Raw genomic sequence first — 72089 nt, forward strand, 5'->3', positions numbered from 1 at the left:
TACTTTATGACTGATTAGGCGTCAAGGGTGTGTGGGGGGAGACGGCTGGTGACCTCATATTTTGTACTGTGGCTACCAGGTGCCCCCATCTGGCCAATGAGCAGTACTAGAAAGATGAATGAATCAATTGTGTTTATTTCAGCTTCCAATGTATTCATAAAATATTTTCTTAAGAAAATAGCACGTTGATAAATGTAATTCAGTCCCTCAGTAGATACTTGAAAAAGTGTTATATGCCGGCACACACCCTGTACAGAAAAACATACAAAATAAACGTGCGAACGGCTAATAATCCTGGAAAGAAGCACCTGAAGAAGCAACTTGAATATTACTTAAGGTGAAAAAAATAAGATTAATGGGGGTAGAACAGTATTTCTTACTACACAAAAACTGGCAAAATACTACCTGCTTTTTTGGGTCTCGCCTGACCCAGCGCATGCGCTGGTCTGGCGAGACTTATTGAGAGGGCTCCAAAAAGTGCTACCAGGCCAGCCTAGAGCTACAGTGCATGTAGCCTAGAGGTACAGTGCATGTGCGCGGGCGCGCGCGCCATGCTTTGCCGCGATTACTTTCACTTTTATGGATCACTTTCGCGGCCGCACGGCCGCTTGGCATAGCCAATAGGTCTCGCTTTTGGGACCTTATAAGTATTTAGTTATGCAACTGCTGCATGGCTAAACACTTATAAGGTCCCAAAGGCGAGACCTATTGGCTATGCCAATGCTTGTTATTTACAGTCTCATGTTATTGATGACTTGGGACTGTATCATGTGGGTGCAATAATCCAGTTGAAATCAATTTACCCAAATAAACAAATATAATATTTTAGAACACAGGTCTGGCTACACATAGGGGGAAGGTAGCGCAATACACGGGAAGGAATTTTCTGAGGATAAGTAAGGCAAACTCCCTTTTTTAGATCGTTGGTTTACTTTCATACTTATTTATACTTATTCAAGCTAGTCTTAGACGCAATAGTTCTCTCAGGAGCGCTCACTGTGGTTTGCTAAATTCTGTGGGCCTCGTTTATAAGGCCCTAGCAGCACCTTTGTGCTGCCGGAGTTCACTTTTTTTATGCTCCTGTTGCACAATCTGCCACAGCATATTTGCCACGCAAAGTCACTTTACTTGGATTTTCATGGCCTTGTAAATATGTGCCCCTTTCACGCAGAACACTGCATGAAAGGGGCGTTCCATGGGTGTTGCTTTGTGTGTTCCCACGCAACACCCATGGAAACTGAAGCATTCCCAGATTTATGAGGAATTGTAAACCTGGGAATGCGTCAGATTCTAATGTCACCCCAGGGGTGGCGTTAGGGGATGCAACAAGGAAAAATATACTTATTTCTCCTCGTTGTTGCCTCTTAGTATGTGTGCTGCACTCTGCAGCACTCATAGAAAGAAAAAATTGCCTCCATTAATTGATTTTGTGCAGAAATTGTGTCCCTTCCTGCACAAAATCAATCATCCCCGCAATGGAGGCACCCTTGCAACATGGCGCAAGGGTGCCTGCGTTCGCCCTAGGCTGCTTTATTAGTGCCGGCACAGGGGTCAGTACAGGAATGCACCTTCATTCAATACTGTTCATTCCTGCACTTTGAAACATGGGCCGGGGGAGGCGAAGCCGGACACGATGGGGGCCCGTGTCAAACGGTGCCCGGAGGCGAGAACCCTCCCCCGAGCAAAGCCAGCGAAAAAAAGGGACGCTCAGGATTGGTCACCCCCTATGTAGCCACTGGCCCCCCTCAATCAGGGGAGGAGACGATAAGCGTCCGGGTCGGTTAAAAAGGGGTACAATACCCCAATTGGCACACGAACCCCTGAGGAACAAATGGGTTTCTCTTAAACAAGGGCAGGCGAGGAAGAAAAGGGGGAGCTCCCTCCGATCGTTGAACTGTAGGTAGCATGGGGGAAGAAACTCAGGAAAAGTAACCAAAAATAGGAAATTATTAGAGGTGGATGAGCCCCTCACACAGTGTCCTTGGGATGCCTCATGGCAGGGGCACTGAGTGAGCGAAGGACAGCACACAGCCACATGCAGAGTAGATAAGATGCTCTCGCAGGGCGCTTGGGATGCCACATGGCAGGGGCACTGAGGAGCAGGCAAGTGGCCTACAAGGGTCCAGTGCAAGCAGAACGACACATGCAGCCCAGGCCGGTCCTAACAAACGCCCCACAAAATCGGTAGCAAGGGAAGCCTATAACCGCAAACTGAGGCCTGGCAAAGGGGCATCTCGAACAAAGACAGTGCTGTCAAAAAGTGAACAACAACAAGAACGTTATGAGGACAATGCACGATGTACAACAACATGGAAGTTCATGAACGACCAAATAAAATTGCGAAATGTACAACCAGATTTGAATAAACTGCGGCCTTTTCTATGCACCATATCATGTTGTCACTGGAATGATTAATGGGGAGAGGGACGCAGATTTTGGGCACTGAGAGGGGGAGGAGAACTCGCCCATGGTAGGGGTTTAGAATGACGCAGCGAAAATTGCTTGCGGCACTGCGCTGCGCCATTCTGTTGTAAATTAGGCCCTGTGTATATACTCTAAGAAAATAAGACTGCCAGTGTTTTCTTGGTTAGAAATAGCTTGCCCTTGAGCTCTATTTTAAGGTGAGCAATATTTTGCTAAATTTACTTTTGCATGGAAATTGAACTCATGGACATTGTTCAAGTTGAAAAGTCACACAAGAGACCAATAGGAGAGGAGAAATGCATCTCACCACGGTTTTACTGTTCCCGCTAGACATTTTCTCTTCAAATCTTCCCCAAGTCTAGTTCTGTTCTAGCTTAAATCATACCTCACACCACCCGTCATCAGATTAGCACAAGCTTCTTAATCCTTCTAAAGTTTCCCACTGTGTCTCATTCACAAGATTAGATTTTGTCAGTGCTGGACGTGTCAAGAAGAGCACTTTTGTTTAACTTTTTGTCTGTATTGTCCTCCCCTAATAACCCTCCATCCATCCATGCTGCTTTCTGCCCTGCAATCCCTTTGCACTAGCATTAAACCAATAGAGATTATGACATGGCCTGTGCTGGCCATACACTCGCTCTCGCTTTGTGTTGTCGCCTGCCCCACCAGCAATAAAAGCGAAGCGCTATGATGTGGCCAGCACTGTCTACGTCATATTGTTTTTTTGTTGTTGTTGAACTTTTCGTCCGTATTTTCCTCTACAAGCCCCCCCCTCTGTCTTGCTTCATGCCCCATCAATGTATTCACCAGCAATTAAAAAAACAAGTGCTATGATGCCGACAGCGTTGTGTGCATCATATTTTGTTTGGCTAAAAAAAAATTGAAAAAAGGAAGAGCTCTTGTAGGTGAGACCGACAATGCTTGTTTTTATATAGAGTTCAACCCACAGAGCACCATTCTCTTTAATGCGGGCAGATTTTACAGACTTTCTGTAGGAAAAAAAGGTTTCTCTTTTTTCCTGATAATCCAGAGCTCTTCAGTTTCTCAGTTCCATGCATACATTGCCCATCCAGTTTTTGTTTTTGTCTTAGCTTAGTTTTTTTCTTAGCACCTGACCACCAAAGTCTGCCTATTTTTCCAGATTGGTCCTCTCCAAATAAGGCAGAGTGGTCTTTTCCCAGCACCCCAAGCTCTGGACTGCTTGTAGAACTCTGTCTATCCAATATCTTGGCCAACTTCAAATAAGTCATGAATAAGTTGTGAAGGCGTTTTTGTATTTTGGCAATAAACTGTGTTTTCTAAGACCCACACCAAGAGATCTCTTCTCCAGGGTGCACAATGAAGAACGCCAATGTAATTGAATCATATCAACATGTTACAATTCTGTGGATATCCACCATTGTGTCTCTATAATTTCTTTCTGATAAGGTTGCTCTCAGGATACTATCAATCAGGACCTGATGCCTTCCTGATTATTTATGGACTCTCAGTCATGTGATGAGCAACAAGCTCAACAAATATAAAGAGTGCTCTTTTATGCAGGCAACTGAGTGGGTACTGAAAAAATAGTTTATTCACTTATTACTAAATATACAATGTAATGGTACTAATAATGCATTTGTTGATATCCCTGTGCCAGAAAAATATAGTAAACAAAAAAGCAATAATGAATGACAGGATTATGAGCTGGAAGGGGTGAAAGCTGCAATAAAGAAACTGAAGAGAACATAGCTACACCAGCGTACGTCTAGGAGTTGTAGTAGAACCTAAAGAATTTCAGGTATTGATGTAAAGAAAAACAATAGAAACAAAAAGTCTTTATTTTAAAGAGAATTAGTAATGGCAAAAACTCTAGTGGAGTATTGCTTAAAATCAAACCTTAGACAATGGCCAACCTATTTCTGACTCCTATCTATTAAAATGAAACTCAAGAAAGGCGCTAAGAGGTCCAAGACCACCTCAAGAGAAAAATCAAGTAAATCAAGACAAACGTTTACTGCTGTTAGATCAAATCTAACAGCATGTGATGGAAATGTAGAACGTAAGACCAAGCTATGGTAGGAGCCTATCATTTGAAGAAATAATTGGCTTAATCTAGAAATGTAATCGTACAATGTACACAAATTATCTATGCCTAACGAGATTAATAAAAGTTTATGTCCTCAAGCTAGCACCTTTTTTTAACAGAGTTAGGGCTAGAATATAATTGCAATATCATCTTGAAAGGATGGAAATGCTGGGGACTGTTCAATCAGGCTGTACACCATATTGTATCCCAGAAATAGGTTTGTTGGATGATAGCTTCAAATTTTGAAATACTGGATGAATGTCAGTAACTGCTGCTGAGAACGGCTGTTGAGAGCCCATTCAGATTGCCTGAAGAAAGAGTGACTACTCCCACTAGCGCCACACTGCACAGAATAATATATGCTAGAGATGACAAGTATCTGATTTAGAGTGTCTCAGTTTGGAGGATAAACCTACAAAGGGTAAAAGCTCCTATGGCAATCTTAGCAAATCGTGAGTGAAGATGAAGCTAGCAGTGGAGAAAACAGCAAAACACCAAACTACTCCTGAGATCAGGAAGGAGAAATAAGCCACGCAGAACGAGTAAAGCCAAGTAATGATCCATGAAGAAAATGAGCCAAACTGCTAGAATAAAAGATGAGGGACAATTAATAAAAGCATTTAGGTGTTGAGCGCAACAAAAAATCAGGGAAAGGAATGTGTTGTGATGCATCATGCCCTCCAAGTCAGCCCTTTAAATGCTTTGAATAGGAGTTGACATCACATGGAGACACTCAGCAACATTTTAGATGGAGATACTCCGAAATCTTCCAAAAGATCCCATCTTGGGAAGGGCATTTCATAAGGCTTAGTGCCACCCTTTTTAATAATTCATGACATTTATTCCATCTCAAAGAAGAAATCCAAGTTTTATATCCAGCATGTGGTGCAGCATTCTGGAGCCCTGCTGCCTCTATTTAACAAGTGCTGTTACCACTTGACTCCTATTTATATCTGATACTGTTCAACATATCCCTGCCCTCTACATGACAGCTACCCAAGTGCAATTCTGTCTAGCTAAAAATATCAGTGTGGTTCAAGACTGAGTACAAAGGTCTTGATACTACTACTGGTAGTATCCAAACTGGCTGCGGTGTAAGAAGAAAAAATAGAATTCTTGCTTCTGGGTGTCTATGCTGTGTTTTGCCAGTTTAGAAGAAAAGATTCCCAATTTACTGTTGAATGCTCAATGATTATTCCCAAGGATAAAGTCTAATCATTAAGAATTTATTTTGACCTAAACCTATCTCACAATAGTCATGTCAGAGTTCCTGTTTCAGTAGCAAATTATCATCTAAAACCCATGTAAAGAGTCAGGTCTCTTCTAAAAACAACAGATGGAGCCACTGTAGTGCAATTAATAATTGGGATTAGACACAGAGCATTGTAAGTTACACACACCCTAAAATGCTGCTGTTATAGCAGTAATGAATGACCCAATAATAGAATATATAACTCCAACCTTGAGAGAAATGTACTGCTTCTCAGTTGAGACTGGGGGCACGATGCAAATAATAGCCTTCAGGCATAAAGCAGCACAAGGCAAAAAGCCCCTACATACCTAAAGTGCACACTAAAGGTCTACTAATGAAGCACAGACTTTAAGTCAGGCAGTTGTGATTGCACCTTCTAGGATAAGGAGGGCCAGAGAACGAGGACGATCTTTTCCTCCCAGGTAAGTGGATTGTGAAAGTTCTTTCCGCATGTGCTCTGAACCAATTGGAAGTTACTTCCTGTCAGGAAGGAAAGTATATTATTTAGTTCCAGAATATTGTCAACTATGGTGGTGCCAGCCATTGGTGGTTAGACTCTCATGGGGCCATCTCCTGTAATATATATAATTAACTAAAAAAATTAAAACAAATACACTTTTCTTTGGTTAAGGTTATTGAAGCAATTGGTAATGCTTTAACAGGTGTGAATGTGATCTTAGGCAGGTATTTATGGGAGCTATGCTGTTTTCACATAAGTCAAGTTGTCTAGGAATGCTGTGGGCTACACTTCTACACAAGCCACAACATGGTGAGGATCCATGAACAAGCTTCATTGGAGGCACCATCAATCATTTCTTCTGTATACACGACCTGATAACGATTCCGGCCTGCTGAAAGGGGCTCATGGAGCAGTCATGTTAATACAGGTCCCACCTGAATATAGGTCACAATAAATGGTTAAGCCATAATTTGTTAGGGCCTAATATAAAATGAACATAGGAATAGCAAATATAACATAGATTCTAGCCTCATCGGAGTGAGCACACACACTTATCAGCTTATAAGGTTATTTCTGAGCATTTTCTGGATTACACCCTGTTAAAACTGTATAAACGAAAATATATTGAGATGACTTTGAAGTTTTGGGGAAACATATTTATTTTTAAAATGATTTTTAATAGGAAAATGGAAAGCTACACCGTGAGAAACAAACATATATAGTGCCCTCTTGTTCAAAACAACATTTGAATAAAAGTGTTCAGTTGATTTGGTCACAAGATACGAAGATATGAGAAAGAAAGGAAGAGAAAGGGTGTGCCTGTGTGTAACTTATAGATCATCAATTTGAATCAGATGTGCATGAGGAAGTATGAATCATCCTTTGATCCTTCTAAGGCTCATTATACAGGTATAATTGAGTTGATTACTTGCAACACCTATTATTACAGATAATGGATTCTCACAGAGTTAATTGTTGTACATAGAAGTAAGTTATTTTCCATATAGGGAAAGTGCCTCAGAGGGGCAGGAATAATAAGGTAGAGCAAGCAAATATTTTCCAAATCAAATCACACTCCCTCAAATTCTACGATTCCAAGTTCTAGGAAAAGAGGGTTATGATAACCAGGGCAGTACCTTGTATGCTGAGACTCCATTTATTGGTTTGATTTACTTTGTACCACTTGATAGGGCTTACCTAACCGTGCTGAAGCTGGGAACAATTTAGCCGGGAAGTTCCTTCTCCTGTATGAAATGTGAAGCTGCAAAGGCCAACTTCTTTCATGTGTTGTGGTCCTGTCAGGTAGTAGCAAAGTATTGGATAGCTAGACGTGCCAAGCAAAATAATGGAGAAAGCGGGTGCCAAGCAATCCTTAAACTATTTTTTTACCAACAATTTCCTAAGCTCTTGTGAAACCAACTTCCATTCCAGATACTGCACAGAAATTAGAGCCCTTTGAATACAATATTCATCCAATAACATTTGGAGTTCAACAAGGCTTTACCCTGCCACTCTACACAGTCAATGAGTACGTGAAACCTCTTACCACAGTTCCCCAAGACAGATCAATGAATCTGCCAAAATGCTGCTGATACTCAGCTTAACCTTTGAGTGTCAGATCCCACTAATCTTACATTCCCAACCATCTTTTTAGCTAAACTGACCAAATGGGTCACCTCACTCTCTCAGAAATTGAATCCAATCGGAATGTATTTTATTCTCATTTCTCAAATAACTCTCCACATCCAGTGAAGAAATAGATGGACAAGGAGCATCTGCTTGGTATTTTTGTCTCTCTGGGCCACAAAAGTGAAATCTTCCAGTTTCACCAATGACCAGACTCTCACTCTGAACTATCACATTGTCAAACTAAATATACCACTTGCCTATCAACTGCATCTACTCAAGAAACTAAAACTTGAAATCCCACATTCAGAATTTCAGAAACACAGATTTAGCTCTTGTTCTTACCCCTATTCATGGAGGAAGCACAGATCTAGCAGGACTCCTCAAATCCTCTACTACTCTTCTATTAGCTGTACGCTTACTCATGCTACTCCCAGGTTTGTTACAAGAGCCAAACAGTTGGACCACATTACTCTAATCCTAAAACAACATCATTGCCCCTTAGTATATCTCAAAATCCTGGAGGATCCGCACCCAGGTGAATTAGAGTAGTCCTGGCTTTTCTTGAATATAATAGTAGGATCCTCACCCACAAATACCACCTGTGGCATGCTTCATCATTGGATCCTCACCCACAACACCTAATGTGAGTGGGTGGGCTCACCACAGTTTGTAAGAGGAGCTCTTTCACTAAGGGATTACAAGCTAAGATTGCCTTCCAGATCCTAACTCCTTTTGTACTATCAAGGTCCTTTGACAAAGATAAAAACAGTGAGCTGTTTTGTGGGTATAATGAATGACCCCTTACATTAATGGGTCACTAATGATAGGGGTCACGAAAGGCAATTTTAACTTGCACTTGCAATCCCTTATCAAAAGAGCTCTGCTTAAAACTGCTTTTAACCCACTCACTCACATTAGGTGTAGTGGGTGAGAATCTGATGATAAGGCATCCCACAGGTGGTACCTGTGGGTGAGGTTCCTGCTATTATATACAAGAGATGCCACGATCGCACTAATTAGCCTGGGAGCAGAGGCTCCACGATCTTGAGATATACTAGGGCCCAGCAACTCACCTCTTAGACTGTAAGAGATCATGATATGAAAGGTAAACCCTCTCTTGTGTAGTTATTTGCCTTGTAGCATGAGCTTTTACTTCTAGGATATGGTAATATCTGCATCTTGAGTCATCCGTTTCCTTTAGAATGGGTTTTTAACAATCAGTAGTAGCTGATTGGGTTTGCGCACTGCATGTGGTGAGTCCTGCAGCTAACTAGTGAGCATTTGTTGTCAGTGACGGCCCGTGTAGGGCGTTTTACCGGGGCGGTGACGTGGCGCAGAGGAGGGGCAGGGTGGGGGGTTGAAAAATGCAGCATACGGCCGAGTTCAGGTAAGTTACGAAAAAAATTAATAAAACGAATTTCGTTGCGCGCGCTGCCTCGCCAAATGCGATACAGCGCGCGCAACGAAATTCGTTTTATTAATTTTTTTCGTAACTTACCTGAAATCAGCCGTTTGCCGCATTTTGCAACCCCCCACCCTGCCCCTCCTCTGCGCCACATCACCGCCCCGGTAAAACGCCCTACACGGGCCGTCACTGTGTGTTGTAATGTTTTATGGCTTCTGCATACATGAGAAGCCAGAATATTCATTGCTGGATTATATGTTGAGTTGATTTGGACTTTGATAAACCTCAATATTATGTCTATGGCCGGTTGTAACATTGTTTGTTTGAATTGCCAGGGCCCATGATTGCTTTTACTCAGTCTTTTTTGTTTTGAAGATATAGCCACTCAGGAGGATTGCTAGGATCAGTTTCACTCAATACTTTCACTAAAAAGTATTGAAATGTCTATGTGAGAACCTGTTCTATGAACTGTAATAAGGATTGGTGGTTTTCTAGATGCCAAACCAGAGCAAGTTCACAAATCTGTTTAATGAGGAGTGTTTTTTTCCTTTGTACTTGTCAGTTTTGGTTCTGGCTCTTCTTGTACCTGGTGTTTGTTATAATTTCAAGGTTTTACTGTCCGAAAAATGGAAATTATTCCACCCATTAGGTCATAGAATTTATTTTCTCGTAAAATGTGTTGACATGTTGGTAAATTTGTTCCCAAGACTACTGGGTGATGCCCAACATGCATTTAGTAGAACTTCCCGTGCATTTATAACAGTACATTATTTATAGGGTAGGTCTTGGGGTGCCCATGTATGCATGTAATGAGGATGGATTTCCCTTCTTTCTGGAAACAGTACGAAGGACTGCTAAAGGTCTGGAAAGAGCCACTATATGCCAACCCTCTAGTTTTCCCTGACTCTTGAATTCTCACCTGTTAGTTGTTTATATTCTCCTACGCCAGCGACACCCAGCTCATCCTCTCCCTCACCAAAGAACCCAAAATCATCAGACACAATTTCCAAGAAGGGATGAAAGCCGTCGCCACCTAGATGAAGAAGATCTGCCAGAAACTCAACTGAGAAAACAGAAGTCCTCATCCTTGGCTCCACCCCTCCGCATGGTACGACACCTGGTGGCCCCCTGCCCTCGGAACCTTCCCTACTCTGACAGACCACGCACGAAACCTCAGCATCATACTAGACTCATCGCTCATGATGAACTGCCAAATCAACGCCCTATCCTCGCCCTGTTTTAACACCCTCCACATACTCTGAAAAACGTATAATTGGATCCTAACTGAGATCAGAAAATAGTCACACACGCCCTCATCAGTAGCAAACGGGACTACAGTAACACTCTCTATGCTGGAATCAACAAGAAATTACTTCACAAACTCCAGACCATTCAGAATGCTACAGCCAAACTGATCCTAGACATCCCCCAACCACATCACCCAACACCTCTGTGATCTCCTCTGGCTCCCCATCGAAAGAAGAATAACCTTCAAGCTCCTCACTCACGCATAAAGTCCCTCCACAACATCGAACCAGCATACCTGATCAACCACCTCTCCTTTCACGCACGCAAGAGACACCTCCGATCAGCTGACCTCTCTCTGGGCATCATTCCACACATCTACAAGACCAGAACGGGAGGAAAGTCCTTCTCCTACCTCAAAGCCAAGGCCTGGAACGACCTCCCCCTCCACCTCTGGCAAGTCCTTACACTGCTCCAGTTCAGGAAGGACCTCAAGTCCTGGCTCTTCGGATGACCCTCGCACTCAAAGGACCCGACCCCTCACTCCTAGCGCCTTGAGTCACTTGCAAGTGAGTAGCTGCGCTTTACCAACCCTGATTGATTGATTGATTGATTGATTGATACTAGTCCACCTGTAACCCATTGTTTGAAATCTTGGGTTATGCCATTGTTTTTAGATTTATTTTTTTATCTTGTTAGGCGCATATTGTACAACTGGGTGCTGCACTTCATTGTTTCATATACACCCTGATGACAGAGGCGAGCAAAGTGGATTATAATGGGACTGTGAACACCAGTCGATATGTGACTGCCCCTGACTCCTGCGGTTAATTTTATAATGTACCACTCTCTACGAAGGCATGATGAAGATGACATGATGTTCTATAAATATGACATGTGAATGTTCAACACTACGAAAAGTGCAGTAAAATACTTAAAAAAAATACAATGTACTTTTGACAAAGGGCCTATATTTATATTTGTGTTGTGCCTTTAAGATAGCCTATGTGCAAGAATCTCTTTGACTCTGTTAGCAAAAAAGCTCTAAATCCCAAAACATGACGCACTTCAAAGTAAAGCCTAATGAACACACGGGGCCAATTAGTGAACAGCAGTGTGTAGATATCCAAACTGCTAGCACTTACTAAGCAAAAATACCATAAATCAGCAATTAAAATGTCATGTCAGCCGAGTAAATATATCAGACAATACACACTTGGTCTCAATTACAAATTTCACATCATGTTGCATCTGCAGTCTAACAAAATGAAATGACTAATGGAATCCCAATCACAAAAAGCCAAGGCAGACAATAATGGGACGAGTAAACATCAACGAAATGGCATGGGCTTGATTGACAGCAACGCCAACCAATAACAACCACGAAAAACACATGAAAGCCAATGACCAAAGGAGGCAGACCCAAAGCCAGCTCTCTCTCTCCCTGTATTTGTTATTGTGAATTTTTGAAGAATTAATAAATTGTGGCCTTCCAGACAACTAAAATCTGGTAAAAAAAAAAAAAACCGTTATGAACGACAGTAATGGAGAAAAATGAATTTGCCATTACCTTTCCAAAGCAACACAAATGGTGCAACATGCATTTGCTCGGTGTGTGGTGAAATGTTGCACAAATTATCAAATAAGTGCTTAGGGTGAAGTTGTAACATTAATATTTATCTGCACATACTTGATGCTCTATTCGTATACGCCACATATTTTTAACATTCTCGATTTTGCAATATAACACAAATCCCTATCTAGAGGATCTGTTTTTTTGGCTCAGGGACCAAGATCAGGAATTTCAAAAAATGCAACTCATGGTCGGCTTTGAGGAGTCCATACACTTCTGTCACCAAGCAAGGGAAGTGCTATTTATGGACTTCCATCTGAAATGAAGGAAATGGCCCTGATGCAGGGAATCTCGCGTTTCTTTCCATTGCTGCGGGCCAGACTTCACACGCTGCCTCCTCCCATGCAGGCGGGGCGCGTCTCTAAGAGGATGCAGCCTTCGAAAATTGTTTCCCTTGGAAGAGCAGCAGATGGAATCCAGCTGGCTGATGCTGCGCACATTTTCTGCTCTGTTAGATGGCACAAATCTGATTATAACAGCAAATAACCACCCTTAGCAAAGACTCATGACTTGCATGCAATGAAAATGACCAAGCTGCGAACGGTTCATAGAGTAACATTAGGGCGGATCCGAGTCGAGATCTCTCGGCAATGCTTTATATGGGATGATGCCACCATTTATGTCACCCTCTTCCGAGGAGGAGAAGGTTATAGCTGCTCTTTCCGTTTTCGTTCACCAGAGTCAGGCTGTCCATGTCAGGAGTACATACTATACTGTGTCTGGTTTGTGACCGCTGGTTTGCCCAATGCATGTTGCAATAATGGTTCTTAGTGCTGGCTCAGTGTGAAAAATAGACAGTTCTATCCTGCAAGGAAACATTGTACTGTCCTACGTATGTGAATTAGTTATGCCAAATGGTTTCATCCACTGTGGTGAACATCACAGTTGTCCATAACATGGCCCTAGGAGGCAGCCCGCTCAGCCTGGCATCATTATATCGCTTCAGTGCCATGTTGTGCACACGAAGGTGTGGTAGATTCGAGCTAATTTGGGGGCATATCAACAAGGGCTTTATCTCTGCTTTTTTGGCTTTAAAAGCCAAAAAAGCAGAGATAAAACTAGCGCCCTATCAACAACAGGGTGCTAACACGCAAATTTGCATGTTAGCACCCTTTTACTCTACGCTTCCCCTTGCATCTCTAATGAGATGCAAAGGGGGCGTTCCAGAGTAAAATAATAGGAGAAATGTCGCTAAGCGACATTTCTCCTATTATCAAGAATGTCGCTAACCCTGTTAGAGACAAAAAAAGCAGCGCTAACCGCGGTTAACGCTGCTTTTTTACGTTTGCTAATTTTCAGACTTAGCCATGATATCCTATGGAAAGAGGATATCATGGCTAAGTTTGCCTGTCCCTATCAACAAGGTAACGTGAGATTATCGCTGGGTTTCCAGCGATAATCTCACGTTAGCCTGTTAGCGTGAGGATTTTTATCGCTATTGAGATAAGCGTTGCTAATAGCACGCTATCTCAGCGATAAAAATTCACGCTAGCCGGCGATAATTATTCTCACGCTAAGAGCGCTGAGCGATAATTATCGCCGGTTGTTGTTGATATGCCCCTTGGTCTGAACGGTTCTAAGATGCGTGTCTGTGGAGATTGGGAGGGATGTGATGTTTATGTGGCAGCGCTTTGGTTCCATGCTGTGCGCCCAAGGGTGTAGGGATGTATGTTTAAGTTGTTCTGTGTGTGTGTGAATGGGAAGGGGTTAGAATGTCCTGTACTTATATCAATACAGGACTGATTAATATCTATCGCTGGATGGCGGGCGGTAAGGGATAGCCAACTATATGGCCTATTGATGATATGCTGTCTGTATTAACATGGTCTGTTTCATGTGTAATGTAGGGTGAATGTGTGGCATTTTTGGGGCATTGAGCATTGCTACTAGCATCATCATAGCTTACAGTAGGGTACATCTGTTGCTTTGATTGTGCGTGTGATATGTTGTCTAACATGTCCTGCTGGAAGTCGGGTTGTCCAGTGCGAAAAATCAAACAGTGCAAAAACTGCAACCCACAGTCACAGATAGATCTATGACATGTAAGATAGAAAATGAATATGTTTGGTATTCTATTGCGCCTGTTTGTGAAATACGTGTCTGTGATATGCTTGAGAGTGCCATTTCTTGAAATCATTTGCTATTCACAACACTCTAATATGGACAGCGATGGGTGTATGTTAGGATGTCTTCACACGTTTTGATGTTGATCCCTCATGTAAAAGGATTTGTTTCCCCTCTTCAAAATGACTAGTGTATATGTGTTCTCACATGTATTACATAAAATGTAAAATTCAGCAAAGAAGCTACAGAGATTCAGTGGGGTTTGAGGAAATATCCTCAAATATAAGCAAACATGATGGGCCCGATTCACGGGACTAACTTAAGACAAAATCCTAAATTTACTACCATTTTGGTATTCACAGAAGGCACTTACTCATTTTGGTATTCACAGAAGGCACTTACTCATTTCGGTATTCACAGAAGTTAGGAGTCCTAACTTTAGGACTCCTAAATGCCTTCTGTGAATACCGAAAGTCTTAAAATTAGGATTTTTCTCAATTTAGTAGTAGTAAAGTTAGGACTCCTAACTTTAGGACTCCTAAATGCCTTCTGTGAATACCGAAAGTCTTAAAATTAGGATTTTTCTCAATTTAGTAGTAGTAAAGTTAGGACTCCTAACTTTAGGACTCCTAAATGCCTTCTGTGAATACCGAAAGTCTTAAAATTAGGATTTTTCTCAATTTAGTAGTAGTAAAGTTAGGACTCCTAACTTTAGGACTCCTAAATGCCTTCTGTGAATACCGAAAGCCTTAAAATTAGGATTTTTCTCAGTTTAGTAGTAGTAAAATAAGGAGTCCTAACTTTAGGACTCCTAAACTGAGAAAAATCCTAATTTTAAGACTTTCGGTATTCACAGAAGGCATTTAGGAGTCCTAAAGTTAGGACTCCTAACTTCTGTGAATACCGAAGTGAGTAAGTCTCTTCTGTGAATACCAAAATGAGTAAGTGCCTTCTGTGAATACCAAAATGAGTAGGTGCCTTCTGTGAATACGAAAATGGTAGTAAGTTTAGGATTTTGTCTTAAGTTAGTTCTGTGAATCGGGCCTGATATGTTGTGGTGTTTTTCACTTTAACACCACAATAAATGTGTACACTGTAAAGCAAAGTGAGCAAACTGAACATTTCATGCGGGCCTCAGCTGGGAGAGGAACATTTTAAATTAGCCCAAAACAATGGCCTGTGTTATATTTTTCTCATAATAAAAGTTAAATAAATATCAATAGGAAGACGCAAGGAACTTTAGAGTGTCCAAGAAATGTTGAGAAAAATAGATGGCCATTGTTGCCTTCTTTTCAGATTATTGTACCCAGCTGGCAGTCTGATTGGTTCATCAGGACAAGGTATTTCACGCGTCACAGGTCTGATTTGATTTGTATGTTATGAAAACTAAAGACAAAGGCAGTAAGTCTGATTTATGTATTAAAAATAAACATATGTGAAAGCCTTTAGTGCTGTCAAGGTTGGCTTGTTATTGGACAATGTTAAAGCCTGCCGTCGTATTTTGTCTCTTCAGATCACACAGATTAACTGTGTAGGCACGGATGTTACTCCCATTTACAATACAAGCCATCGGGATAGAAAAGTGCACTGTAATAATTCTTGCTGAAATCCCTTTGAATGACTTGACAGGCTTAGTTGTTTGCTAGGATCTTGCAATCAAAAGAATAAACTGGCAAAAATTGGGCAGCTTTCTTGTGGCTCATTTCACCTGCAGTGTGCCGCACACCAAGAGGCCACAGCACCTAAACCAGGCGACCAAAATGCAATGGTGTTGTCCGAGGGGTATTATTCTTATACAATTCCAAGATAACCAACACATTGGTTCCAAACGTGGAAACCATGCTGGTACTTCATACACTATGTACAATGCCCAGACCTAGCAACTCACACGGTGGCAAGGAAGACGAGCGGAAACCCACCGTAAACAGAGGATTTTCAGATCGTTTTTGCAGGCTTGGAACTGCCGACATCTATCAAGGGGTTTGAAAACACCACATGCCATCGGCACCAGCAATCTATTTTACTTTTTCTTTGGAGGAGGGGGTTTGGGGTGGGGCTAAGGCTAAAGTGCTTTGTAGGTACTTATCGGCATGGGGACCCACCCCATCCAAGGCCCTGCCACCTCCTTATACATCGATTTTTTGTTTTAGTTGGCAGGTCTGAATGCCACTGCAATTTGGCCACCCATTGCTATGTTTAATTTTAATTGTTATAGCAAGATTATGCAAGCATAAGTATATTTGATGCTTTTGTTTTGTCTTGCATATGCTTTTGAGTTTGTGTGTATTTTACTGTGGTTGTGTAAGTGCATGAGTCAGAGGGTGAGTGAGTGGATGCATGAGTGCAAGAATGAGAGACAGAATGCATGCTTTATAACTTATTGAGTGCCAGGACACCTCAATAACTGAAGGACACTTTTATTTATAAACTAGACCCATTTACATCCCAATGCTTGTTCTTTCACTCTAACACGTCATTGTTGTTCAGTATGTTGTTTGTCTGAATTCTTCAGGGGCAGGCTAAGTGCTCTTCCTTGCCAGTATCTGGCACTCTCTGTGGAATTAATCTATTCCGCTCGGGGTTCTGACCCCGAGTGTGAAGACTACTATTCCCATCTACTTCCTTGGATATTTGTGTGTGGCCTACCTACAGATAGTATCCTTGAGGGTACCATAGGTGTCTGAGTTAAAGGTTGCATTGGATTCTGGGAGAATACAAGTTATGAATGTGCACAACCTGTTGTTCTTGATGTAGGAGCTGTATATCTCTATGTTTCAAAAAGGCTGTATGTAATGAGCTTACATTTTTATGTAAGGCCAAGTTCACTCCTATTGTGCATATGTAGGCCGCTGGAGCATTATTACTGAAATCTGGGACTCAATATTCTATTAATAGCGTCTGCTCTTATCTCATAAACACTTGTTTATTAAATACTTGAGGCCTGATTCCCATAGGTAATTTTGTGTAAGATTTAAACATACACTTTTGAGTAAGATTATGATTGTCTGCTATTCACAAAGAGATTTAAGAGTACTATTTTTATGAGTGCATAGTTTGAGCACATAAAAACATAGGTATTTTTATGTGCAGAGACTCCGCAATCGTAAAGATACTACTCTTCAATCTCTTTGTGAGTAGCAAACAAATGTAAACGTACCCAAAAGTTGACCTTTGTGAATCCGGCCCTTCATTTCTTGGGCGGCCCTGCTCTGGTCTCTGATCACAGGCTAAGCATGCTTCAGGGTGCTCCATGTCCATGTTCTGAACTCCATGAGCTAGGTGGTGCCGTCCACGCACGCAAGTCAGCAGCAGCGGCACAACAGGCCATCACAGCTTCATCTGAGTTTAAAAAAGCAGATTTAGTTTGAACTTGACTATAAAATGGAAGACCCTAGCTCTGTATTTAGGAAGCGCTACAGCAGGAGCCACAGAGGTTTGAGTCAGTGTAGATCTTCTCTGAGCTGAAGTTGACAGCTTGTATTTCCAGTCCCTGACAGTTCAGCAACAGTCCTATGTCCATCAGTATTTGTGCAGTCAAAGACTTCAAAGTCCCAACCAAACAGGTTGGAAAACAGATGCCTGCTCAGAGAAGTTTCTCTAAAGGACATACCTTAAACTGCTCACAGAATGTACTGTTAGTACACGTATGTTCATGACATCAGCCAGGTAGGATCTCTAGTAGGCTGCTGTGGCAGGAAATCGTGTACATTTCCCTCAGACAGGACCTCATTCTCTGCGGAAACCATCCATCCTTTAACTCACACTCAACATTGGAAAAAGAAAAGATTTTGTCAAAAAAGGATTATCATGATCTTTAATTATTGCAGAAACTGTGTGTATCAGTGGTTCTTAACCTGTGGTCCGTGGACGACAGTGGGCATGCGAGGCCTAGTCATGGGGTCCACAACTGCTTTACAACATTTAATAATATTAAGAAAGTCTATACAATTACAGAAGCAAAATCGAACATGTTAAAACTGTTTTCTATATTTGATTGTGAATTGAACAAAATATATCAGTATTTGAGTGTTTGTTTTCAAGTCATGATTCAGTGATGGTTCATAAAAGTCAAAAGGTTAAGAACTGCTGGTGTATGTAGTGCAAATAAAAAATATGGAAGGAGTAGACAGTCACACACATGGTTGAGGACGTTCCTTCTTGCACATACACTTGTAAATGGCTTAGAATTCCTATCAGATCATTTCAGATCATAAAAATACTTATATATCCTGCTATTGATCACTCCACATTTAGCGGTTGTGCTGCCCAAAACATTGAGGACTTACACTCCACTCAGACAAGTAAATGTACTGCACAGAATTGTATTTTGTGTAATGGTTCTGAGACAATAACCTGTACACTCAGCCCCCTTCACAAAAGTGCCAGTCTCCTTTACATCAGGATTTTCCTTGAGAAGCTCTTCATTTGTGGAGTTAGTAGCACCACTTGCCATTTGATGTGTAATTAATGATTCTATGAGGTCCACAAAAACACGCCTAGTGGATAGTCATATAAACATATCAACGTAGCCCAAAACATTTTCACTCTAACTTTGCAATTATGCTAAGAACCGTGTGTCTCCTAAAGCAATGCTTACATCAAAATGCCCTTCCTGCATTATCTGACGCATATAATGCACATCCCTCAGAACTCCCCATTTAAAACCACAGCCTCCTCCAGAAGATTCTTATTCCATATTTTTTTCCTGGTCCATTGTGCAGTATCTTTGATTTTAGAGAAGTGAAGTCACTGAACATGAGGGCTATCTAGAACAATTTGAAGCCACATATAGCACTCAAATGAATAGAGACTGGTAATAACTGGAAGTCTGTCTGGAAAGGAGGCATCTCTATGGTGTTGTCATGTGATTACAACATTTCCACTTGAGTCAAATATGTGGTGGCAAAGTCTACCAGAACCAAAGTAGTCATCTTGTTCCCAGATTAGAATAAATAACAAGATGATGGGTGGAATGTGTTAATCAATCTTATCCATTGGCTCAGGCAGCATTCACTTAATCGTTTGTTGCCCTCTATGGAACACTAAACAGAGACCAGCCATATGCAAATCTATCTTAGTCCTGTTCCAGTACAAACAGGCCAAGCTGAATGGCCCATTCAGGTCGACTCCAGACAGAAACACAGGTAGTACCAGATTGGTTTCAACCTTACCTAGGCCTTGTTAATGAGGTATAGCTCAAATCTTGTAACAGATGGTTTCCACGTTTGGAACCAATGTGTTGGTTATCTTGAGAACAGGATCCACATCTTGGCATACCTGTTGAACTGAGGACGTCAACAAAAAACAAGGTAAAGGAAGGAAGTCTAGCATTAAGCTCAGCCATTGGTAATCACTCAGACCATATTTTATTTCATTGGTTTTTGCCCACTATTCCATTTTAAACAGAGGTCTGCCATATGTAAATCAGCCTTGCTCCTGCTCAAATAGGAACAGTCCAGTCCCAACCTCAAGGCCCTGGCCCCTCCACACAGCAACACAAGCAGCACCAGACCAGTTTCACCCTACTTAGGTCTCGTCAGTGAGGTAAAGCTTTAAGAAATGTGGAACAGTGAACACGGGACCGACTTCTAGGCGTAAATTGTTGGCAGTAGTGACTTAATATTTATGATCACTTTGGCGCAGTTTAACAAATCTGCCCAAAACTTTCAAAGCAAAAGGTATATCTAGATTTGTTTCAGGATGCCAAGTTTTCTGTACATCTGTTGAGTGGGGTAAAAATAAAGTGGCTTGAAGGGAAGTAGAATTTTCAGTTTTAACTTCCATGGAAACTCTCCAATACAGTAAAAACTACTTAAGGGAACTACATCAATTGTGGCATTAAAGTAGAACTTTAGACAGAGCCTTTGCTGGCTTTATTGTAAATCCGTTCAGTAGTTTTTGAGATATTAGCATTTGAAAAAAGTGTTGTGTGGGCTTTGGAGTGTTAGATTTTAGAGATATTTTCACAGTTAAAGAGGGTTTTATTGAATTGCTTAATGTACTAATAACCTTGGTGCTTCTGGGGGCAGAACTTGCCTGGCTTAAAGATGACCGCTACGTGATCAAGCTCCGCCAGCCACCAGTTCTATCTGGCAGGGATTTGCTGCTTCTACTATCTCGGTATTGTGCGGAGATACTGGGCGGATGAAGCCCTCTAATTGCTGAACTCATCGCTGCGCCTGAGAGCCGTCTTGCTCCGATACAGCTGAAGATCTAGCCCGCACTGTAAGCACTGGCACCGGGTGCCGGCGGTAGCCCCATTTCTACGCAGTCCACTACTGTTGATACTTGCCCCGGTACGCAGTGGCCCAGGCCTGACGTACTTGGCGGGCGTCGACCACAATTACTAGGCCTGAAAATCCCAGTTGACTGAGTTTGGTGCAGGCATGCCTTGGGGGCTGCGATGGGCAAGCCAGACAACACCCAGCCAAAGATCAATTTTGAGCAGCGGAAATCCAGGCGCTGCGAAGACGCTGCAGAATCCACAATGTCTTTGCCTGATAACCCTACGGAGGATCCTATTGGCGATATCAAACAGATTATAGCGTCCATGCAGCAAGGTCTGTCGGCTATTGATGCCAAAATCGACACTTTGGCCTAAAGAATGGACAGAATGTCGGAGAGGGTCGACAAACATTCAGAGCGCTTGGACATGGCGGAACGTCATATCGCGGAAACGGAGGAGGCCCAGTCTGACTCCAACAATGCCCAGAAGCGACTGGAGAAGGCCCTGGTTGCCCTGCAGGACAGAGCTGAAGACTTGGAAGCAAGATTGCGGCGTAGTAATCTCCGCATTACGAGCCTGCCTGAATCTACTGCTCACAAAGCTGCTGAGTGCTGATACTTTCTCGCCTATGTTTGTTGTGGAGAGAGAGCACCGCTCTTTGGGCCCCAGACCCCAACCTGGTACCCCTCCGCTGCCCATCATTGCCAAACTGCTCAATTACTGACAGTGACGCTGCACTACGGAGAGCTAGAGAACTGGGTAACTTGCAATATGAGGGGTCTTCTCTTTCCTTATTCCCTGACTTTACTCTTAAGGACCAGGAAGCCAGGAGGCAATTCACTCCTCTGAAATGTAAGCTGCGCGATTAGAAAATTGAATATGCTATGCTGTACCCTGCACGACTCAAGGTATTGTTTGATGGGAAGCCCCAGATATTCTCAGACTCGCAGTCCCTTCAGAAAGCTCTCAAAGACTGGGACAAGGCTGGCAAGCGAAGGAAGGGACAGGATGGCAGTCCTAGAGCCGATGATGCACATAGCAGTCTTGATGATAATGACTGGGGGGCGAGTGTTGGGGATGGGTCCGTCCACCACTTTCCTAATTCTTGATTCTGAGTGTTGCTTTTTGGTGTTCGGACATTTTGTTCTGCAATTGTGGTTATTTTGCGCCTACAGTTCCTTTGATTGGAGATGGATGGCCTTGGCTGCGTTGGGTTGCACTATGCGGAGCAACCTGTTTGGTGCTCTGAGTCTGGGGGGGTACACCAAGATATACTCAGTCCTGTAATCCCTGTGAATGAGCCTCGGGGTGTGGGTTAGTTTTAGCTCACGTGGGAAGGGTCAGACTGCAATTCCCTGTGCTGAGGGCTCGACTGATAGCTAGGATGATAAGGCCTGTGCAGTAGCTGGGGGGGCCGGTCACACCCGGGTCCCTTATAGTTCTCTATCCCTATTGCCATTGTAGTGTGGTTAGTGCTCAGATATGTCGCTGAAAGGGTTGTAGTTATTACGGGTTGGTTAATAAGTGCATTTCAGCCTCACGTTATTTGCTCATGAATGTTCTTTCATTTTTGCTTTTTGGGGCTACTATGAGCAGGGCGTCCTGATGGGCTCTCTGATACGAGAGGGTTACATGATTTGGGAACTAGAAGTATCTCCGAAATATAACTGGATGTAACAACTGAAGCTTTTTGTTTGATGTTTGGTGGCGTGGTGGGGGGTGGACTAGTGTGATATCGCTGGGTAACATCTGCGCCAATGCGTTGCACACTGTTTTTCTCTGCATTTCTGGGGGTTTGTTGTTGCATATGTATGTTATATTTGCAATTCTTAAATGTCTTTTTTGAGACAGGGTGGGTTGATATTTGCCTTTGCTTAGTTGGGACAGGCAAGGTGTGGGTGTGGGGTGGTATTGGGACTTTTGTTGTATTTTTCTTTTTGCAGATCACATGTCTTTATTTACCCTTGTCGAGCAGGGTAGATTTCGTGGTATTACAGGATAGCAGCAATACTTGCACTCACTCATTGCATGACAAGCTCGCACAACAAACTGGGACATTTTGAGCGACTGAGCCTCATGACATGGAATGTCAGGGGCCTAAATGATCACAGAAAGGTGCGTAAAATCCTAGCCTACTTAAAGGGAAAGGAGGTCGACATTGCTCTGCTTCAGGAGACGCACCTTCACCCTGGCTGTGCGTTACTGACAGGCAGTAGGTTAACAGGTATGACCACTAGAGACCTCAGGTAAAGGCCTGAGGAAGGAACCAGAGGCAGTAGGGCACTAGAAGATGGCCAGCCACAGTAGGTTAACAGGTGCCTTTCACGCTGCGTGTTTTACCTCCCACTCTAGGGGTGTGTTGACTTGGATTAATCCTAAATTGGGGCTCCAATTAGAACACAGTGAGACTGACCTAGCTGGTAGTTATGTTATATCTTGATGTTATAGTAAAGAGCTGAATTTCCTTATTGTTAATTCCTATGGTCTGAATTATGATGACTCACAGTTTTACCAGTCCATCTTTATGCTTCTTAACCCCTTCGATACGTGTGACGGAGCGGTTCCGTCAGGCGCGTCGGTCGCGCTGTGCGGATGACGGAACCGCTCCGTCACGGCCCTGCCCGCGCACGAACCCTTCAGCACAGCGCGGTAATCCGCGCTGCGCTGAAGGAGTTAAAGACCGTTATCCCTTACCGTTGCTATGGGGGTGTGATTTTAATTGAGTCTTAGCTCCAACCCTTGACCACTCAAGAGGGCCACCTAGACCCCCGTCTGCTGCTGCTAAGGTCATTGCTTATATTTCTTTACAGTTGCAACTGGTGGATGTACGGAGAGCAAGATCCAATGATAGGGGCGGATTCACACATTATTCAGCGCACCATGATATTCACACAAGTATAGACTACTGACTCATCTCACAAGTGCTACTGATCAAGGTCCAGGACTGCTCTGTGCTGGCTCGGTCATTCTCGGACCACTCTCCCATTCTGCTGGCCTTTACAGTGCCTTCGCGAGATCCTCCTCCTTTCCTGTAGAGATTCCCACCATATTCGTTACTAGACACAGTCTTTAAATCTGAGCTACATGATGCAATCTCTGAGTTTTTCGCCATTAATGTCGGCTCCTTAGAATCTTTTGCCACGGTTTGGGAGTCGTTTAAGGTCTACATACGAGGTGTTGCCATCAGCAAGCACACAGGGGTTCTTTGCTCTATTAGGGACAGGCTTGCCTTATTAGATTCCCGAATGGCTAAACTTGAGGCTGATAGACTTGAGGAATGATCCTGAGCTACAGGAACTCCCAAAGGCCACGATTGACGACTACCATAAAGAGGCAGATTGTGAAGTCAAACACATGGGTAAATACGCAACAGCTAGGTTCTATGGTGAGGCTGACAGGCTGGGTTTGGTTCTGGCGATGCTGGCTCACTGCAGGTCGGAGATTGCAAGCCTTGTCGCGCTGGTAGACGAGGAGGGCTCTATTTTGACAGAGCAGGTGGACATTAACAATCAGTTTCGCAGATTTTTCCAAGAGCTATACAGCTCTAAGGTCACCCCTAGCGACGCTGACATATTGCAGTATCTGGAACATATCGAGCTTCCTTGGTTGCAAAATTAGCACTGTGAATTCTTAATGTGCCCTATTGAAGTTGCGGGGATACGATTGGCCTTGATTTCTATGCGGGAGGGCAGGATGGACTTACGGTATCTTTTACAAAGGTTTTAGTGATCTTTTGATTCCCAATTTGGCTACCCTGTTTCATGAGATGGGAGCAGATGGGATTATGCCCCCTACCATGCGTGAGGCTCTGATCATCACATTGTTGAAACCTGATAAGGACCCCCAAAATTGTTCTTCTTATCGCCCACTTTCCCTACTTAATGTGGACATAAAAATATTTGCTAAAATACTGGCTAACCGTCTTTCTCCGTTGTTGCCTCAATTGGTTGGCCATGAGCAGGCCAGACTTATTCCGGGTCGAACACTATCGTACAATCTCCGAACCGTGTTTGGCGCTCTTCAGCATGTCCAACAAGAGGTTAAGGCTGTGGCGGTCTCCTTAGACGGAGAGAAGGCCTTAGATTCCATTGAATGTTCGTTTATGCTTGCTGTACTGCGTTGCATGAGAGTGGGTGAGGTTTTCCTACAATTGGTGTTGGTGCTTTATAATTTGCCTGTGGCCCGGGTCCGCTCCGGAGACATGGTTTCTGCCCCAATTCACATATCGCGGGGCAAGCAACAGGGGTGTCCCCTATCCCTGCTATTGTATGCAGTAGCCTTTGAGCTCCTGCTAAGGGTGCTACGGGAATATCATGGACACAGGGGACTTTTCTTCCCTAACTATATCTTAATAGTCTCAGCCTTCGCTGATGACATGCTCTTGTATTTTCGGGATTCAGAGGTCCACCTGGCTCCTGTGATTCATGAAGTGTTGCACTTTGGTGGCCTTTCGGGTCTAAAGGTCATTTGGAATAAGTCCATAATTTTCCCGTCACGACCCTGCCACGGTGACGACCTCTCTCGACTTCCCGCTCCAGTGGACGTCCGACCCGTTCGCTACCTGGGTATCCAACTTCATTCCGATGCAGACCAAGTGATTAAGGCAAATTACGGCAGGGCGATTGACAGGCTGGGCGATGACAGAGACCGATGGATTCGGCTCCCGCTTTCGCTGGTGGGGAGGGTTTCATTAATGTAAATTGTGGTACTTCCTCACTTTTCTCTTTCTATTCGTCAATATACCCATAGATGTGCCCCAACATATGTTTAAAGAGCTGCACACACTGATGAATAAGCTGGCATGGGTAGGCAAGACTCCGCGAGTTGCATTGGACACTCTCACGCTGCCATGTACTGCGGGAGGACTGGGCGCGCCAGACTTAGAGCTTTATTATAGCATAGCGCAGGCCTCGCATGCCCATTGTTAGGTTCATGGCCAACATGTCCTTTTTCACCTTCAGATAGAAAAGTGGTTGCTGCTCCGGACCCCTTACCACGTTTTCTGACTAAAGCGCCAATTAGGCGCTGTGGGGTACTTGACTCATGCCACAGCCCATGCTTGGCATGTTCTCCTTGAAATGTATTCTGGTGCTCAATTATATTCGCCACGCCTGCGAATAGTGTGGTGTCAGTGGTTCGCTCTCAGCTCAGAACGAGGGACTCTTCGCTCGCTGAATGGTTTGCGCATACATGAGATGGGTGATCTCTTTAAAAATGGCCGGGTAGTAACATGGGAGGAGGCGGTTGCTGGTATGGCGGAGCCCTCTGCGCTAAAGCAATTTCTTTAGGACTCGCCATGCTATGAGTACTGTGCTGGGAGATGAGCTCGTAGAACCAATGGAGGTCCCACCCCTGTCCATACTATTGCGCTCACAGTCTCCTGCTAAGCTTGTTTCGCAGCTTTACGCTTCGGCATTACTTACTAAGATGACTCCTTTCACGAAGGCACGGATGGCTTGGCATGCAGCCATTGGGGTGACACTCACGGACGATATTTGGTATTACTGCTGTGAAGTTACACGTAAGGTGTTCCTTAATGGCCGCCAAAGGTTAGCCCATTTTAAATTCTTAAACAGGGATCATTACTCTCCAGAGCTCCTACATAGATATGGGCTGCATGACACTGATAACTGTGAAAGATGTGACATGCCAGGCGATGTGTTTTATCCACCTTGCTTGGCAATGCCCGCCAGGGGAGGAATTTTGCAGCAATATTTTTAAGATGTTAAATGATATTGTGGGTCTATCTCCTGCTCCGGACCTCCTATTGGCGTTGTGGGGTATACGAGACCCCTCCGGAAAATGTTCCGCATATTGATTGCTATTGGTCTTCTTCTCGCTAAGCGTAGACTAGCAACGAGATGGATGCGTGGTCCTGTACCTACAGTTGCTGAGTGGGAAAAAGATATGGTGTATTGTAACACTCAATCGGATATTTATAACAAACTGCTTCCACCCTGTGGCCGGCCGGTTTCTGGGGTCTATTTATACAATATCAATTGTCACGACAATATAACAATGAAGAGCAGGGCTGATGATGTTTGTGCTGTTACTGTTGTTCACTGAGCACACCTACCTGGAGTACTGTAGATCTGTTGACATTGCCTTCCGATAGTGGGGACTTCCCTTTCTGAAAATGTATCTGTCAATGCCTGTGAGACGACGAGTTGCTGTACATTTGGTCAATTTGTTTTGTATCTTTTATGCCACTGTGATCTTATGAGTATTGTAGTTTTTGTGATCAGTTTTACTTTGATTATCTGTAATTGTTTTTTTGTGTGTTAAAATCCAATAAAAACATTAAAAAACAAAAGAAAAAAAAACCTTGGTGCTTCTAACTGAATCTGCATGAAATGTGACAGCCATTAAACAAGCTAGACCCACGACCCACTGCAGGAATCTCAGGTTTCATGCAGAGTCCAAAAAAAGGGTAGGCAAAATAAGATGGGGAGCCAAAACTGATTGATAATGTTGGTGCTGTTTCACAGATATGCTTGAGATTTAGAAGGCATGTTTAGCTTACCTCTGATATTTCAGTTTTATGCAATTTTGGCAATTGAGTTCACAGTTAAAGGAGGGGTCAAAAAGGAATTATTTGCTGATGACTTACTTGCTGTTTAAATCTTTATTTCAGTTTACAAAACCGTAAAAGACACATAGTACAATTTATACATAATTGTTGATAAAACACAGATTAAAATACAAGACATTTATTTCTTGTTATTTAAGGTTCAGATTGGGGATAAAATTCTGTTTGGTCTTTAAACATTTTCCCTAGAACCCCCTGTTTGAATGATTTTGTGATATATTCCTTTAATGGCGCCTCAGACAAGTGGAAATGCTAAAAGGTTTTATATTAAAAATGTTAAGAATGACACCGGCAAACGGTTTTGGACGCAATAAGAATGCTAAGCTTCTAATCCTATGTAGTTGAAACCCTAGGAGAGTTATTTCCAGGTTGGAAAAATTAAACACAATATCAGACCATACATTAAGAAGAAAAGTGTTTTAAAATTGAGACAGCAGCCAAAGTGCAGGTGCTTTGAAAGTGCATGTAAGCGAGCTGGAGCTAAACGTAGCAGGGACAGCAATTTGTTCATTCAAACCTCTATGCAATTTCAAAGTGCAAGTGCCGAAAAAAGAGAAGAGGAAAAGTACATTTTAGAAATCACAACTGCATATTGCTCGTCTTTTTGCTATACATTAAAATTTCAGGCCTTTTTTCTCCCTTAATAAACCCACAGCAAATAAATATCTACTAACACTAAAAACGATTTTCTGTAAGGTATTGGTTTTTAAAATTCTAAAGGCTTCAGAACAAGACCTAGTTCCCAGGTTTCGACAGATGGATTTGATCCATTTTTTTCTTGGCATGGCATATGGGGGGGGGCAAAAGAATAATATATGTGTCTAATTTTCTTTTAAGTTGAGTTGGCATAAGACGCAACAGTCCTCATTATTAATCACACCAGTCCTTTGCCGCCATTTCCCTGTAATTGATTTAATTTGGAGTATGCCCTAGCGAAATTTCATATAGAATGATTTTTCCAACTGGGGCTGTACTTCATCTAGATATTGTTCAAAAACTGGGATTGATTTTATAAGCAAGAACTGAGACATTAATCTGCCTATATCTGGGTTATGGGAAACACTATTCTGTGTATACACCCAAAAAGCAGTTTTCAATATCTTTTTGGCTGTTGCTGTCAATAGAGAAGGAGTTTCCCAGAAGTGCCTTAGCCCAAGGTTATCAAACCATGTATGCACATGCCTAACCCACTGGAGGGTGTTGCTTTTGTCGAAACCTAGGATCTCCACTAGCCCTTCTTTATAACTGGCTAGTTCTGTTGTGGTCCATATTTGTACCCAAAACAGCAACAGTCTCAATATGGCCTGATGGTCAATTCGTTTTATGTTTAGGTCCATAACAATGGGAATAATAGGTGTTTGCACGGGGAGACGTAGCAATGATTTAAAAAAACGTATTTTCTTGTCTCACAAAAGTGTTCCTACAGGTAACCCCCCATATTTCTGCCCCGTAGAGGGTTGCTGCTTGAGCCCTGTATTTATACACTTCCAGCGCGGGGAACACTGCCTTTGTGATACTATTCCCATGTTTGTTAATTATTGGTAAAGAGTTTTGACTTAGGATAATTTTACTGTTTTCCAAGTGTGGGTACCAGGTCATTTTAGTGTCTAGTGTTATTCCCAGGTAGTTAACATTTGTCACATATTCTAGCTTCTTTTTTTGGACAGTCATATTCTTCTTTAATAATCTATGTGAATTAACTGCCATATATTTTGTTTTGCTAGAAATAATTTCTAGGCCCTTGGAATCGCAATAGAAACTAAAAGAGTCTTTGAAGTCTGTGACACTAAAATAGTGTTGTCTGCAAATAAAAGAGCGGGTACTGGCACCCCACCTAATTTTGGTGAATCATGAGTGCATCCCACAAAGTAAATCGGAGCATCATTTATATATAGTGAAAATAGGGGTGGTGCCAGTACACAGCCCTGCCTTACACCTCTCCTTACGGGAATTGCCTCAGTGAGCTCACCCTTTAGACCCAATCTAACCTTTGCATAGTTAACTTCATGCAATCTTATTATTTGCACAAGGAGATCCTCTGGTACGCCTTGGTTTCTTAAGGATTTCCAGAGCAAATCTCTAGGGATGATGTCAAAGGCAGCTTTCAGGTCTATAAAAGCTGTATACAGGTGGACTTTTTTTAAGATCGTGTATTTCCAGCTCATACAAACAAATCTAAAAACCTGATTAATGGTAGTAGTCTTGACTGATATTGTGATAAAATATGGATCTCCTCAATCCAATTGTTTAATTTTGATAAAATCTGCCTAGTGTATGTCTTTTGAAGAACATTAATTAGACTTATTGGCCGGTAATTTGCAGTGTCTTGCGGTCTCCTTTTTTAAAAATTTTAATAATTTTGGCCCCTTTTCAAGACTCAGGTACTGGAGCACCTGCCACCACAGCATTACAAAGACAGTTAACGTATGGCCCCCATGCAGCTTTATTGTGCTTTAGCAGGTCGCCAGGTAATTTATCAGGGCCTGGGGCTTTCCCGGGCTTTATTGAGTCAATTGCTGCTAGGGTATCCTCTAAGCTAAAGAACAGCGTTTTTATTGCAAAGTTTGTTGCATTACCTTGCTGGTTGATTGATGTATCCGTTGTAGTCCCTGAATACATTTTGGAAAAGTGCTCGACCCATGTACCTGGGTCTAAAAAAAGATCTTTGGTACTTCTTCCCTTTTTATTTCCTTTAGCTATCAAATTCCTGAAACTTGCTTGACCTTTGTTTTTTCCTGCAATTATCAGTTCCGTCCAGATACTATCATCCCAATCTTTTTTGGTTTGTGTTAATAATCTTTTATATTTTATCCTTTTGTCTATTAGTGTCCTAACATTATTAGTTTTGGCAGCCTTGATAAGCTCAGACTTTGCTTTATGGCACTCACTATTATACCATTGGTTTGCTGGATTATTAGCGACTATTCCTCCCCCTCTTTCATCCTCGGCGTCCTACTCAAGATTTGTTTTAGTTTATCTACCATTGTGTGATGGATCTGTAATATTGGGAACTCTGCAGCAGGCAAGTCAATGTACGGGTTGATGACATCTGAGAAGATGTGGTAAATATTTGTCATAACCTCGTCTTTACCTATTATTGAAGGCCATTTCAGAGCTCAATGATTGTTGATAACTATAGGTTCGATTGGAGATGGAGTATTATCATTGTCTTTCCAGATAGTAGGATAGAAAGAAGTTCCTGCTATTGTAAGACACAGGGGATAGTGGTCACTGTAATTTCTAATTTCGACCTGTAATCATGGACATTAGACCAAAAGTTAGTAGAAACCAGTATGTAATCAATGATGCTCTTATAACTCCCCCTGCTAAATGTAGCAGCACTTGGTCTATCGGACAGTAAATGACCCTTACAGGCCCTAAGTCCATGTCCCACGACTAGTCGCATAAGTTGTGATACTAGAGCTGTCGAAGATTGTTTGCAATATCTTCCTCTTCAAAAATATTTTCTAGACCCACTACTGGTTCATACTTGCAATTAAAATCTCCCCCCACAATTACTAGCACCCTTGTATCTATTGTGCTCAGGTGCTCATCTAGTAGCTCTAATACTGGGAATACCTTACTCGATGGACTTGGCCTACTATAGATATTTACTATATATATTTCGGTTTTGTCGCTTGTAGTGATCTTTATCCCAATTATATCCTGTGATGCAATGTCCAGCTTTGTTATATGGACAGTAAGGGTGATCTTGACCCATATAACTAGCCCACCTGACGGTCTACCTCTTGATGAGGGAATGGCATTTATACTATATGTTTTATATCCAAGCTTGTGTGGGGTTTCCAGGGTCCAGGTCTCTTGTAACAAGCAAACTTCACTATAGTCAATATATTTCTGCCATTCAGCGTCAATCAGCTTCCTTTTCAGCCCTGCAAAATTCCATGATATCAATTGTAGTACAGGTTTCGGACTTGGTACATTAGGCATGTGTATGTTATCAAGGAGTCGATCTGGCCCTAAATCACCCTCAGTTTCTTGGGCTTCATGATTTTCATTGTAGAGATCAAGGGAATATGACTCAGCTCTCGGTAGGCCCAGTTTTTTGCAATGTGGTGTAATGCAAGTCGGAGAGTCCGGTAATACCAGTCAGTCCACCTTGTCTAAAACTGAATCCAACCCTGACCGTGCGGCAGGACATTTTTGTGCTTGGGCCTGGGACATATTATTTAGATTATATGTCATCTGTATGCCTGTTGGTGTAGGTGAACATACTCTCACATCCAGTGCTATTAAGTTGTGCACCAGGTTCCCCACTCTTAGATGTAACTCTACGGCATCCAATTGAGGTAGAATGATGGCTCAACCTTTTGGCCCATAATATATCATCACGGTAGACCGATCGACAGCCCCTAACCTTTCTGATCCAATGGATCAATTTATTGATTAAGGAGTTATGGTCTTCCTATTTAGTGTGTGTCGGTATTTTAGGCACATTAATCAGGAAGACACTCTTTGAAGGGCAGTTGGACAATGCAAGTGTTTCATCTGAATAACACATGTTGTTATCTTTGCTTTGTTCTCTATGGTAAACTACCATTGTACATGACCAACAGCTATGTGCAGCAGTGGTTAGCTACTACGCAGGTTTGCGACTGCCCTGCTATCAACCCTAGCTACATGCAGCTGAAGGCCATGCAGAATGGGGCTTGTCAGGGTATGTGAAATTGCTTTATCAGCTTGTCCCAGCTTGTCTCTCTCTCAGCTGGGAAATCCTGTCACTAGCTCATGCCCTACAATGATACTGAGATGCTGAGGGGAGGAGCCTATTACTGCAGAGTTGGAATAGGCAGCACACTGACAGTGGTTCCTTGAGCGAACATGGTCCTAGGGACACAAACCACAAGAAACCAAAGCAATACAAACAGATCCTACCCAGGTGTACGATAATGCAACATTCGCAGGGATATATATATATATATATATATATATATATATATATATACCATCACAGAGTAAATAAAGTTCGAGTTAAAATAACCCCCTAGGAGTGCTGGATTATTGTCTTTGATGTGAGGGGATTTATATATATATTGATATGTTTTCCAGTGATGCCATCCGTGATAGGGAATCAGTGGCGGATGCCCTATTCCAAAATGTACCTACAGCAATAGAGGAGCATAGAAATTCCAAGAATGACACAGCAAGTAATGATGTCAAGACATTACTTAAGACTCTAGAAAAATTATTGAAAAACGAACTATCTAAATGGTGGGAGAAAAAATCACTAGAGAAATACAGAGATGCAAATCGTGTACCCAGGGGGCTACGTGTTCTTATCGCCCCCACCTTTGAAAATCCGAACCCACACATGCTACAAGAATGGGCAGAAAATAATCTACAGGCATCGATAAATATGATTAATATTCTTATAAAATACGCAGAAATTGACCGTAATGCCCTTTTGGTTGAAATAGAACGCATTAATGGATTACTCGATGCTACCGGGCAAAGTGATGTGATCAGCAAGGGTAAACATGACATTGATGCACGTCTGAAAAAACATGAAGATGTCATCAAAGAGAGAAAGATTTTCAAATTTGCGCGCGACCAGAACGACTATGCCACCGGCAGAATCTTTACATTTGCTCGTAAATACGACAATTATAAAAGACAAGCATTATCTGGTGGCGCCACACGAGGCAAACAAGTTTTTTTTTTTTTTTTTTTTTTTTTTTTTTTTTTCAAAAACCTTTATTGTTCCATCGAAGAGTACACCGCTATTCAGCCAACAACCCGGAGGCAGGCAGCTAGTATACGAGGCGGAACTCCGCCCAAGCATTTGAGATCGTACTTTCAAACGGCAATACAGCATTTTACAATGGAACAAACAAAACAGAACTAATAAAGAGCCCGAGTCGAAGGAAAGCAAACAGTAAATGATCGAAATGACATAATCATCTTCACGCTGCGCCCACAGCCCGCCCAGACAGAGCAAGCGACAGACAACCCCTCTCAGCGAACGAACCCCATATCCCAGATCACTTATGCCAGGCGGATCACCACTTACAGCACCCCACAGTCGAACTCCAACCTCTCCACGTCATTTAAGCCACGATCAGCCCGCTTGGTCATCTTCCAACGCTGTCGTACTAGCCAACCAGTCTACCAGTGGCTGCCAGATATCTACAGGCCGCGAGCGCTGCGGCAGCTGGTCCCAGTATGAGGTCAGCTGCTCCCTACAGTACACCGCCGATCTTATCCAGGCCTTCACGTTTGGCGGCATTGTCTTCTTCCAGTGTAGCGCTACCTGACGCTTAGCAAGTAATAATAAAATGGCCACAAGCCTACGTGAGGTCTTGGGCACATTTCTAACGAATCCCAATAGGGCCACAAGTGGGTCCGGCCCCAGTACCATCCCCACGATCTGCCCCACGGCATTGAAGACTGCAATCCAGAAGTCGCGTATGGGGCCACACACCCAGACAAGGTGATAGAACGCGGCATCCTGCGCACCGCATCTCCAACAGCACGCATCAGACCGCAGACCCATCCTACACAATTGAGTGGGCGTCCGGTAGGTCCGGTGCAGATAGTTGAAGTGTACCAACCGCAGCCTATAATTAGGGGATAGGTTTTCAAGTTGGGAGCAACAGTACTCCCACTGCTTCTCGGTAATAGATATACCCGCTTCAAGTTCCCACGCGGATCTGGAGTCAGTGTGCGCAACCGGAGCCGTGCTTTGAGTAGCTCTATAGATCCGTGTGATCAGTTTGCGCGCGGAGGAGTTCGAGAGTACGTCCTCCAAGGCCGCAATCGTCGGCGGAGCCTCTGGAAACATAGGGTACCTGCCCTTGCAGGCGGACCGCAGTTGATAGTAGAGAAGAAGCTCCGAGGCCGTCGGTTCCGGCGCTGCCGCCATGTCCCGCACTGTGAGGAAGGTATCGTCCGGGTACAAGTCTCCCGCCACCTTCAGTCCGCAGGCCTGCGCCCGCCGCGCCACTGCCGCGTCCATCAATGGCCCCAATAGTGGATTATCCGCGAGGGGCATACTCGGCGCATATAAGTCATCTACGCCTGCACGTTTGGCAATGCTTGACCAGGCCCAGCGTACCATCTCAACAGTGTCAATGTCGTCCCTGGAGCGTCTGTATCTCTGGTATGCCGCTGCACGAAGGGGGCAGGGGGCCGCAACATCCATCTCGATGGCCACGTGCGGCTGGTAAGGGATCGGGTGCTGCCAGTAGTGCAGATATTGGGCCTGAGCACTGTACGCATATAGCTCCATGTCCGGGGCCGCGAGTCCCCCCTGACGGAAGGGAAGTGTGAGGAGGTTCCAGGCCACTCTGGGCTGCTTACCCGCCCAGACCAGTTCAATCAAGGCGGAGCGGAGCCGGCGAAAGAACGACTTAGTGAGTGGCACGGGGATGTTTACGAATAAGTAAAGAAACTTAGGAACGACCACCATTTTAGCAATTGCTATGCGGCCCATCAGAGATAGTGGCAGCGCTTTCCAGCGCTTCACTTTGCACTCCAGCCATTCCACGGCCACCCCAAAATTGGCCAGCCATATGTCCTGTATCGATCGGCTAAACCGTATGCCCAGGTATTTAATCTCATCAGTGACCCAGTCAATCGGGAATTCCGTGTGGCATTGACTCGTACCGTCCGTCAGCGGGAACATCGCCGACTTTGACCAGTTGATATCGATACCCGTGAGGCCGCTGTACCTTGTCACCTCACGCATCAGTGGGTCGAAGTTTTCCGATGGATTCATCATATATATGGTTATGTCGTCGGCGTACATAGAGACCAGCAGGCCACGCGACGTGAAGCCGATACTGCGATGAGTGTGGTGTTGGCGCAAACGAGCCGCCAGCGGCTCCGTCGCAATAGCGAACAGCAGTGGGGACAAGGGGCAGCCCTGCCGAGTGCCTCTTGTTATGGGGATCGGGGAAGACGTCTGACCATTAACCCTTACCCTAGCCGTCGGGTGATTATAGAGTATTCCAATACGCCTGGCAAAGGAGGGGCTGAAACCCATGCGAGTGAACAACGCCCGCAGGAATTTCCACTCTAGTGAGTCGAACGCCTTAGTGGCGTCAAGCAATGCGGCCGCGGCTTGTACCTTGGGATCCAAATAATGCAGGAGCCCAAACAGCACTCTAAGATTGTGGGAAGTGGACCGCCCCATCACAAAGCCCGACTGATCGGACAACGCTATCTGAGGCAGCATAAGTTTCAGGCGGTCAGCGAGTAGTTTCGCGTAGATTTTGGCGTCAAGATTAATTAGCGAGAGTGGGCGATATGAGTCCGGGGTAACAGGATTCTTGCCAGGTTTAAGCAGCGTAATGATGAGGGCCTCTCGCATCGAGGCAGGGAGGATGCCAACCTCCATCGCTTCCTCAAAAACATTATGCAAGCGAGGGACCAGTAGGTCTGCGTATTCCTTGTAGAAGGCTGCCGTCAGCCCGTCTGGGCCTGGTGCCTTGCTGAGCGGCATAGCGGCTATAACCGCTCGAATGTCCTCCTGCGTGAAGGGGAGGTCCATATATTGTCGGGCACTATTGCTGAACCACGCAAGAGCTATGGTGTCCAGGTAATCACTAATAATAGTGTCGTCAGGGGACACCTTAGAGGTGTACAAGTCCTTATAGTAGTCTGTCATCACCGCCAGTATAGCCGGAGGATCTCGAATTACTGCACCCCCCGACTCCTGTATCTCAAGAATATGCTCCGACCCGCGTGGCGGGCGCAGCAGATTTGCTAGTGTTCGGCCAGCTCTATCACCCTCTCCGTAACGCCTGGCCTGAGAATCTTTGGACAAGAACCTGACCTCCCTCTCAGCCTCCTCTTGATACTCAGTCAGTTTCGTCCTGAAGTCTGCACTCGCACCACCAGACGGGGTTGCCACCATCGCAGCTTCAAGCCGAGCCAGTTCAGACTCCAACCCGCCGAGAGTAGCTCTAATGGAGCGTAAAACCCCAGTTTTTAGCGCCATGCAGTGGCCTCTTGTCACAGCTTTACAGGCCTCCCAGAGCACGCCAGGTGAATCTACTGAGCCCTCGTTTAGAGCGAAGTATTCCTCCAGTTTTTCCCGCAAAGAGTGCTGGAAGACCTGGTCGCGCAGAGCCCGGGACGGGAATCTCCAACTAAACGGCTGAATGTACTGCGGCGGGGTGGATATCGTTAAGCAAACCGGGGCATGATCAGAAAGTGACCGCGGCAAGTGAGTTACCTCTAACACCGATGAGTGCAGATCTCTGGACAGCAGCCAGAAATCCAATCTGGACCAGGCCGCACGATGAGCTGTGATACACGTACCGGCGCGGGTCTCAGGGTGCAGTGTCCTCCAGGAGTCCACCAGCCCTGCCTCTTGCATAATATGGCCAAGCGCCTCCGACGCCCTAGGGTGATGTTCCCGAGTGGTGCCCTGCCTATCTGCAGTATCTGACAGTACCACATTATAGTCTCCTCCCCACAGTATCGCAGCAGGTCCACAGTTCCGCACCTTATGCCACAATCCCTCGTAGAAATCTGGATTATCGTCATTCGGGCCATAAACATTCACCAGAATCACTCTCGCGCCGCACAGCGAACCTACCAACAGAACAAACCTGCCCCCCACGTCCCTGATTTCCTCATGCGTCCGCCAGTGAAGCCCTTTTCTGATAAGTATCGCCACCCCTCTAGAGTAGTTAGAGTAGTGAGCGTGAACTACCTCACCCCATCGGTTGTGTCTGAGCAGCTGCGCAGCATTGTCCGTCAGGTGCGTCTCCTGCAGAAGGCAAATGTCCGCACCCTTCCTAATCAGAAAGGCCTGTATCAGTCTCACTTTCCGCCTATCATTCATGCCCCGTACATTCCAGGTAATATACTTTATGCTATTCACCGCACCATACGTGTTAACAGAGTTCGGGCAAGCCTCAAGCATACACCTACCCCCCAGTCACCCGGCCAAGTCACACCAACTCTCGAAGCACGCATTTCCAATCCAGCGGGTCCCAATATATGAGGGCGGCAATGCCACAGCAATCCGTACGCCCGCCAACAGGGCAGGGAACCTCCACCAGGCACCAAGCAGGGAAATAGAACTCGAGCAGGCCACGGACCCGTTCCTCGTTGCATCGATTCCTGCAGCCCGTCCCTGTCAGACAACACACATCCCACCCGGCCAGCTGGGCAGCCTGCCCGGTAAATGCCAGTACACCTCTTACTAGGTGACTGTCGACATGACAGCGCGCTGCGCACAACGTGCGATTCAATAGCAGTTTTCGCCATCTCCGACCCGGCTCTGAAACTTAAATAAAACACAACAAAAACCCCCAGCCCCAGCCAAACCCCTAACCCTCCCGCTCCAACCCCCCAATCAGGTTGTGCAATGAACTCCCTGGACCCCCTCCCAACTACAACAACTGTAACTACAGTCTCTAAATGTGAACAGTGAATGGGAATCATCCCTTGAGGTACGCAGGTTGGCCACCTACAGGCCCTGTACTTGTGACAGGGCGATCGAGCGCGAGACTAGTGTACCAGCTCAAGGACCATCCCCCCCCAATCCCGCAGCCCTGCTCAGCTCCCTCATAGCATCTGAAATTGGAACTCCAGGGAATTAAACATTCTCAATATGGCCCAGCACAGCGTAGACAGGCGACACCCAGCGATTTAACAAGAAGCAAACAGGAGTAGTCATTCAACGTCACTTAGCCTGTCCCGCTGGTCCGGGTCAACTGCCGGTGTCTGAGCCTTTTGGTCCTTTAACAGTTGTTTGGCATATTTCATAGCCGCCTTAGCGTCAACAAAAAAGGATGGCTTACCGGGACCTTGGACCCGGAGTTTAGCAGGGTAGATGAGGGAGTATTTGGTGCCCGCCTGTTGAAAAAGTTTCTTCGCCGGCAAAAATTCCCTTCGAGCGGCTTGAACCTGCATCGTATAGTCCGGGTATAGTGCAATGTGGTTGCCCCTGTATTGCAAGTCCGATATGTCCCTTGCCATTCGTAAGATCACGTCCCGGTCCCTATAATTCAAGATTCGTGCAATAATAGGCCGGGGCGGTGCACCGGGTTTAGGCCTGGGCCCCAGTGATCTGTGAGCCCTCTCGACCAGGAACATCGGAGACAAACCCGACCCAAACAGATCCTTACACATTTGTTCGACAAAGAGCTCCATGCTGGTTATGTCCGTCGTTTCCGCCACACCCGTGATGCGGACGTTGTTGCGCCGCGAGCGCGCCTCCAAATCCTCATTTTTCTGCTGAATGAGTGTTAGAATCTTCTCCATGCCCCGAAGTTGGCCGGCAAGGCCGGTCTGATTTTCCTCCGTGTCAGCCACACGTGTTTCGAGCGATTCCACTCTCCCCTCTTGTTTGTCCATGCGGGACGTGATACCGTCCATGCGGGCAGCCAGCGCATCCATTTTGCCATCGATGCCATGTAAGCTTGTTTTCAGTTCCTGAAACATGGCCTTAATGTCCGCCTCCTGAGCACCACTCTGGTCCGCTCGAGAAGATTCGGCCTCACGGAGGTCTGGGTCTGGGTCCGGCGGCTTCTGCTTGGACTTGTCGAAAGTGATTTTCGGCTGCCGCGTGTCCGGTTTGCCCATGGCCACTCACCAGCCGCCACCCGGCGCCGCGAGTATGCCCTGGCGGCCGCGACCAGTCGCCGCCAGTCGCCGACCCTCGGCGCCTCACCGAGGGCAGCAGGTCGGTTAGTCCCAGTAGGTAGGCTGAATGGCTGGGCCTCCAATAGCGGGGCGCGCACCCTAAGCAGAGCAGGCGGGGAGAGTCACAGCGCAGGCCGCTGGAGCAGGACAACCCTAGTACAGCCGTGCACTTTCCACATCACAGGTCAACGCTCCAACCTCACCACAGTATTGTCGGGGCATGTACGGCAGCCGGCCTCGTCTCCCTGGAACCTACGACCATGGGACTTCTGCTTCAGGCAAAATGGCCGCCACTGCGATCAGCCGCCCGGGCCCGTCGCCGCGCGCCGTCGTGCAATCCAGGGGCGGACGTTCGGCGGTCTTCCACACCAGCCGCCGCCTCCTCAGCTTCACTCCGACAGCCGTAGGGGGTGAGACCTTCGCCGGGGTGCGCTTTTCTTTGGGCGAGCGAACAGCCTCTGCCTCACCCCTCGGATAGGTTTCGGGCACTCCACACGCAAGGCCCCGGCTCTAGCGAATGGTGTAGGCCGCCACGACTCCGCGCCGCCCGCGGGCCACTCTCCGTCCACAAGCCGCCGACGGGGTCAGAAAAGCCAGAGCACAGGGCGGACACCCAGGACTACCGTCTCGGGCGGGGAGGACCGAGCTCGCACCCCAGTTCAGCTAATAATTGAAGGATTTCTGTGCTCGATCGGCGGAGCTGCGGTTTCAGGCAGCCATTCCGCTCGGCAGCCAAGCCACGCCCCCCACGAGGCAAACAAGTTACTGTGAATAATGAGGCTCAAGTCAGTGAAGGTGACTCTGATATAGTATCCCTCACCTCCGACAGTGGTTCTGAGGATGGTCAACCGGGCACAGCGATACCATCATCATCTGTTGCTCCAAGCTTTTCTCTAGTGGAGGAACTGAATTTTGAGGTATGCCTTGCGCCCCCGCAAACCTCAATATGTGCAAGGAGATCAACAAATAAACGCAGAAGGGAGAGGAGGCTCAGGCACCGCCAAAACTACATCAAGAGGGAATGCGAGAAGGGCTTGGAAAAAGCAATAGGTGGCGCACAGAACACGGTTATTAATTTAACTGACACTGTACTTTCCACAGCAGAAATCCAGCTATTATCTCTTGGCCTTTCCTTCTGTCCCAAGCACCGTTTTTCCTACAACCAATCTAGGATAGATGTGTTTAAATTTATAAGGAAAATAAAATTAATTAAATACTTCCAACTAAACACATTACACGGTAAAAATGCTGAGAATGCTACCAGTACCACGAACACAGAAGTTTCGTTACAGGTCAAAGACATTCCCAACCTGCAGCTATTGTATGATCTGGCACGAGAAACTGAAGATGGGGACCCATCTTTGGCCAGTCAATATATTTTTTCCAACAAGACAGCCTTCAGCCCTTTCCGTCCTACCTCTACATTTCTTCCCTTGATGCCTAAAGACGCAGTTGATGTATTTAGTGACCGAGTAATTACTGAACTCAAAACTTTGAATAGAACAGTTCCCTTTCAATCTCGTCAGAGGGACTATCGTAACAAACAATATCACACTCTAATATCGAAATTGCAAAAAAATCCGAACCTCATCATTAGGAAGTCAGATAAAGGAGGCAATACAGTGTTGCGGTCCCGGAATGACTATTTGGCAGAAGCCGATCGACACTTATCTGACATCTCCTGTTACAGACAAACGACCAAATTTGAAATGAGATCTGCGGAGGAAAAAACACGTAAAAAAATCTACCTTTGGAAGAGAACTGGGTTGTTAACTAAAGAAGAGATGAATTTCCTTAACATTGAACATCCTGTCAACCCTGTGCTATATTTTTTACCAAAGGTTCATAAAAAAGTAACTCCGGTTCCTGGTCGTCCCATCATCTCTGCTCAGGGTAGTATGAATGAGAACTTGTCTAAATATGTGGATTTTTTTCTACAGCCACACATGACCTCTCTACCATCTTACATCAGAGACACCACCGATTTTCTGAATAAAATCAAAGATATTTCATGGTGTTCTAACTATTTGTTGGTGGTAATGGATATTGAATCCCTGTATACAAGCATTAATCATTGTCATGGTTTGTTTGCTACAAAGCATTTTTTGGACAATAGGGATATCAGTATGAAAGACCACAACAATATGATTTTGGAAATGATTGAACTTTGCTCATCCACTAATTTCTTTTTATTCCAAAATGTAATTTACCATCAGGTACGTGGTGTGGCAATGGGGGCTTGCTTCTCCCCTAGCTACTCATGCTTGCATGTGGGTTGGTGGGAGAAGCATGTCCTCAAGACCACTCATCAGCGCTGGTGGAGCCATGTGGTTCACTATTGGCGCTATATCGATGACATATTTTTAATTTGGAATGGTTCAAAGGATGATGCAATTAGATTTGTTGATGATATCAATTTCAATGATTTCAATCTGAAGTTTACTGCCTCTATTGACAACCTCTCTGTTGAGTTTCTTGATGCTCTGGTGTACATAGACAGCAACGCACTTTGTACTAAATTGCATAGGAAAACAACTGCAGGGAATTCAATTTTACATGCTGATAGTGCACATCCATGCCATCTTATAAAGAGCATACCCTATGGCGAATTTATTCGCATTCGACGTATTTGCAGTTCTGAAATTGTCTCGATTGAATGCCAGAAGGCAGCATTTAGTAGATTTTTGGACAGGGGTTATAAAAAACATCTTTTGACAAATGCCCTTGATAAGGCTAACTCTGTACCCAGAGTTACCTTGTTACAACCCAGTATCAAGAATGCTATGAAAACTCAAGAATCAGATACACAGTCTATTCGCCTTATCACAACTTTTAGTTCTCAAGAAAATGCTATCCGCAAGATTATTTATTCAGAATGGCCCATTATTTTAACGGATAACATTCTGGGCCCTATTCTTCCCAATTCACCATCTATTACTTTTAGGAAGGCTCCCTCTATGAGGGATGCCCTTGTGAGAACTATGCCTGAGGTTAGTGCTAAGGGCACTTGGCTTAATAAGACTGGGTTCTTCAAATGCAATTCTTGCCGTGCCTGCACCTTTGCTACCAATAGCACGCACTATAAAACTGCATTCAATGACAAAGAGACAGCTATTCTAAGACATTTAACTTGTCGCACTGAATATGCTATTTATAAATTAAAATGCACTTGCAATCTGGAATATATTGGAAGCACCAAACTTTCTGTGCACAAACGGGTTTTGCAGCATATTAGGGCAATTGTGAATTCTGACCCCAACTATCCAGTTGCTAGACACTTCAAAGCAATTCATAATAACAAATTAAAGGATTTGGAGTACACTGTCATAGGGTCAGTTGCCAACACCGGACAGGGTGGTAATCGTGATAAATTACTGAGACAACAGGATTCTCATTTTATCTTAGCCCTAGACACAAGAGTCCCCAATGGTTTGAACATTAATGAAGATCTGCATAATTTCCTATGAGTATCTTATTATCCTGATGTAAAAAATGTATTTTATTATATGTTTTTTAACATCTTTTTTAACTCTGGTTGATGTACAATGAACAAGTTTTTGAAATTCAGCTATGTATTTATCGTGTTTTCTACTGTTACATCCTGTGCTGAGGTTATTTTTAGCTAATAACTATTCTGACTTTCTTCTATTAACTCTATTGCTGTTTTAGAGCAACTATTTTTGCACTGTTTTTATGGCACTTTAATATTATCTTTTATCATCAGACTGTTTACCATCAGCTATCACCTGTATAGAGTTCTAGTAAATCCTTGGTTGACAGAAAAAACATTTTTTAAAGGATTTTTTTTTATATATCTATTTATGACCTTTAGCATATTTAATGTTGTTGTATTAATATTGGTCTTATTCATACATGCTGCTAATTGATCATTTTTCTATATATAATTATTTTTTCTTTTACGCATTCATTTTAGGGACATAATTCCTGGGTTCCCATTTTTTGGACACTTGTCCTCTCCATGTTCAGACAGCCTTTTTTATGGTAATATAGGCAATATAGGTTACTGTAGAGGCGGATTATATGCACTATGTATTTATTTGTTTACCGCATTTTATGTCTCCTATTTATATATTCATATATTTATATACTCATATATTTATGTATTTCTATATTCATGCAAATATTTGTCTGGGTTTGTTAATATGGTGAGCCCTACTATTTTATGCGTATTTTGCACATGTTATTCGTAACATTTATCGTTACCATTTGGATTCCAATGCAGTGAATGATTGTTATTTTTCAGTCTGCCTTTTATTTCCCTTACCTGGTTGGTGCCCAGTGTCTCTCTATATATTATGTCATCACAAGGAGACGCATCATGTGATCAAGCTCCCTGCGTGGAGCGAAACGCGTCATGGAGGACACTGGTCCTGCTATTTTCCTGTTTTAGCTTGGGTAATAAATCACCTGCTTCACCCACTTTTCTGCGTTGTGGGACTGTTGATTTGAATTTTGGAGGCGAGAGGTCCGTGCCTGCATTCCGCTGAGAAGAGAGCGGAAAGGACTATATATATATATATATATATATATATATATATATATATATACATAGATAGGTAGATAGATAGATAGATAGATAGATAGATAGATAGATAGATAGATAGATAGATAGATAGATAGATAGATAGATAGATAGATAGATAGATAGATAGATAGATAGATAGATAGATAGACATTCACGGTGACCAGCCCCACACCAGCGGATTCAATGCACTCACCTACCTAAAATGAAAGAATGGCTGCCCCAACACTGTCCTAATGGTCACCAATCAAGCTAGCAGCCAACAAACATCTGTTTGTTCCTCAATACTGATCTATGGACCACATGAAAGACTAAATTGCAACAATTTGATAAAGGTATGCAAGAATGACAAAAGCCTAGAAATCCTAAACTCTTCATATATCGTATTGGTTGCATTTTTGAAACCTAGATGTGTCCATGTGGCAGAATCCTCCAGAATACCTTTTTCAACACCGGAACTCTCCTTCAAAGTGCTTAGCGGAAAAACAAAATTCTGGGACTAAGGAATCAAGATCTCACCCTTCCAGGAAAATCACTACCCAACCCTTCTAGCAACCACCGGAGTATTAACCTCAACATATCAAGGGAGACCACTGCAGGTACCACTATCAATTACATGGTATCTCATCACAGGTAGAGAAAAAATACAGAGAATAATAACACAAGATTCACAACTTGAAAAGAAGCTGTCAATTTACTTTCCTTTTCAATCTGAAGAAACCACATTGGCAAAGTAAATGAATGCCAAAGTGAACAAATAAGAACAGTTCTGTAGCCGCCAAAGCCACCACGAAAGGCTCTCACTTCTCAAATGCCCTTGTCAAAGCAAACTGGTCATGACTTCCTTCCGGGTTGGCAGGAAATAAGAACTTATAATTAGGGGATGTGGCACAAATACCCTCTCCCATTTTTAAGGCAATCAGAGCCACTACCAGAAGTGGACTGACCCCAGCCCCAATCCACATTTCTTCATGGAACATTAAGAAAAGGCCTCTGACCCAGAAGTTGTTCAGTTCCTGAGAAGATTCCAAATTATTTAGGTAGGTGGAGTATTCGGTGCCCCTGTGGGGTAGCTGGAATACAATAAGTTTTCATTAAGATCTAGCCCTGTGGGCCAGCCTAAAGGGGGCCTTGCGAAATACATCTTAGCGCACCTTAAAATAAAAGCAGAGCAGCTAAATTATTCTGAGGCATGGTTCCAGGCTGTAAAAATTGTAAAACTGGACACAAGGGGCAAAGCATCCACTCATATTGTTTAATGTATATAATAATCTCACAAAAAGTTTAGGAAAAAATTATAGCAAGCTTGAAAAGAGAGGATCACTCGTTTACCAGGTGTATATCTATATAGAGTGACTAATATCAATTCATAAGTGCAGCTCCAACAAATTGAGATATTTTAAAATCATTTATTGAATATTTTCATAAAAAGTAGTCAATGATAATATACAAAAATATTATTTTCGAATTATATCATTAATTCCAACTGGTTGAGGATATGATACAACACATATATACACATAAGAAAATTGATACTAAATTCAAATCAGAATTGATGAAAACAAAGCGGTGGATGGAGACTACGCGCGTTTCGGCAAAAAATGCCTTCATCAGGACACCGTCTTATTGCATTGTTGTTTTAATTACTATCAGGTAACGTTTATTAGTATAGAGGTTGCGGTACCAACATCTCTTTTTGTCCAGTAGCCTGTGTATACTGCAAGGAATTTATATCTGTGAAAAACTAAAACGGAGGCTTAGAATAAGGTAGGCTCAAGGTTAACAACAAGCTGGTAGTTGAAGAAAATCCGGATAAAGAAGATCTTATTGAAAACAATAAAGAATAATGTTTTCAGAAAAGTAGTTATGAACTTGCGTGCTGTCACGAAATATGTCGGTCTTAAGAGTGTAGTAAAGCCGCTTTTATTCCAAACAGATGTTTCTAACTTGTATGTGGGTATATTATCTGATGGGATGATATCTGGTTGATAGAGTAACGTCGTATGTCACGGGGGGCCTGTTTCAAAAAAGAGCTTCGCTAGTCAGCTGGCGATCAAATTGATGGCTGCCAATAATCTCACATACAGGGATAAGTCAACAACAATAAAGAAACTGGAAACATTTATCAACAACTTGTCACAATACACAACATATAATAATTGCAGGGGAATTTAACTCCAACCTGTTTAACCCCAAAAGTATGATGAAAATATAACTGCTCAAAATGCAGTTTGGAACTTCTCAGAACAGGCGGTCATGACTCTAAGAAGAAAACACTTCAAAGTCACTTGACTTGTGTCCCTGTTAACAATCACAGGGCTGCAAATGGAATATTCACTGGGGACAAGCTCCCCACAGGCAGAGAACTGCATGCTGCGTACAGCCTTCCATGTGACTCCATCCCCGAACCTTCCTAGGCTCCCGGGACCCATCCCCCAAGGCTGTAATTCATTGAAAAGGGGAGGGAGGGCCACCAGGGACCCCATCCCCTGGGGTCTCTCTTTATAATAGGTGGGGCACCCACCAACCAACTAGTTGGGGGCTGCGGGGGAAGCCACAGGGCTCCCGCAGTCCCAGCCAGCTCCCTGAATGGTGTGGGAGCTGGCATTACTCCTGCCCAGTGGGGGGCGCTGCATTTTGCATGCTCCCTCCAGGCAGGAGCTATATATGTTTTGTTTCCTTGCCTCTATTCATATTTAGCTGTAATACTGTGCCTGAAGTGTAAAAAGGTTTTTATCATTTTACACCTTGGCATGGATTGCACTAGCTAATCCTATGCTTAAAGACTTTGGTGTATAAATGGCAAAATACTTTGTCCCTTTCTAGCTAGGCATGGATGTCATTGTGCTAAACCTATGCTTAAACACTCTGCTAGAAAAACAGACATTTCACGTGAGCAAATTTAGAGTGTCGCTGGTGTTGTAGGGTGCCCTATTTAGTAGCAGCTCTGCACCCAAAGGTGGGAACTATCCAGAGTTTTCTGCTTCTTTTCTGCTTAATGTATGCAGCACTCTAAGCCTAAAAGGGTATTTGTTTTACTTATACAGGGTACTCCCTTTCATCTGGGCAAATCTAAACCACCCTGAAGAGCTGTAATGACAGCAGGACACGTGTCACTGGTTGCTTTTATTCATTCCTGGTTGGCTTAGATGGTATTTTACCAATCCAAAAGCTGTAATTGTGTGCCTGGAGTGGTAAAAAGATTTTGCCATTTTACATCTTGCATTGGATAGTGCTCATTTGAAGTGCGGACATTTAGAGTATAACTGGTGCTGTAGGGTGCTCTACATAGGAGCTGCTGCCCCACTAAACTTGGGAACTACCCAAAGTTTTCCACTTCTTTTTGTGTAATGTATGCTGCACTCTAAGCCTGAAAGGGGTTTGTTTGACTTCTACTGTGTGCTCCCTGGTCTGGACAAAGCTAAACCTCTCAGAAGAGCTGTAATGACAGCAGATCATGTGTCAGGGGTTGCTTTTATTCTTTCCAGCTTGGTGTGTATGGTATTTTACCAATCCAAAGCTGTAATACTGTGCCTGGAGTGGTAAAAGGCTTTTGTCACGTTACAGCTCTGTATGGATAGTACTAGCTAATCCTATGCTTAAAGACTTTGCTGTATAAATCACAAAAGACTTTGTCACTTTCTAGCTCAGCATCAATGGCGTTGGGCTAATCCTATGCTTAAAAACTTTGCTAGAAAAACAGATATTTGAGGGGACGAAATTTAGAGTATAACTGGTGCTGTAGGGTGCTCTACATAGGAGCTGCTTTCCCACTAAACTTGGGAACTACCCAGAGTTTACCACTTCTTTTTTGCATACACACACACACACACATGAACACACTAACACATATAAGGTACCACAAAAGTTATATCAGTATAATTTGTGTACTACTAATGAGCGATACAATTTCTAACATATATTATGTAAGGGACTGTTTGTATCTGTGTATGAGTGGGTGTGTAAGTGGCTATATAGGCATGTGAGGGGGTGTGTTAGTACCAGTAGTGGTGAATAGGTAGGTGTGTGAGTAGCTGTATGATTGAAGAAGTGGGTTTTTGAGTAGCTGTTTGGGTGAATAAGTAGGTGTGTGGGTACATGTCTTGGTGAGTGAGTGGCTGGGAGAGTAGCTGTATTGGTGAGTAAGTGGGTGTGTGAGTGGCTGTATAGGTAGGTGAGTGGCTGTGTGGGTCACTCTATGGGTGTGTGAGTGGGTTTCTGAGTGGCTGAATCAGTGACTGAGTGGGTGGGTGAGTGGGTGTGTGAGTGGCTGAATGGTTGAGTGAGTTGGTGTGTAACTGGCTGTGTGGGTGAGGATTTGGCTGTTTGAGTGGATGTTTGGTTAAGTGAGTTGCTGTGTAAGTGGCTGTACTGGAGAGTGATATTTGTGTGAGTTTCTGCATAGATGAGTGTATGGCTGTGTTCAGTGGTTGTGTGCATGAGTGAATAGCTGTGGAAGTGGTTGTATGGTTGACTAAGTGGTTGTGTGAGTAGCTGTACAGGTGAGTGTGTGGCTGTTTGAGTTGTTATATGGGTGAATGAGTGGTTGTGTGAGTAGCTGTATGGGTGAGTGAGTAGCTGTATGAGTGCCTGCATAGGTGACTGAGTGGGTGTGTGGTTGGCTCTATGTTTGAGTGAGTGGGTGTGTGAGTGGTTGTTTGTATCTGTGAATGGGTATGTGAGTGGTTCTGTGGGTATGTGAGACAGTGCATGAGAGGTTGTATGGGATGAGTGGGTATGTGAGTAGTTTTGTGCATAATGTGATCAGTGATGTCATCAGTGATGTCACTGACCATGTCATGAGTTATGTAATATTTGAGACAATAAGCAGTGCATTGTTGGGGCGTAAGTTATAGTTAGCTCAGGTAACTATAACTGCTGACTTTCCATGGTTTTGTATAAGTGACATCTGAGCCTAACTATAACGTCCCTGTAGTCTTTGTTTTTTTCTGTGAATTTTTACGTTTTTTTATTTATATTTCCTAAGTATAACGTCCTTATAACCTTTGTTTTTTCCTGTGAATTTGAACGTGTAAATAAAAATTATTTCCTAATTGTAACTGGTAACTTTTGAGAGCGGGTGTGTGAGTAGCAGTATAGGTAGGTGAGTGGGTGTGGGAGTGGCTGTATGTGTTTTTAAGTAGGTGTGTGAGTGGTTTTGTGGATGTGTGAGTGGGTGTGTGAATATCTATATGGTTCTGTGAGTTGGTGTGTGAGTAGCTGTGTGTGAGTGTGTTTGTGAGTGGCTTTATGGGTCTGTGAGTATTCATGTGAGTGGGTGTATGGATCTGATCAGTGGGTGGATAAAGGAGGCAGGGCCTCCAATGAGCTCTCAGCAATTAAGCTGTGTGGGACATACGGGTGGTAACAGGCGGGGTTTTCCGGCCCCCCAACAATCCTTGGCATCTAGGGGAACTTCATCCCCCAACCAGTAGCGTGCCCGGAGGCGTGACCTCTCAACAGTCCTGCTGTGTTGGACTTACTGTAGGTTACAGGAGGGGTTCTTGGCCCCCAAGGACCCTCAGCATCCAAGAGGAATTCTTCCTCCAATGAGTAGTGCACCACGAGGTGCGTTTGCAGAGTGGTTAACAAAGGGGGCAGGGCCTTTGATGACCTCTCAGCAATCCCACCGTGTGGGATTTACTAGTGGTAACACTAGGGGTTCTTAACCCCTAATGACCCTCAGCAGCCAATGATACTTTATCCCCCAACCAGTAGTGTGCCAGAAGGCATGTTTCCAGAGTGCTGGACAAAGGTGGCGCAGCCTCCGACGACCTCTCAGCAATCCCACTGTATGGGACTTACTGGTGGTCAAAGGGGGTCTTGGCCCCCAAGGACCCTCAATGTCCAAGGGGACTTTATCCCCCAATGAGCAGTAGACCATGAGGTAAATTTCCAGAGCGGTGGAGAAAGGGGGCAGGGCCTCTGACGGGCTCTCAGCAATCCTGTTGTGTGAGAGTTACTGATGGAAACAGGATCAGCATAGAAGGGGATTTCATTGCCCAACAAGCAGTTCACCTTGAGGCGCGTTTGCAAAGTGGTGGACAAAGGGGGAAGGGCCTTCATAAGGGAGGTGGTGGTCCCAGGGCTTCAAACAGTCCAAGGAGGGGGGTCTGTGTGGCCCATCTCCATTTATAAAAATAAAGCACCGGAGGGGTGGTGGTCCCTAGGGTCAAATCTGCCCATGGAGGGGGTCTGCGCAGCCTCCCTCCAATATTTATATAAAGCCAAAGGAAGGCGGTGGTCCTAAGGGCTCAAAGAGAAGGGGTGCCTGGGTGCCCCCTCCTTTTTGAAAAGAAAGTTCTGGAACCTAGCCAACCTGGGGTCTCTAATGAAAACAAGCGCAGGAGCCACGCTTGTTTTTCCCGGAATTCGCGGCTCCGCTGCGTTTCCGCAGCAAACATTTTGAAAATAAATTGCTTTTAGGCCCTGTCAGGATCACAGGGGGACCCTAGGACCACAGTTAGGGGATCAGGGTATTCCTACACCTCTCCCCTTTTAAAAAAGAAGCTTTTATTGAGGAAAGCAGCTGAAGCCATGTCCCAAGATGATTGCCAATACTTCCTGGTTGAAGTGATGGCAGCAAATCAGATTTCAGCATGGGCACTGTCGTATCCTCAGAGGAATCGCATACCTATATATACAAATTTAGATTCCTTTTAGTAACTCATAAACTACCAAACGGATTTACATCAAATAACGAAAAGCACTCTTTTTGGACCAAGATTTGCGTTCTGCCAAGTTTGGTGTAATTACGTCCAGCAGTTTAGGCTGTTGTCATGTTTACATGCTAATTCCCATAGGCAAGGCGCATCCGGCAAAGTGCGGGGGGGGAGTCAACAGATGACAGGATAGGTAAAATTAAATAAAAAATAAATATAACCACTTTACAAAAAGTACAATCTGAAACTGCAGGCTAAGATCTACCTTCCTGCCAAATTTGGTGTAAATCCGTTCAGCAGTTTTTGCTGTAGCTTGTCTTAAGAAGTCTATGGAAAATGCATGTGGATTTTGTGATTTGTGTCCCCCCTTCCTTCATGGCCTTCACTTGATGGATCACCCCATAACTTTCCATTCACAAACTGGTCAAAATGTAGCACCTTTTTTGAAAGTTTAGTGGAGATTCATGAAACGGGACAAAAGTTATTAGCAACACTAAAAACACTTTCTATGGAACAGCTAACATAACTAGAAGCAACCACCACTAGGTATTATATTACCTACTGGCGGTCGCCAGTAGGTAGTTATAGTTAGGACCTATTTTCCATAGGAAATCCGCAACATTTCAATAACTTTGGCGCCGGTTGACGAATCTTCGCTAAATTTTCAAAACTTTTGGCCAGCTCCAGTCCTATATATATATATATTCACTGAAAAAACCATAGGTTTCAGAGACGTTATAGTTAGAAATTAGCATTTAAAAAACCTTAGAAATTCACAGAAAAAAACATAGGTTTCAGGGGTTTTATAGTTAGCTGGCCATTTCACTCCTACAAAACCATAGAAATTCCTACATTATAGTCAGTTCTGCTAACTATAACTCGCGCGCCCGCAATGCACTGCTGATGATGTAACATATTGCATCATTCATGACATGGTCAGTGACATCACTGATGGCATCACTGATGACATCTCAAATGACATCACTGATGACATCATCCAGTGAATGTGGTTTAGTTTGAAATTTAAATATGTATTATATATATACCAATCTGTATTGAAGATTGAGTGGATCTATAACTGTCTGGATGGAGGATTTAGTAGCTGTCTGACTGTCTGTTTAAGTGAGTAATTAAAAGTGTCTCACTTAATACATGGATTAGTAACTAAACTATGTGAACGTGTGCATCACTGTCTCTGTTGTTGTAACATGCTGCATCAGTTGGTCACTAACTACATGAGTATGTATATTAGTTATTGATTATTTGGGTGAGTATTTGTATGGGACACTGAGTTTGTGTGTGGTTGGATGGTGTGTGTGTAACTCTATGCATAGATGTGTGAATGGTTGATTGACTAGGTGTACAGGTTTAAGAGTGCATGTGGAAACAGTTGTTTGGGTGAATGAGTGTATTTATTTGTGTGTTGGTGAGCAAATATATGTTTTAGTTGTACATCTTCAACAAAGTAAAAAAATAAAAGGCATTGTATGTGAGAGTTGGTGTATATAAATAAGTATGTGTAAGAGTCAGTGATTGTGAGAGTAACTATATGAATGAGTGTATAATGGTAATGGTGATTTTTTAACATATTAACTATGAGTTACTATGTGTTTGAATAAATGAGGTGTTGTTGGATAATTGTGTAAGTGAGTAAATGTAAGTGTGATTAATTTTTTTCATGAGGGAGTAGGATGACTGCATAACCGACTAAGATGACTGCTGATGTGTCAATGTCTATATATGTGTATAAGTGCATTTGATAGTGTTCTAATAATTAGTGACTGCATGTATAAATGATTCTGTTGTTGAATGGCTAGTTGTGTGCGTAGACTTAGGAATCAGTGAGTCAGTATGTAGTAACTGGTATTGGTGTGTCAATGGTTTCAAATATGGTACAATGTATTTTACAGTGAGTGATGAAAGGTTATACTAGTGTATGATGAGGTGTATCAGATTTTCACGTGGATGATGTCATCAGTGATGTCATTTGAGATGTCATCAGTGATGTCATCAGTGATGTCACTGACCATGACTTGAATGATGCAATATGTGACATCATCAGCAGTGCATTGCGGGCGCGCAAGTTATAGTTAGCAGAACTAACTATAACGGAGGAATTTCTATGGTTTTGTACGAGTGAAATGGCCAGCTAACTATAACACCCCTGAAACCTATGGTTTTTTCTGTGAATTTCTAAAGTTTTTTAAATGCTAATTTCTAACTATAACGTCTCTGAAACCTATGGTTTTTTCAGTGAATTTCAAAGCTTTTTTAAATGCTAATTTCTAACTATAACGTCTATGAAACCTATGTTTTTTCCATTGAATTTCAAATGTTTTTTAAATGCGAATTCTTAAGTGTGATAGTAGTTATACCTGTTTTTTTGTACTGATTTTCTACAGTTTTTTAACTGTTTATTTATACATTTTTTATTGATTAAATAACATGATATATTTTTCTGAAAATTGCAAAAAAATTGTTTGTTTTAAAAATCAAACTGATTAATTTTCTTGTTTTCAATTTTTATTTTAATATATTTATATTATTTTCGGAGTCGGGCACTCAAAGCGGACACATCACGGTGGGTGCGCGCATTCTAGCCGCCATTTTAGAAAAGTCGCAAAGGATCCACGTACGGTGTGCGACGGCTGCGTGTTTTTCAGTTACATCAAATACATTTAATATTACGTGATGTGCGCGATTGGTATGCGACCAGTCCGCGACTCCTGCTCCTGCGCATTCGCGACACATGCGCATTACGGTACGAGATACTTGTGCGGTTGCGGGTCCCGCGTGACATCCTACACGTGCTTGGGTGCGCGACTCCCGCAAAAAAAATGTATGTTCCAAAATGATATGTATGTGTCTTCAATATACATATTAGGGCAAGAGATTATCTAAGATATTCATAAAAATAATATATTTGTACTTATAATAATCTTATTATTTTTAAATATATTTTCTCGAAGTCGGGTGTGTGCATCGTGAGTGCAGAGAACCAGGTCAGCAGAGCTGCTGTAGAGCCAGAGAACCCAGGTCAGCAGAGCCGTTGTAGAGCCAGAGAACCTGGTCAGCAGAGCTGCTCTAGAGCCTAAGAAGCAGGTCAGCAGAGCTGCTCTAGAACCAGAGACCCAGGTCAGCAGAGCTGCTCTAGAGCCAGAGACCCAGGTCAGCAGAGCTGCTCTAGAGGCCGAGAACCAGGTCAGCAGAGCTGCTGTAGAGCCAGAGAAACCAGGTCAGCAGAGCTGCTTTAGAGGGAGAGAACCAGGTCAGCAGAACTGCTTTAGAGAAAGAGAACCTGGTCAGCAGAGCTGCTCTAGAGCCAGAGAACCAGGTCAGCAGAGCTGCTTTAGAGCCATAGAACCAGGTCAGCAGAGCTGCTCTAGAGGCACAGAACCAGGTCAGCAGAACTGCTTTAGAGCCAGAGAACCAGGTCAGCAGAGATCTATAGAGGGAGAGAACCAGGTCAGCAGAGCTGCTTTAGAGCCAGAGAACCAGGTCAGCAGAGCTGCTTTAGAGCCATAGAACCAGGTCAGCAGAACTGCTTTAGAGCCAGAGAACCAGGTCAGCAGAGCTGCTCTAGAGGCAGAGAACCAGGTCAGCAGAGCTGCTTTAGAGGGAGAGAACCAGGTCAGCAGAGCTGCTTTAGAGCCAGAGAACCAGGTCAGCAGAGCTGCTCTAGAGCCAGAGAAACCAGGTCAGCAGAGCTGCTTTAGAGGGAGAGAACCAGTTCAGCAGAGCTGCTTTAGAGCCAGAGAGCGTTACAACAAACAAATGATGGACGGAATGCTGACAATGCAGACATTCTCCCCCAGTCAAGAGATCTGGGTTAAATCCATCGTTCTTTTGCCCACTACTCCACCCCAGTTCAGACATGGCCATATGCAAATCAGTCTTGACCCTGTGCCTCATGGGAACAGTCCAGCCCGAACTGCCAAGCCATGTCTTCCCTGGACCGGAATCAAGCATCCTAGGACCGGTTTCTGGCTATCAGCCGTCATCAGCCAGGATAGCTTGACTCCAGTGGCGTAGTGAGCACGGGACCCACGTCTGGGCATACCCATTCCACTTAGGGCGAAAAGCGTTACAACAAACAAATGATGGACGGAATGCTGACAATGCAGACATTCTCCCCCAGTCAAGAGATCTGGGTTAAATCCATCGTTCTTTTGCCCACTACGCCACCCCAGTTCAGACATGGTCATATGCAAATCAGTCTTGACCCTGTGCCTCATGGGAACAGTCCAGCCCGAACTGCCAAGCCATGTCTTCCCTGGACCGGAATCAAGCATCCTAGGACCGGTTTCTGGCTATCAGCCGTCATCAGCCAGGATAGCTTGACTCCAGTGGCGTAGTGAGCACGGGACCCACGTCTGGGCATACCCATCCCACTTACGGCGAAAAGCGTTACAACAAACAAATGATGGACGGAATGCTGACAATGCAGACATTCTCCCCCAGTCAAGAGATCTGGGTTAAATCCATCGTTCTTTTGCCCACTACGCCACCCCAGTTCAGACATGGCCATATGCAAATCAGTCTTGACCCTGTGCCTCATGGGAACAGGCCAGCCCGAACTGCCAAGCCATGTCTTCCCTGGACCGGAATCAAGCATCCTAGGACCGGTTTCTGGCTATCAGCCGTCATCAGCCAGGATAGCTTGACTCCAGTGGCGTAGTGAGCACGGGACCCACGTCTGGGCATACCCATCCCACTTAGGGCGAAAAGCGTTACAACAAACAAATGATGGACGGAATGCTGACAATGCAGACATTCTCCCCCAGTCAAGAGATCTGGGTTAAATCCATCGTTCTTTTGCCCCCAGAGAACCAGGTCAGCAGAGCTGCTCTAGAGCCAGAGAACCAGGGCATCAGAGCTGCTTTAGAGCCATAGAGCCAGGTCAGCAGAGCTGCTCTAGAGGCAGAGAACCAGGTCAGTAGAGCTGCTCTAAAACCAGAGACCCAGGTCAGCAGAGCTGCTCTAGAGCCAGAGAACCAGGTCAGCAGAGCTGCTCTAGAGCCAGAGAACCAGGTCAGCAGAGCTGCTTTAGAGCCATAGAACCAGGTCAGCAGAGCTGCTTTAGAGCCAAGGGACCAGGTCAGCAGAGCTGCTCTAGAGCCAGAGAACCAGGTCAGCAGAACTGCTTTAGAACCATAGAACTGGGTCAGCAGAGCTGCTTTAGAGCCAGAGAACCAGGTCAGCAGAACTGTTGTAGAGCCAGAGAACCAGGTCAACAGAGCTGCTCTAGAGCCTAAGAAGTAGGTCAGCAGAGCTGCTCTAGAGCCAGAGAACCAGGTCAGCAGAGCTGCTGTAGAGCCAGAGAAACCAGGTCAGCAGAGCCGCTTTAGAGGGAGAGAACCAGGTCAGCAGAGCTGCTTTAGAGCCAGAGAACCAGGCCAGCAGAGCTGCTTTAGAGCCGCCAGAGAACTAGGTCAGCAGAGCTGCTTTAGAGCCAGAGAACCAGGTCAGCAGAGCTGCTCTAGAGCCAGAGAACCAAGTCAGCAGAGCTGCTTTAGAGCCATCGAACCAGGTCAGCAGAGATGCTTTAGAGCCAGAGAACCAGGTCAGCAGAGCTGCTCTAGAGCCTAAGAACCAGGTCAGCAGAGCTGCTCTAGAGTCAGAGAACCAGGCCAGCAGAGCTGCTTTAGAGCCAGAGAACTAGGTCAGCAGAGCTGCTTTAGAGCCAGAGAACCAGGTCAGCAGAGCTGCTCTAGAGCCAGAGAACCAGGTCAGCAGAGCTGCTCTAGAGCCTAAGAACCAGGTCAGCAGAGCTGTTCTAGAGCCAGAGGACCAGGCCAGCAGAGCTTCTTTAGAGCCAGAGAACTAGGTCAGCAGAGCTGCCTTAGAGCCATAGAACCAGGTCAGCAGAGCTGCCTTAGAGCCAGAGAACCAGGTCAGCAGAGCTGCACTAGAGCCTAAGAACCAGGTCAGCAGAGCTGCTCTAGAGCCAGAGAACCAGGCCAGCAGAGCTGCTGTAGAGCCAGTGAAACCAGGTCAGTAGAGCTGCTTTAGAGGGAGAGAACCAGGTCTGCAGAGCTGCTCTAGAGGGAGAGAAACAGGTCAACAGAGCTGCTCTGGAGCCAGAGAACCATGTCAACAGAACTGCTTTAGAGCCATAGAACCGGGTCAGCAGAGCTGCTTTAGAGCCAGAGAACCAGGTCAGCAGAGCTGTTGTAGAGCCAGAGAACCAGATCAGCAGTGCTGCTCTGTAGCCTACGAACTAGCTCAGCGGAGCAGCTCTAGAGCCAGAGAACCAGGTCAGCAGAGCCACTTTAGAGGGAGAGAACCAGGTCAACAGAGCTGCTTTAGAGGGAGAGAACCAGGTCAGCAGAGCTTCTTTAGAGCCAGAGAACCAGGTCAGCAGAGCTGCTCTAGCTGACACTGACTGACTGACACTGACTGATTGACACTGACTGACACTGATTGACTGACACTGACACTGACTGACACTGACACTGATTGACTGAAACTGACTGACTGACAATGACTGACACTGACTGACTGACTGACACTGACTGACTGACACTGACTGACTGACACTGACTGACACTGACTGACTGACGGACACTGATTGACTGACACTGACTGACTGACTGACACTGACTGACTGACACTGACACTGACTGACTGACACTGACTGACTACTCTCTACTACTCTACTCCTCACTCTCTACTACTCTCTCTCTACTACTCACTCTCTTCTACTCACTCTCTAATACTCTCTACTACTCAACCTCTACAACCCACTCTCTACTACTCACTCTCTACTACTCTCTACTATTCACTCTCTACTACTCACTCTGCTACTCTCTACTACTTTCTACCACTCACTCCCTACTACTCTCTCTCTACTACTCTCTACTACTCTCTCTCTACTACTCACTCTCTACTACTCTACTACTCTCTACTACTCACTCTCTACTACTCACTCTCTACTACTCTCTACTATGCTCTACTACTCACTCTACTACTCTCTTCTGCTCTCTACCACTCACTCTCTACTAGTCTACTACTCACTCTCTACTACTCTCTACTACTCTCTCTCTACTACTCACTCTCTACTACTCACTCTCTACTACTCACTCTATTCTACTACTCTCTACAACTCATTCTCTATTACTCTCTCTCTACTACTCACTCTCTACTATTCACTTTACTACTCACTCTCCACTACTCACTCTTTACTACTCTCTACTACTCACTCTCCACTACTCACTCTCTACTACTTGCTCTCTACTACTCTCTACTATTCACTCTCTACTACTTACTCTCTACTACTCTACTACACTCTACTACTCACTCTCTACTACTCATTCTCTACTACTCTCTACTACTCTCTCTACTACTCACTCTCTACTATTCTCTACTACTCACTCTACTGACCTCTACCACTCACTCTCTACTACTCTACTACTCACTCTCTACTACTCTCTCTCTACTATTCATTCTCTACTACTCACTCTACTACTCTGTACTACTCACTCTCTACTGCTCTCTCTCTACTACTCACTCTCTACTACTCTCTACTACTCACTCTCTACTACTCACTCTCTACTACTCTCTACTACTCTCTACTACTCACTCTACTACTCTCTACTACTCTCTACCACTCACTCTCTACTACTCTACTACTCACTCTCTACTACTCTCTCTCTACTACTCACTCTCTACTACTCACTCTCTACTACTCACTCTACTATTCTCTACAACTCACTCTCTACTACTCTCTCTCTACTACCCACTCTCTACTACTCGCTCTTTACTACTCTCTACTACTCACTCTCCACTACTCACTCTCTACTACTCGCTCTCTACTACTCTCTAATAATCACTCTCTACTACTTACTCTCTACTACTCTACTACTCTTCACTACTCACTCTCTACTACTCTCTATTGCTCACTCTCCACTACTCACTCTCTACTACTCGCTCTCAACTACTCTCTACTACTCACTCTACTACTCACTCTCTACTACTCTACTACTCTCTCTTACTCTCTCTACTTCTCACTCTCTACTACTCTCTCTACTACTCACTCTCTACTACTCTTTTCTACTCACTCTCTACTACACACTCTCTACTACTTGCTCTCTACTACTCGCTCTCTACTACTCAGTCTACTACTCACTCTCCACTACTCTCTACTACTCACTCTGTTACTCCACTACTCTCTACTACACACTCTCTACTACTCACTCTCTACTACTTTACTACTCTCTACTACTCTCTCTCTACTACTCACTCTCTACTACTCTCTACTACTCACTCTCTACTACTCTCCTTCTACTACTCACTCTCTACTACTCTTTACTACTCACTCGCTACTACTCTCTCTCTACTACTCTACTACTCACTCTCTACTACTCTCTACTACTCTCTCTACTACTCTCTCTCTACTACTCACTCTCTACTACTCACTCTACTCTACTACTCTCTACAACTCACTCTCTACTACTCTCTCTCTACTACTCACTCTCTACTATTCACTCTACTACTCACTCTCTACTACTCGCTCTTTACTACTCTCTACTACTCACTCTCCACTACTCACTCTCTACTACTCGCTCTCTACTACTCTCTACTACTCACTCTCTACTACTTACTCTCTACTACTCTACTACTCTCGACTACTCACTCTCTACTACTCATTCTCTTCTACTCTCTACTACTCTCTCTACTACTCACTCTCTACTATTCTCTACTACTCACTCTACTACTCTCTACCACTCACTCTCTACTACTCTACTACTCACTCTCTACTACTCTCTCTCTACTATTCACTCTCTACTACTCACTCTACTACTCTGTACTACTCACTCTCTACTGCTCTCTCTCTACTACTCACTCTCTACTACTCTCTACTACTCACTCTCTACTACTCACTCTCTACTACTCTCTACTACTTTCTACTACTCCTTCTACTACTCTCTACTACTCACTCTCTACTATTCTCTACTACTCACTCTACTACTCTCTACCACTCACTCTCTACTACTCTACTACTCACTCTCTACTACTCTCGCTCTACTATTCACTCTCTACTACTCACTCTACTACTCTGCACTACTCACTCTCTACTGCTCTCTCTCTACTACTCACTCTCTACTACTCTCTCTCTACTACTCACTTTCTACTACTCACTCTCTACTACTCACTCTACTACTCTCTACCACTCACTCTCTACTACTCTCTCTCTACTACTCACTCTCTACTACTCGCGCTTTACTACTCTCTACTAGTCACTCTCCACTACTCACTCTCTACTACTCGCTCTCTACTACTCTCTAATACTCACTCTCTACTACTTACTCTCTACTACTGTACTACTCTTCACTACTCACTCTCTACTACTCTCTACTGCTCACTCTCCACTACTCACACTCTACTACTCGCTCTCAACTACTCTCTACTACTCACTCTACTACTCACTCTCTACTACTCTACTACTCTCTCTTACTCTCTCTACTTCTCACTCTCTACTACTCTCTCTACTACTCACTCTCTACTACTCTCTTCTACTCACTCTCTACTACACACTTTCTACTACTTGCTGTCTACTACTCGCTCTCTACTACTCAGTCTACTACTCACTCTACTACTCTCTACTACTCACTCTCTGTTACTCCACTACTCTCTACTACACACTCTCTACTACTCACTCTCTACTACTCTACTACTCTCTACTACTCTCTCTACTACTCACTCTCTACTACTCTCTACTACTCACTCTCTACTACTCTCCCTCTACTACTCACTCTCTACTACTCTTTACTACTCACTCGCTACTACTCTCTCTCTACTACTCTCTCTCTACTACTCACTCTCTACTACTCACTCTACTACTCACTCTACTACTCACTCTCTACTACTCTCTACTACTAACTCTCTACTACACTCTCTCTACTACTCTCTACTACTCACTCTACTACTCACTCTCTACTACTATCTAATACTCTCTCTCTGCTACTCACTCTCTACTACTCTCTACTATTCCCTCACTACAACTCACTCTCTACTACTCTCTACTACTCACTCTCTACTACTCTCTCTCTACTACTCACTCTCTACTACTCACTCTCTACTACTCTCTACTGCTCTCTACTACTCACTCTCTACTACTCACTCTCCAATACAAGCAAAGCTAAAAAGCCACCTAATTACAAACAGAATTGCTTTAACTTAAACGAGGGCGAGACCTATTGCATTTTCAATGCTTGTTTAGTTTGGTTCCATCAAGAAGGCATTCAGATGTGTCACACATTTGCCATAAATTCCGAATGGTAGCACTCTAGTTGCTCATTAGATCAATGTAGTAAAGCTACTGCTCACCAGGGAAGTCTGCTGCTGGTATTCAAAGTGCATGTTTCAGTCTGCATGTCAGAATTTTTTAATGAAATAGAAGAGGATTTGAGAAGTCAAAATGTGCCCTAATTTTTCCTTCTGCAGCACTAATCATAATTTCTATGGTAAAATGAACCCCCTCATTTTGTTCCACTGCAAATTAAATGTTTTAAGTGTTCCCACTTTATTCCAATCAAGATGGCTTCAGGTGTGCCATACTTTTGTCATAAGTAAGACTGTTAGCGCTCTAGTTGTTCTTTAGAACACTCTGGGACATTCTGTCATTGGGCTATAATTGGGCTACATCTGGGTGTTATTTGTGCTACATTTGGGCTCTTTTGTCTCTGGTGGCCATCTTGGGAAACATATTTGTTATGAAGTTTCCTAATTTCCTCATATACTACAGTCTCCTCAGTAGGAATACTTTCAGTTTTTTTAATTTGATTCCATCAAGAAGGCATTCAGATGTGTCACACATTTGCCATAAATTCAGAATGTTAGCACTCTAGCTGCTCATTAGATCACTGTAGTAAAGGTACTGCTCACCAGGGAATTCTGCTGCTGGTATTGAAAGTACATGTTTCAGTCTGCATGTCAGAATTTTTTTATGAAATAGAAGAGGATTTGAGAAGCCACTCAAAATGTGCCCAAATTTTTCTTTCTGCAGCACTAATCATACCTTCTATGGCAAAATCAACCCCCTCATGTTGTTCCTTTTTAAATTAAATGTTTTAAGAGTTACCACTTTATTCCAATCAAGATGGCTTCAGGTGTGCCATACGTTTATCATAAGTAGGACTGTTAGCGCTCTAGTTGTTCTTTGGAACACTCTGGGAAGCTGCAGTAGAACACAAAGGAATCAACTGACAGTCTCTGCCCTTGTTAGGTGTACATGTTTTACTGAGAATGTCATACTTCATTCTCACATGACTGAGAAAGATAATGTGAATTTACAGATAATATGCTCTCAGTTTAGCTTATAGGTCACCTTCCAAACCTCTGTGGGAAAGCATGAGAAAATAGTTTTCTCTCAAACATGATTCATGATATCCCAGCAGAAGACTTTTTCACATGGTAAAATCACCTTAGAACATACCACAATTCCTAAAATGTGTATGGTACCATCAACAAATGATTTATAATGTAACTAAAGTCTTAAGACCTTCTATTAACTGCAATGCTTTTTAATGAGGTGCTATCATGTATATTGGTCCCAAGATGGCTGCCAACACTTCTTGGAGGAAGTGCTGACAGCCAATCAGATCTCACGATGAGATATGTGGTTAGGCTCCGCCCAGATATATATGTGATTTTACTTTTGATTTTCTCAGCATCTACTGAACGGATTTACACCATTTAAGCAAAAGGCACGAGTCTGAACGGAGGACTACCTTTCTGCCAAATTTGGTGTAATTTCGTTCAGCAGTTCGGGCTGTAGCTGCGGCTAAAGGTCCTATGGGAAATTGCATGGGGAAAACACGTTTTGGGACCCCCCCTTTTTTCTCAGCCCCCGCTACACGAATCATTCTGAGACTGGCAGGATAGGAGCAGACCGGAGCTGGCCAAAAGTTTTGAAAATTTCGCGAAGATTCGTCAGTCGGCGCCAAAGTTATTGGGAATAGAATGTTGCGGATTTCCTATGAAAAATAGGTCCTAACTATAACTACCTACTGGCGACCGCCAGTAGGTAATATATATCTATATATAAAACACAGTGACTGTAGCCTCTCTGTAGTTATGGTTAGGATTCCCAGAGATAGGAATTCCTCTGAGTTTTGCTTGCCACTAACTTTTCCACTGTATGACAAATCTCCATGAAACTTTGCAGATCTATTACTTATTCTACATGTTGTTCTACAGTGTTGTAAACTTGCTAGCCATGCAGCACATGAACTATAACTTGCTCTGCTACCTTGCGCAGTGTTATCATAAATGATGCAATTGGAGATGTGATGAGTGTTATTATGAATTATATGATTTGACGTAGTATAAGTGATCTGATATGAAAGTGTATACGTTGTACATGGAGAAGGCACTAGTTATACTTCATGTACTATGTGGTTAGCACGTTGACAACACTGTGTACAGAGGTGTGTGAGTTATAGTAATTTGAAGGCAGTGTGTAAATTTGAATTTGAAGGTATAACTATAACTTTATAATATCTAATGTTTGAGTAGTTTAAGTTTGGTCTGTATAGAAAGAATAAATAAAGTTATAGCAATTTGAAGATGGTGCATAAATTATAAATTTATGGTATGACTATGACTGTAGAATTTCTAGTGTTTTGTAGTTTAAGTTTGGTTTCTATAGAAAAAATAAATGCCATTTTCCTAACTATAACTAAGCTTAAGCTTTGGGTTTTTATTGAATATATATCTATCTATCTGGTACTGTGCCCTCTTTGCATTTTTACTAGCAGGGAGCATGGATGTAATTTAGGGGTCACTAGGAGCCACAGCTGTGACCCCTGGCTTGCCCCTTGTGACCTCTGGCAATGCCTTTGTGACACCTGGCTTCAGTGGTGACAAAATCGGTGCTAAGAATAAGGGAGGGGGATTGGCAAGGGGATCAGCATTCCTTATCATCTCCTTTTTTCATTATACTAATACTGAATAAATATTCTCCTACTCACTATTAGTGTAATAAAAATTGGAGCACACTTAGGACCTATTGTGGCAGCTGTGGTAAGTAAAAACTGGTCTTAAATGCATGTTGTAAACCTGCTTGTGGATGAGAGTGTGTTTAAGTGAAAGAGAGAGTGTTCATATGTGTGAGAAAATGTTACTGTATATGTAAGCATGTGTGTGAAAGTGAAAGTGAGTGACATTGAAGTGACAGGTAGTAAGTGATATTGTGTGAGTTTATGGCCCACTGCACCCAAATTGCGGCAATGCTATGCGCAAAAGGGGGAGAGAAAAAATGTGCCATATCTAATAAGATATGGCATAGTTCCCCCTACCCCTGTGCTGACCACTTTTAGCAGCCATGTGCCAACACACATCCCTTAGTGCCAGAGTAGAAAGTGTGTGCATTTCCTGAAGCATGTGTTTTGTCGTGGAAGGGGTCCCTTCCAGTACAAAACCTATATGTTGAGGCTTTACTCACTTTATATGTGTGCTGCACAAAGCATAGTTGGAGAAACAAGAAGGAGTGAAAAAAATACCCTGCTTCTGCCTTTTGATTGTGGTACAAATTCCTGTCTAGCAATGTTTGTAGATAGGGATTTGCATCAAAACCCATGGATGGTTGCATGGGAGGACCATGCACCATCCATGAAACGCCCCTTAATTCCAAATAATGCAAAGCAGCACATAAAGTACCTTTTGGTTACTTTGTGATACTGTTGAACACAAATCCTCAATTGTTGTGATGAAAGGGTCATGTGACTTGCCTTCTTGTGAAATATAGGATCAGGCTTCATTTGATATCACTTCCTAGGGCCATTAAGGTCAGCGGGTCTGTGATGTCACTTCCACTACCCCTGGCATTTTGGTGAATCAACGCCCATGGTAGGCAGTTTGGGACCGATTCACAAAGGTATGTAAGAGTACATATGTGAGTACTCCTGTAGTACTACTTCAGATACTCATAAAAGATTTTTGTGAATCGCGAGTTCTCTAGGCAGACTTTGAAATGTGTTGAAAGCAGCAGTTATGCAAAGCATTTTCCAAATGCCATTGGTGTCTGAACGCATCCTAATGCTTTTATTGCTTATCACCTGTTTCCAGTAAAAACGGTGCAGTTTTGTTTTTCCACAACAGATGGTAAAAAAGGCTTTGGGAACATTCTTCTGCTTTCCTTTTCCATTCAGGATGCAAGGTTTTTGGCTTATCTCCCGTGCTCGTTCCTACCTTTGTAGTCAGTGGTGGATAATAAACGAAAAGGTTCTGGGAAAGGGAAGGGCAGCACAAGCCCACAGCCAAATTCTCATTAAATTGCAGGGTGGCCAATCCTAGCACCATGGTTATTATTTTTTATTTCCTGCCCAGTGATGCCCAAATTAGACACTCACTTCTGCGATTTGGCATCCAGCCCACAGGTAAAACAATAATAGACACTTTCTATATATGGTCATCAAATTCTGGGACCTACTTTGTAAAGAAAATGATAATTCTGCACCTGGATGGCCTTGGAATTTAGACATTCAGAAAATAGCAAGTTTCACATAGTATGCCTGGAAATCTGCGACAGTCAGGCACACTCCAGGAAAACTATGTGAACCTTCATTTTTGCTTAAGAAGATATAATTGCAAATATTTCCTACTGCTAAAATCTTCCAACCAGTGCAAATGCTAAATTATGTTTCATTCTCCAAAAAGAAAAACTATTTGTCCATGTAAACTACCTCTCCTATGCACTTCCGCCCTTGCTAATGGATGTTTGGCATTGCCAGGAGTAAATCTGCAACCTTTTTACAGGGTGGGAACGTATTAGTGAGGGATTATACATACCCACTAAGATATAGGTTTGTGAGTGTCTGCAAATCCCCTTTGAGTACATTTGCACACAAGAACATTTTTGTGTGAGTGCATACCTTTATGTTAGCAAAGAAACTTTTTGGGAATTCCAAAAGCAGTGGTATACTTGTAAAAGGTCTATTCATATGTGTATGTCATACTGCAAATACTTGTGACCTAGTCAAACAGTTTAGATATATTTGATATGCAGTGAGTGTCCTGGTTCAATTCAACCATTTCCAGTATCAGGAGCTACAGGCCACTTACCACTTAACAAGGTGCTATAATACATACAACTACACTGCCCCCTCCGTGTCCCTTGCCACACTACTGAGACTATTTTCTCACACCCTCCAATCTACAGTGCCTCCAAAAGAAATGTTCTCCTCTATTCCTGGTGCTGAGCTAAGCATCATCTCCTGCAGATTGTTTTTCTATAATTGAAATGCAAGTTTCACTAAAACAAGAGACATGTGCGAAATAACCTGCACTTGTATAAGCTTTATCAGACGAATGAGCAAATGTGTGCAAAATAGTAGTGAATTCTTACAGAAAGAAAAAAACACAAGGAAACCAACAGAGAAAGACAGAGAAAAGGGAGATAGGTCAGGTGAGCGAGGGAGAGGAGACAGAAAATGTATAGCTGGCAAGTGAGGATTAATGAAGCATTGTTGGTTTGCACAATTGTGCCAGCGCTTCTTTTGGGGCCACATGTACACAAGGTTTTAGAGGTTGCAAACCAAGAATCTGGCCGTTTGTGACCGCTAAATAGCTATTTGACATGTACAAACCTGTTTTGCGAGTCAGTAACCTATTACCGAATCGTAAAATAGGGTTTGCGAGGCGGAATGAGGAAGCGGCATGTTTAGGGAGTCCTCTCCTAATAGCGAGTTGCAGGGGGATGTATGAAGTTTTGTAACAGAAATGTAATTGCAAAACATTTGCAGTTTGGTGGTAACCCATTTGCAAATGGGAAGGAGTCCCTAACAGACCCCTTTCCCTTTGCTAATGTGGCCACACACATTTTTTAAGAGCAGGCAGTGGTCCCCTGGACCACTACCTGCTCTTAAAAAAACAGCATTTGCAATTGCATCACTAGTAGTTTTAGGTATTGGCGTTGCAAATAATAATGCAATGCCAATAGCTCATACTTTCACTAATGCGATCCGTAGCAAGCCAGGAACCAGCATTGTATGTCTCAGTGCAGTACCACAAGGTGCTCCTAGAGGTCCCTAGTGAGCAAGGCACCAGCACTGCATGTCTAGGTGTAGTACCGCAAGCTGCTCCTAGAGGTCCCTAGTGAGCAAAGCACCAGCACTGCGTGTCTAGGTACAGTACCGCAAGCTGCTCCTAGACGTCCCTAGTGAGCAAGGCACCAGCAGCACATGTCTCGGTGCAGTACCGCAAGCTGCCACTAGAGGTCCCTAGTGGGCAAGATGCCAGCACCGCATGTCTAGGTGCAGTACCGCAAGCTGCTCCTAGAGGTCCCTCGTGAGCAAGGCACGAACACTGCATGTCTGTAAAGATGGAGTTATTGGCATTATAAATGGCAATGTTTTTTACCTAGCCATGTTGCAGGGTGCAGGACCATATGTGGCCAAAAGGGGTCACTCTGCAGAAGATATGGTAAATCCACCCTACCCATAATGCGTTGCATAGAAGAGAGTACTACGAGTACATTCAAATAGCGATATCCATATATACAATTAGTAGCTTTGAAATGTGACAAAATAAGTATTACATTCATTTCGGATTAGGTTGTATCTGTGTGGGGCTGATGAAGGGAAATGTATAGACGGTTTCATATAAATGTGAGATGTTCTAGTGAGTGAAGTAACCACTGCCAGCCTAGCTTAGGACCAAGTGTGCGTCCTGCCTGAAGCCTTTTAAGAAAATAGTGCCTTGAGGCTGTAATTAAAACCTAGGGAGTAACAACACATGTAACAGTGGTTGTCCTCTTGGGAGGTTACACGAAGAGACAAGGGGGTACTAAGGAGGGACTACTAAGCCTATTGACCAATGAAAAGCCACCATTTACAAAGGACAGGGACAGGAGCCAATAATAATGTTGGGCGGAAGGATGTGGAGCTTTATGCCCATATCCTGAATGCAGCATGTCTCGAAGAGAAAGCGCAAGCGCTGACTAGGCGAGACCTAATGAAAAGAAAACCTTTCATTTTTGTTTTTGAATGTATCCTGAAATGCATTTCAGTTTGCAGAATGCAGCTGCCCATCTTCTTAAAATACTTCCCAAACACAGGCCAGCAACAAACGTCTTGGTGGAGCTTCACTGGCTTCCTGTAAGGATGAGAGTTGCCTTTTAGGCACATAAAGCTCTGGATGGAGTAGGGCTTGACTACCTTAGGAAAACATTTAAGTGGTACCACCCTCAGTGAAGACTAAGATCTGTCTCCTTATATCTGGTCTCTGTTCGTAGGATAAGGAAAGCTTCTTGGGGTGGCCTCAGTTTTGTTTTTTCCACCTGTCATGTATGAAATACCTTGCCAATACATATGAAAAGTCAGTCCGATTTGCACAGCTTCCGTAAACAGCTGAAGTCTTGGCTGTTTTCCATTCCACTATACGTCTAATATGCCTCTGGTCAGTGCTGAAGGTCTTAAGCTCCAAGACATCTTCAGGTATTCACTTGCTCAAGAAATATCAAATATCAACTATCATATTTCCTTTAAGGAAAACTGGCTGCAATACAAAAAAAAATGCTTTATTGAAAAAGCAATCACAGGCATGGTGGTCTGCTGACCCCAGCAGGCTGCTATCCCTGTGATTTTGTCCCATTCCCAATGGGTCGCAAATTGCAACCTGCCTCATGAATATTGATGTGGCAGGTCCATTTGCAACCCACTGGGAATCACAAACACCATCAAACACACTGTTGAACAGCGCATTTTGTGACTTCCTTATTGCGAGTTGCAAAAAGTCACAATTAGGAACTCGCAAAATGTTCCTTGTCTGGCCCTGAGCAGTACATACTTATTGCAGGAGTAACAGGTTTTCTGTTTTAGGCGGTTTTCTCCGTGAATAAATATGCTTTTGTTACTAGAAATACATGAGCAAGACAAGGGTAAGCCTGGACAAAGACACAAGAACTCCTCCAGACTGCTTTAGTTGGTGTATCGTTTAACCTTTCTCTTATAGCCAGGATCGGCCAGTGCAGGTAAGAGCGGTGAGGCGGGGTGGGGCGGTGTGGAGTTGAGAGACGATGAAGAGGGAAAATAAAATGTTAAAAAAGGAAACCACTCACCTTGCGCTTGCCAAGCACAAAGTGAGTTTTTAATTTTTTTTATTACATTATCCCTTTTCGTCATCTGTCGACTACCCCCCCACCCAATCCACCCCACCGCTCTTACCTGCACAGGCAGCTCCTGATTACAGCACAACAATGCATACTACTTCATGGTAGAAATATGATTCCTACTTTTACCAAAATGTGCCCCAGGAAAAGGTATGTGCCTAATGCAGTAATTGTAGTAATTTGTTCTCAACGTGCAAAATCCCTTAATAATGTAAAAATGTACAACAATGAACAGATCACAAACTGAAAGCTGAACTAATTTCTAACTGGTGCAAGTCAGACTGAGCCATGACTAGCAACATAGCTGAAACTAAATCATAATACATATTCCTTAAAACTTCTGTCCATAAGCAACTCTCTATAATTGGACAATACTGCACGAAAAGGTGTTACAGGACATAGGATTTGAGTTGATTCGGATTTGTGATGCGCACTGCTGCCCGAACTAATGTATTTTAGCACTGAGGATCAGCTGAATGGAAAAGCCAGGAGGCTATTGTTGGGAGAGCCTTTTTTCCCAATATAGTTTTGGTGGTGATCAATCTGTTGCATAATGGTGGAGTTTTCAAAAGCTTAGGTGCCAGGAAGGAAAAGGAGCGTCACTGCTGTCTAGAGAGTTTATAGCAAGGATGGCACATAGGAGGGTATGTGTCAGAACCCTGTTCATAGGGCCATGGGGCAGGCGGAGTTTCTTGGACCAAATGTGGGTGTATGAGGTCATTTACTCACAATGTCCTAGGGCCCGGCCTATTATGTATCCTAAGCAACTGGGCCAAGTACCCCTTCAGCAGTTGATTCTCAATGGTAGTGCCGATTAAGCAGTCCAAGACTTCTTAGGGCATAGGTAGATGCAGGGGGTTGGACACAGGCTCTCAACTCTCAACTCAAAATATGCTCATAACAGCAATAAATGGTTCTCCAGTCAAATAAGTGTTTGTATGAAAATAGGAGTATTTATATACCAACACAAAGTAAAATGTGGCATTCACAAACAATACACACTGTTCCCTGAGGTCAGGCTTTAGTGTTTCATTAGGTGGTTCCTGAGTCCCACTCCCTTCTCCCTAGTGGTAGTGGTTATTCCCCTTCCACTTTAGGTGACATTCAGATTAAGCCCTTGTAGTAGTCCAAGTCTCAGGAGTCCTACTCTGACTCTAAATAAAATCAAAACTGATTCAGCACTGAAGCACTATATGACAGGCAAGTTTCCCCAGGGCTTCTGACCCACTAGTCATTCTTACCTGCGCCAGCAGAACCTGCACAACCAGAGCCTGCCAGAGTGCCACCCTCACAAGTGCTGAAGTGACAATGTCTGTCTCTAGTGAGTACTGCACACGCGGCCCTCCTAGGACAGCGGTTGGGTATCCTCGAGTTCCTCACATGTGGTCATGTGGGGACAGCGACTGGGTGTCCTCGACGCTCCTCCAATGCCAGTAAGTTTCCTTCGATCCTTCCCACAGGAGGGGGATTGGGCGAGTTTGATGCTTCTGGTGCATCACCTCAGATTGGGCTTGGGGCCACATGAGCTACCACAGCGGCCTCTTTTTCTTGACGACGGTCTTGACCAGGCCACACTTCTTGCATTTTCCCAGTCGCTCCATTTGGCATACAGTGTCATAATCAACCATATTACACACACGGGCTACAGCTCGATTGGCAAAGCAGCAATGTTCATGGCGGCCCCACCTGGCATACAGGCTCACCCTCCGCATATGGACCATGACCCGATCAGTGCAGATGCCATCTCCTCACATCTCACTTTAGAGGTCCAATTACCAGGATTTCCCACTAAACCATGCTCTCTCCAGCACTCAAACAGGCAGGCACTGGTGATCTAGGCATCAGAGACAGATATTCTTTGATTCTCTGGGTGAGATCTCTTCACCCAGCTGGCAGACTGGGAGGCCTCAGCTTCTAGTCCTGGTCACAGGCAGAAGTCTTGCAGAGATTCTCCCCCTCATACTGCCCGACTGGCTTCTTGACAGTTGACAATTTTAGGATATTACGCTCCCCTTCTTATAGTCCATTTCCAGACACAAAATGGGATTTAGGGTCTGAGTCTTTGAAGTTTGTGTTGGGGTCTGTTACCTTTTGAAGTGCCCTCTCCTCTGCCCTGCCCTTCATCCCTAAAGCAGATTGTCACACTAGGAGTGACTCCAAATCTGTTATCCCGATAGCACAGGCCATGGGAGTGAACAGAGGTATACACCAGGATGTCAGCCACAGGGATATGTATCAGAAAGTTATTCCAGGGCCTCAGCCCTATATCCCTTCAGAGAAGTGCTCAGGGTTCTCACTGAATCAAAGAGAACCTTTTGAAATGCCCTGGGGAGACTGGTTCTCCTTCCTCGGGTGTGGGTCCCAATCCACTTATCTGTCTCGGGAGATTCCTCAACTTCCTCATGCTCCTCCAGTTAGCCCTGGGCCCTCCAACATGGATCCCAGAATCTCCCATGTATTGTACCATTCATAGGCACACATACACCCTGCACATGCATATAAGACACAAATACTGCACATCACTACATACTAACCTGATGTAGGCCAAGGGTGAACTTTACACAAGTGAATCTGTAGACCTGACTCAAGTGAAACAAGTAAAAACACTAATCACTGCATGGTCTGCTGCCACAACCACACTCATGCTACTTAGCTTCTGGCAAAGGCAGTAGCCTTTCACCACTATCAGGGTAGCGCTTTGGGCGCCCCTTCCTGTCCAAAAAGACTGAAATCCATGACACAGGATTCCATTATCATTGTTATGTTTGGGATCTGGGTGGCCTGAGCAGCCCAAAACGAGACCATTCAAGAGAATCCTCTCACCATCTATCACCAATCCCATGCACACGCATGATTCGTACTCGCCCATGATGTATTTCTACAAAATAAATGCAAATGTCCTTTTGATTCAACTTTTACTTCTTGTGCTCTGTGTCAGAGAGAAATATTTACTTCTGGTCTTAAAGAATACTACAGTCTTGGCTGCCACTTACATTATTTACTATTGGAGGCCAGTAATATATAGCATGACCACAAAAGTCAGCAGCAGGGATCCAAACATCAATGCACTTGGGGTGCTTAGGGCAGGTCTACACGTCCATTACTATGTGAAGGAGTTTTCTGACTCACCTTTAGGCATGGATGAGGTATTAGATGTACAATGGCCCTTTACCAAAGACGTTCTGATGCATAGCACAGAAGCTTAAAGCTGGCAATTTTGGCTACTGGCAGTCAGTGGAGACTATTCAGGTGAGGCGAGATCAGATGACGACAATTGATGTTTAGAAGCAGCTGGGTGGCTGCTTACTGAATGACCTGAAGCTGGAGACCAATAATTTGAGACAGAACAAGAAATTGGATATTCCTATAGACCAAGAGAGAGGTAATAGGAGCCTGGACTACAGTTTTGCAAGTTGGAATGGGGAGAAGAGGGAAACATGTTCTTAATGTGTGCTGGAGGCTGAAACAGCAGGCTGTAAGCTTTTTGATATGAGCGCTGTAGGAATGTTTCAGTCAATCCAAACATGTAAGCTTCTAACTTTGGGTTGGGATGCAGAGAAGGGAGCCTGAAGTCACTGGGACAGCAGTCCGGAGATCGTAGGGAGGGTTGGTTACCTACTAGCAACACCCCCGTCTTAACTTCATTGAGTTTATGGTGAATTAAGCTCATCCGCTTAGTGACAACAGACAAGTATTTTTTTTTTATTGACCAGATGAATGATCAGGGTGATCGAATGGAGATGGTATTAGCTGAGTGTCATCTGCATAAAAGAATATAGGGGCATATGTATCAAACGATTTTGTATTCGCAAACGCTGTGATTCGCAAAAAAACAGCGTTTGCGAATACAAAATCGCAAAATGAGATGTATGAGCCATTTTCGCATCGCATTATTAAGGAATCACTAATTTTGCGATTCCTTAATTTTGCGTAAGCATTTAAGGAATCGCAAATTGCGATTCCTTAAATGCTATGTAACACGCACCCAAGTTGTGCGATTTCTCCTTAAGAAATCGCAAATTACCACCAACTTCCATATGCGCACACATGTTAATTTCAGGGGTGCATCAGGGTGTCATCATGACACCCTTGCACCTTTTTAAATTATTCTCAATTTGCGATTAGCAAATTGCGATTCACAATTTGAGAATGACT

Source organism: Triturus cristatus, chromosome 2_2 (assembly GCF_964204655.1).
Source record: "Triturus cristatus chromosome 2_2, aTriCri1.1, whole genome shotgun sequence".
NCBI lineage: Eukaryota > Metazoa > Chordata > Amphibia > Caudata > Salamandridae > Triturus > Triturus cristatus.